This window comes from Benincasa hispida, chromosome 9, assembly GCF_027475165.1.
Source record: "Benincasa hispida cultivar pf3 chromosome 9, pf3_genome.v1.1, whole genome shotgun sequence".
NCBI classification, from domain to species: domain Eukaryota; kingdom Viridiplantae; phylum Streptophyta; class Magnoliopsida; order Cucurbitales; family Cucurbitaceae; genus Benincasa; species Benincasa hispida.
Window position 1 is genome coordinate 12,364,425 of NC_143486.1, and position 72,089 is coordinate 12,436,513.

Sequence of the window (72,089 nt, forward strand, 5' to 3'; positions counted from 1 at the left end):
AGAGTGGTCTCCAAGAAATTTGAGGAGGAAAATAGTAGAGAATTCTATAGAGAATTTAAAAAAGGGTGGAGGCTAGGTTTTGAGTAATAATAAAATCCTTGCCCAAAATGGGCTATAAGGACATATTTATATGGAGAAGGGTTAACCCATTCTCCAAAAATTTTCCTTATACCCTTAGTGCTGAAGAAAATTAGACATGAGGATTTTCATGAGCAACGAAAGGATTGTTCCAAATTTCATTCGTATATGAACAACAACAATTACAGTCAGAAACGGAAACATACAGGCTATGCATAAAATGAAATTACAGCAGGCTTTACAATACGATCAAGGGAAAGAATTAACATACCTTTGAAGACTCATATTCAACACCCTTGATCACGAACGCTCGAACAGACTCCAAGACTGCAACACACGAACGTTCGAACTCAATGATCTCCAAGTTCACGAACAATCGACAACCACCACACGAACACCCTAAACTCAATGAACGAACTCCAAATAACCTCGACTATGTTGAGTTGAGTACGACACCACCACAATGGCTGACTTGGTTAGAGGAAGAGACCTAAGGAACAATCGTGTAAACAATTGAGCAAGTGGGAGATGGCAAGGTCTATCGTATAGACGATGCCCAATTGTTTAACAAAAGCTATGAAATCGTTTAGCAAAAGCTCCTCGATCGTTTAACTGATTGTTCAGCTGAGTGACTATCGTATAGAAACACTCCACGATCGTTAATCTCTCTTCAATTGTCGTTTAGCAAATCTAATTTACTTGACAGCCACTGTGAGTAATTTTCGAGAATGGAAATCTCAATACAATAACTATTAAATTTAGAAAAACATTTTTCCTTTTATCTCATGGTAACATGACACCACCAATAACCTCCCACTTAATTGGTTATTAGAGAAAAAGAGATAATTATCCATGTTAGGTTTTATGTCCTAAAACTCGTGGTATGTAAACAATGGAATTTATTCTGAAAAATCAATAAAGGTGTTATTGAATAAATCTATTGCTTGAATAGAAATCCAATAAACTTAAAAGTCCCTTAACTATAGGATGAGTACTTGAACTTTATGTGGAGACATAAAGATGGATCAGGTTCAAGTAAATAGTCAAAATGATCTATAGTATATGGATAAGATTGGGTACCTTATTCTAGTAACACTATTAGATGCGGCCTGCTTTGTAGTTGTTACAAGGAGTTGTAAAGTGCTACAAATGAAGTGATCCTAATTCGTTCATGTTGGACATGAGGAGTGGGGGTGTCCTTGTGGAAAAGAGTTTGGATAAGATCCGACCAAGAAATGAGTCACTCTTACTTTATAACGTTGTTTACTATTTAAGACTGATTATTTCAAAGCGATGACCTAGGTAACTTGACCTTAATCCTGATCTAACTATGAACTTCTATTTATCTGGGATTGCCCTTAGATTTGCATAGGTGAGGGTTGGCTCAACAATGCCGACTCAATATGACTTTCATTTTAGGGGTAAGACTAGATAGATAGCGTGGGACATAAGGTGCAAGAGAGAATTCATTCTTACCCGCTTTAGCGATAGTAGAGAGGTTGTTCCCTAAAGTACTGATTCTGGGGCTTGAACAAGGGATCCCGCCCTCTCATTTGGTATGAGAGGGACTCGGTCTTGTGATTGGATCACAAAGAAAAAAATGGTTCATTAGGGAATCAATGGGGACTTAAGGAACAAGAGATAATTTTGGGAGTAAAACAGAGATTTGACCCAGCCGTTATTACGAACAACCTGTGAAGGGTTAACTTAATAATCATGATTATATCGAGTGGACATAATATATCTACAGTGAGAGGAGCTCAACTATGGGCTTTAGTGGAGTGACCCATTAGTTAACGAATGAGGGTTAGATCGGTCTAATGAGTTTAGCCGATTAATCTCAGATCGTTGGAGCCCATGATCTGTAGGTCCACGAGGTCCACCTACTAGCTCAAAAATGGATTAGTTCTAGAGTAGCGTGATAAGTTAATTTGAAACGTTCAAGTTAGAATCAAACAGAATTGGAGAAAATATATTTAAATATATGAAGATGAATTTGTGTAAAAATTAATTTAATATTGGATATTAAATTAACCAATATTAAATTAACTAGAATTATTTAAATTGTTTAAATAATTATTTATTAATTTTATTAGAAAATTAATTTATGAAATTAATTTGTAAAATTATAAATTTTGATTTTAGAAATAAAAAATGATTTTAAAATCAAAATAGATTTTGGAATTGAAAAATTACACAAAATTGAAAAATGGGTTTTTCATATTCATCTTCAACTAGCTTACAAGGAACCCACCTCTTCCTTTAGTTTACTCCAAGCATGAGTTGCATCCCATGCAGCACATCTCTTTGCATGATATTCTGCAATATATTAAAGAGATTGGAGTGAAGAAAAGGGTGATGAACCGATTGAATTTTTGCTGAAAAATTTGGATGAAGAAGGTGTTCTTCAATGGGTTGGTTCAGTGAGCTTCCTCCATATTCCCTTTGATTCCAGCTTATTTTGAGTCCCACAACTCAATCTAGAGCACCAGAAGATAGTAGTGAATTTTTTGTGGTGGTCTACACAAGGATTTGGAGGATTTTGTAGCTGGAAAATGGAGATTTCAATGGCTCGACCAAGGTATGTTCATGAAACCCATTAATTCTTTTTTAGCATGTTTCTTTTATGCCAAAATTAATCAATTAGAATGATTATGGATCCTGTTCCCTTCCGCTGTGTGATGGTGTCAATCCAACAATCCAATAATTAATATTATTATAAATATATATGATAGCCAACTTACCATACTATATTTACCAACTTACCATACTATATTTATAACCTATAGTTTTAATATTTCATCTCATGAAACATATAAACCATAGCTATTTTTTTATTCCATGGTACTTAATGTAAATCTAATTTACATTAATTCTCCACTAGATGTATCTCATACATCACACCGATCATATCATATATAATCGAATTACCTCTTGTCAATTTGAACATTTCAAATCAACACCAAGAACTGATTCTCAACTTGAATCCATTGAGCTACCAAGGGAACCTTATAGACCTGTATCTTGAAGCTCCAACGGTACATGAATAACTGACTAAACTCTTTAGTCACAGGATCCACCATCCGTTAACTGCCAAGTACTCCACTAAAGACTGACAGTTGAACTCTTCTTACTACAGATATATTAATGTGAACATCTTAACCAATCAACAGTGCGATAACCCTTCACAGATTACTCGTAAGTACAACTGGGCCAGTAACCGTTATGCCCCTATAGTTACATCTAACTTCTTAAGTACCACTGATCACTCTAATGAACATAAAGCATAGTTCTACTATGACTGAGTCCTCTCTTCCAAAGAGAAGTTGTGGCCAATATGTTCAAGCTTCGGAATCAGCCCTTAAGGGAGCAATCTATCTACTTACCTCTAGTTCGAGAAAGGAGTGAATTCCATCTTGTGTAACTGATTCCCAACTCTCAAATCAGACAAGTCTCCAAAAAGGTAGGCATGTTAAGTTGGCAATCTGGCCACTCTCACTCATATTAATCAAAGAACCACCCTCAAAGGCAGGAGTTCCCAAAACACTCAGGATTGAGGTCATGTCACCTATGGTCATTTAGGTGAGATGTAAGTCTCCAATATCAACGACATTATATATAGAGACGAATCATCTCGTAGTCCGGTCTTATACAAACTCTTTGTATAGGACACCTCTACTCGCATGTCTCCACATGAATGGTTAGGATCTACTATCTGTAGTAGTTCACAACACTTGCAAACCTTTACAAAACGGGTCGTATCTATAGTGTCACCAGGATCAGGTATCCCACCTTAATCCTTATACTACGGACCTATTTAGGTTATCACTTAAGGCATTATCCACTTGTATATCTCATATACATGCTTAAGTTTACATACGATAACCATGAAGCTTTGTTTATTGGATATGAGTAAATGCCAGATAAAATAACTCTTATTTTATTCATAACAATGTGTATATATTACAAATTACGAGACTGCGGGAGAATTAGGACACCAATCCCAACAAGTGCTAATTAATTAAATAACCCTTATTTAGTTAATTAGCACATTAATTAAATAATCATATATTTGATCCTATTTAATATATATTAATTAATTATCATGAATATCATATATTTATGCTAACCTCCAATCTCCATTATTTCTTAATCAATTACTTAACCATTAATTAATTAAATAACTATATTAAATCATATTTAATATGGAGTTAGTTAACATATAAATATCACATATTTATATGTATACATCTCTCTTACATAATTGGTTATAGGTCATATCTATAATTAACCATTATATATTAATCTCATTAATATAAAATTCTCTCATTTGATTTGAACAATTCAAATCATTCCTCATTACTATCCTTTAGTGAGCTAGCAAGGAGACCTTATGGACCTATAGATTAAAAGCTCCAATGATGTGAGATTAATTTATTAAACTTCTTTAATCAAATTAATCAATATTTATTAACTACCGATCACTCTACTAAAGACCGATAGCTGCTGATGCATGGACACAAACGTATGTATCGAAGTATAATTCCCAAAATAAGGTATCGTCCTTAGGGACCGGCATGAGCAATTTTTTTTCTAAGCTTAGCTATCACAGTTTTTCATCAATTTTCTACAGGCAACCAAAAGATGACTTTTATCAATGATGACAAGGAACAAAAATTCAATCACATACAAATATAATTTAGAGTGAAACTAATCCAGGGTGTTGTTTCAATTAGGAAGTACACTGAGTTATGACAATTGCTTGAATCGATAGACTAAGGCTAAAAGTTCTAAAATCAGAAAATCCTCTCTCGAGCTCAAACCATCCTAATAACTAACCATCGACCCGAATCTATCGCTTGATTAGTTACAGCATTAAGACCCTTCAATCGCACCCTTTTTATTCTAAATTCATTCTCATGCAATTTCGAATAACAATCTAAATTATTGTTATTCAATTAATGGCCAATTAATCAAAAGCATTAAGTACAAACAATTTAGAAATATATGCAAAATCAAATACTCAAAGTAACATCCATAAAATCCACAAACACCCTAGAAATAGAGTTTAGCCACGCATTCTGGATTGGTCTTCAACAAAACGCATGTTCCTGATCAATTCTTTCCGTCACAATCAGCCCAGAATCGCTCTGATTTACCTCTCTATGGACTTGAATTTAGGTAAAATCTATCAAAGTCGGCTCTCTTTTTTCTCCTTCTTTCGACCTGGCGGCGCAATGCTGTTATTTATAATATGCTCGCAATGTTGCAACGTTGCTAACTAGCATTGCAACACCGGTGTCATGCCAGCCGCGCGCAGAATTCATAGCGTTGCAACATTACCCTGTTTCCAATTGGTCTCTAGTCTACAACGTCAGGAAGCAGCATTACTTGTCCAACGATGGCTCCCCTGAATTGTCTTCCAAAATTAGTCTCATTTCTTGCCCCTTGATCCTTGGTTTCTTTCTAATTCCATAGCCGACTCGTAATTGCTCAAATTGGGAGTTTTGCCTCAGTTTTTTTTTTTTTTTTTTTTATCATTTTCGCACAAATTTCTCCTGATGCTTAGTTTCCTGAAATTACCCAATAAATCACATCAAACTAAACAAAACTAGCAATGAAGGCTCTATATTTGAAGGTAATAAAAGCACTTTTTAGATGCTTTTCAGCTGCACTCTTCGCACTGTAGATATATTTTTGTATCCATGGATATAATCAATCAACAGAGCTATAACCCTTCACAAATGCTCATAACTACAGCTGAGTTAAAATACCGTTTTACCCTTTACATCTAACTTCTTAAGTACCATTGATTCCTTTAATGAACAAACAGTTTATTGTTCAACTATCAACTAACACCTCTCGAGCCATTGAGAGGTTGAAGCCTCATTGTTCAAGACCCAGAACCAGCTATTAAAAGAGCAATTTATCTACTTTCCCAAGCAATAGAAATGAGTGGATTCCATCTTGTGTAGTTGTGTTCCTAGCTCCCTAATCAGACAAATCCCTAAAATGGTAGACTTATTGAGTCGGCTATCATGGCCACTCTCACCCATACAGATCAAAGGACTACCGTCATAAACAGGAGTTCACAACTCACTCAGGATTAAGGTCAAGTCTCCTATGGTCATCCTAATGAAATATTAGTTTCTTCAAGTAAAGGTTTTATAAAGATAAACTAATTATTTCGTGGTTCGGTCTATGAATAAACTCCTTTATACATGAGACCCCCACTCACATGTCTTTACATGAACAATATGGTTCATATTGTTTTTAACACTTACATCTCATGTAACAATTACAAAAGTGGGTCATATTGGCAATTATCAAGATAAGGTACCAAACCTTCATCCATTTACTGCAGATCTTTTAGATTATTACTTCAACATGAACTCTTGTATGTCAACCATATACTGTTTAAGTGACATTATATAGAATTCGATCTTAGTTTATTGGATTGAATTAATGTCGTCTAAATGTCAAAGAAAATATCTCTGATTTTATTAGATAAATAATTTGTGTTAAAAAAATACAAACCACGAGATACACTAGATTTCGGACATCAATTCTAACAATTAGATCTAGCTAAGCATGTCTAATTAGCATGTTAGCATGAGTAGAAATAATATGTCGTGTTATATCTGACAAAGTTTATGCATGATTTATATAAATGGTCATGTTTGGCCTTTAATTTCCATTAAGTACTATTATTACTTTTAAATTAAGTTTGGCCCTATAATATTATTTTTACTATCACCTAACTTGCTTGTAGTATGAATATATGTAAATTCTATCATTTATGTGGAAACTTGTAGGATTGATGGTAGTTTTAGATATTACCTAGCTATAAAATGTGTAATATATAATAAAAAAAAATTCAAGATCTCGGTGGTTATATAAGTGAGGATAATTATCTCCATTGGTATGAAGTCTTTTGGGGTGGAACCAAAAGTAAAGTCATCAGGTATGACCAAAGTAGAGAAATATCATACCACTATAGAGTCATGCTCCTAGTTTAGATATGTTGGTATAATTCTCGGGTGTCGAAAAAAGATGTAGTGCAGCTTTAAAGTAGTCATAGTATGATTTATATTTGAACTTTATCAGATAAGCAGTGTGCTCTAGTGAAGAGCAGTTAACCTAGATAAGAGTTAGACAGATGAATGGCTATTTGAAGGAAGGTTCGGTAGTCCTTTGTTCGAGGCTATGAAGCACAGATACTTCATGTGAGGCAAAGAATCAGTATCAGACATGTATCGGATACCGATACTTCCAGATACTTTCCAGATACGTATCTGACACGCGATTTGACGTATCTATTTCTATGCATACTTTTTGTTTTTTTTAAGAAAAAAGACAAGTAACTCATCTAATCTTTCCCAATCTAAAATTAGGCAACCTATTTAGAAAGTTCACTACTCGAGTCTGAAACTAAAAGAAAAATAAATAAATAACGGACCAAACCCTAGGCTAGAATCATATTCTCCATCTTCACATTTGAATCCCCACAAAGTCCACCAAAATATAAACTATTTGAATATCTTCAACAATAAGTTCTTCGTTTATCTTCATACTTCTCTCTCTAATATTCTTCTTCTTTCTTTTTTGCAATATGAGTCACTTTTCTGTTGCATTTTATTAACTATTGTACTTCAACATCTTAGATGTTGTTTTTTTTTTTTGTATTGTATTTCAGTGTTTGTATTCTATTTTGTTTTATTGTTATTAACTTGTATGCTAAATTTATCTATATCCTAGGTTTTTTTAAAGAAAAAAATGTATCTTCAACGTATCAGTATCCTTGTTTTTTAGAAATATATATATTAAAAATATATATAAAAAAATGACGCATCCTTAAACGTATCTGTATCTTAATTTTTTAGAAATTGGCAAATCGCCGTATCCGATCGTATCCGTATCGTATAGCCGTATCTGTGTCTGTGTTTCATAGGTTCGAGGGGAGGAATGTTAGGCATGCGACCAAAGTCTCACATTGGTTAGACAACGAGAGGATAATGGATACACAGGTGTACATATATATAATTTCAATTGATTGAAAGTATAAAGTCTTTATTTTATCAAGCATATCTAGGATCTTGAAAAGAGAAAATGAAAACTTCATGGATTTAGTATAATTTCTTAAAGGAAATAAACCATTTAAGTTTAAATGAATCTTCAGATATTTTTATGCATATTCTCATATGAGTAAAATATTTGAAATAGCTACTACAAAGCCTTGTTAGAATTTGTATAATACATCACATTCATATAAAGAAGTCCTTTACTCGAGTTGTTTGAGTTGATTATGTGAATATTTATTAATATCCTTTGATACATGTGTTTATGAAAAGCATCTAAAAAGTGCTTTTATTACCTTTAAATTTAGAACTACTATTGCTAGTTTTGTTTAGTTTGATGTGGTTTATTGAGTAATTTCAAGAAATTAAGCATCGGGAGAAATTTGTGCGAAAATGATAAAAAAAAAAATACCCGAGGTAAAACTCTCAACTTGAGCAATTACGGGCTAGCTATGGAATTAGGAAGAAACCAAGGATCGAAAGGAGGCAATTTTGGAAGACAATTCAGGGGAGCCAGCATTGGACGAGCATTGCAACGTTGCTCCCTGACGCTGCAGACCAAAAAGTAATTGGAAATGGGCAACGTTGCAATGCTACGAACTCTACGTGCAGTTGGCATAACGCCAACATTGCAACGTTGCGAGGGCATTATAAGTTCTCTGTTGCACAGCTAGGTCAAAGAGAAAGAAATTTTAGAGAGTTTCATAAAAAAAGATTCAAGCCCGTACAAAGGTAAATCAGAGTGATTCTGGGCTGATTGTGACGGGAAAAATTGATTAAGAACGTGCGTTTTGTTGAAGACCAATCTGGAATTCATGGCGGGAGTCAAGGAGATCATGATTCGGATTTGATCTTATTGAAGAGAGATCATTTTTCTACATTTATATTATTGTTTTGCCATGATGATTGATTATTTGTTGGTTATTGTTGTTAGAATCAACATGGCTAAACTCTATTTCTAGGGTGTTTGTGGATTCTAAGGATGTTACTTTGAGTATTTGAATTTACAATTGATTGATTTTGCATAGATTTCTAAATTGTTTGTGTTTAATGCTTTTGATTAACTAGCCATTAATTGAATGAACATAAGTTAATTAGATGTCTCTAGAGAGAATTTAATTCGCTGGACCCAATTATTTAGATTGTTATTCGAAATTGCATGAAAATGAATTTAGAAAAATAACGTAACACCCCAAATTTTGTTTTTACTATTTATGTAATTCAGTAATTTTTATTAATGGAGGACATTTTTGAAATTTTTGGACATTTTAGTGTAATTGCTTGAATATAAATCATTTAAGTGGAAATTAATATTGAAAATTAATTTCGGAGTTTAGTGTTGGAAATTAAGGGCAAGAATTGTTGAGCTGTCGAATGTCGCTCAACCTTTTCCCTTGTTCAACATCACGTCATCCAAGTGCCGAGTGGATCGTCCGCCCTTGCGAAATCCGACCGCCGATTGGGACTTCCGTTCGTGCTCCGCGACGCCGCTCGTCGACCGACCACCTAAGCCGCTGCCCAGATCTGCTCCCGCCAACTGAAGTCATGCCGTCGACGCCCAGACGCCCAGTTCCATCGCCGTCAGTTTCTTCACCGCGTCCCTCGAGCGCTCACGCTCGACGGTTGTTCGATACCTTCACCGGTCAAATCAATGCCGCAGGTAAGTCCGTCGAGTTGCCTTCAATCAGTTCCACCACCAAGTCCATTAACGTCAGTCGTCGTTATTCATCTTAGACTCGCCAGATCTGACATCCAATCATCATTTCTGCTTGGTTTCGCCAGTCGCCGCCGTCGAGAACTCCACGACTGGTGGGGATCTAGTGGGTAAAGAGATTCATAAATTTTTTTTGGTTTTCTTTGGTTAATTTTGGTTACCCACTTGATTTTGGTTTGGATTTTTAATTTATCCATTATGGTTGAATGCTAGATTTGAAGGTTTGAAGGTTTTGAGATCTGTCCAGCGAGTCGAAGGTTGTTTTGGTGTGTCATAAGTCATTTTTTCCGACAGACTTGAAGTTGTTTCGAAGGATTTTAGTGAGTACGAAGATTTTGAAACCCTTTTTTGGTTGACTGTTATTGCTAGAAATTGGTTATGTGAGCTTTAATCTTGACTTATGCATAGGTTGGAGTCCATTGGTAAAGTAATAAAGCGGATTTGGATTTTAGCCAAATTTTTGGGTAAGTCGTGTTGGTAAGTTTCGAATGATTGGTCTGTTGGATTTGGGCTTAAAAGTTAAAAGTGATTTTTGATTTGTGTTCTATGATCTAATTTAAGGTTGTGGGAAGCTAGACAGGAGTTTGTTTGCTTGGACTAATTTTAGGTTTAATTTAAGGTAAGTAATCTTACTACTGGAACTGCCCACAGGTCAGGCACTAGATATATGCTAGCATGATAGATGAATATTATGGTAGAACGATAGCATGATAGACGGATAGTATAGTATGACCGATATATGTTCTTGTATGAGAATCTGAAAGATTTATTTGTGCACGTAGATACTTGCATGCTAGTATGAGATGATACTTGATTCACTGAGGTTGTATTTGATATGAGGATATTGAAGCATATATGCATGTTGTAGAGTCATGATGCTGAGGTGTATATGTATGTTATAGAACCATGTTGTGATACTTGTGATGTTGAAACCGTGATAGTGTCTTTACTGATTAGTTAGATGCCCACTAGATATTGTGTTTCCTTTGGGATTCACCAGATATTGTGTTTCCTTCAAGATTCACTAGAGATTGTGCTTTCTTTGAGATTCACCAGTGATTGTGTTTCCTTCGGGATTCACCAGGGATTCTGTTTCCTCTGGGATTCACTAGTAGTTGTGTTTCCTTCTGGATTCACCAGGGGTTGTGTTTCCTTTGGAATTCACCAGGAGGGGTTGTGTTTCCTTCAGGATTCACCAGGAGGGGTTGTGCTTCTTTCGGGATTCACTAGGGCTTGTGTTTCCTTCGGGATTCACCAGGGGTTGTGTTTCCTTTAGGATTCACTAGAGGTTATGTTTCCTTCGAGATTCACCAGAGGTTGTGGGTCTTAGGGGACTTACTAGAGGTTGTGGGCATACTTAACTACAGTAGAATAGAAATCAGTTTTTCATGTATGTATGTGTCCCATGAGGACTAGAGTAGTTTATATGTTCCACTAGAGGTAGGCATCTAGAGGACATAGATGCCTAGCCTGACCCTAGTAGTAAGGTTACGTACTGAGTATTTTATACTCATCATTTCTCATGTTGTTGTTTCAGGTAAAGGTAGAGATACACCGGTGATTGACAAGCGGAATTCGTGATCGAGCCACTGAGACCAGTTTTATGCTTCCGCTCATGAGATTTAGATTTCTTTTCATGTTTTTTTAAAACTTTCAGTTGTAATGTTTGAAACTTACTATTAAGAATTGTTTTCAGACTTATTTATTATCATTTATGATTTATGGGTACCCTATTGTTTGTTTTTAATATTTGAATTTAATGAAGGACTTTTGAACTTACCTTATTTATTTAGCATTTAATTCACCATAAAAGAGTGTCGTTTTAAGTTCCATGCATGCATGTATTTAGTAATAACTTAACTTGAGTCCTAGGGGGTCGGGTCGTTACAATTGGTATCAGAGCCCATGTTTTTGGTTCTGTAGACTAACTTACTACGTAAGTCTAGGTAGTCCCTGTGGCCCAATAACGGATTCCTCGTCATTGCCAGGTATGTCCCACTAATGAAAGATTTCAGTGCATATATGAGATCAGTGATGTAATGTTTTAGTAGCATGATTTCTGAGAAAGACCCGGAGGTAGAGAGCTAATTTATGAGTTCATCACAGGACATAGCACCTAAACCTAGAGCAAGAAAGACTGTTAGAGGAGGGGTGCAGGATAAAGGAGCTGAGAATAGCCAGACGGTCTCGACAACTTAAAATCCACCTATGGAAAACCCAAGTCGAAGAGAAATCAATGGAAGCCAAAATTAGTGAAGCCGTTGCATCCTCCCTAATGGAAACCTGCAGGAGCTGATCCGTAACATGATGGTAGGACAGACTGCCCAGAACCAGGCTTAGAAGGAACCGGTGCCATCTAAGCAGTTACAGCATACCCGATTGCAGAATAGAGACATGTAGGGCCTGTCTCTTAAGGCTAAGCATCTGAGGGATTTCAAGAAGTTTAACCCTCGCTCCATTGATGAGTTTTTGGGGGACCCCACTAAAGCAGAGACGTGGTTGTCATCTATTTAGACAATTTTTTGTTTTATGAGGTGCCCGGAAGGGCACGAGCTCCAATGTGTAGTTTTCATGTTGACTGGCAACGCAGAAATCTAGTGGCATTCAACAGAGAAAATGATACTGGTGGGGAACTTGCAACTTGGGAGCAGTTCAAGGAGCGTTTTTATGAGAAGTATTTTTCGGCCAACACCCGGAATTCTTGAACTTGAGCAAAGAGTTATGTCGATGGAGAAGTATGAGCAGGAATTTAATAAGCTGTCCCACTTTGCTCCTGAACTAGTAGCCACCGAGGCAGCGAGGACAGAGAGATTCATCCAGGGTCTGAAGAGCGGATTGCGAGGTATGGTACATGCCTTAGACCTCAAGACGTATGCTACGGTACTGCGAGCCGCCGTGAGGATTGATGCTGACTTCTAAGCTGGAGAAAAGTACAGAAGGTCACTCGAGGTTGGGACCTTTGCAGGTCAGAAAAGGAAGGTTGAGCCTAGAGCTCTTGAGCATCAGTAGAGGAACCAGAACACAGTGAATGCTCCACGTCAGTGGGGACAGTAGGGCTCCCAAGTTGTGACTATGAAGGAGGATAGGCCGATCTGTACTACTTATGGTAGGCGACATTGGGGACGTTGCCTAGCCGACTCTGGGGTCTGTTTTCGATGTGGCCAGAAGGGGCATATGTCAGAGAAATGCCCAAGGAGGAACGCGCCTGAACTCAGGGGCCAGGTGATAACGAGCAGTATGCATGTTATTACAACACAAAGATATAAACAATGTAGGATTGAAATGGTAAAAATATGTACAAATGTGTCCAAAAGCATTAAGTTGAGAACATTGCGATCGCTTGCGCTAATTGCGTTAAAGCAGCTAATTTCCATATTTTTTGTAGGAAAATGCGTTGGCGCAAGGCAGAATTGCAATCTAAGGAATTCAGCGTCCGAGCGCATTAGAAGATTGCGACCGCAAAGCTATGCGATCATATGCGTTCGCAAAGATCTGCTCAAGAAGGTGGACGTAAAGAGACGGTGCATCAAGGTGAAAGCTTAATAAATCACGATGGGACAGAAAGTTGATGACGGTCGAATCCGAATTTAGTTGAAAAGCTGTTAACGACACACTGTAGCAAGTACACTCAACTTTTCAATGACAATTAATCGGCGCATCAGACAAAGATTTAATGACATCTCATCAGTGCAATCATTTGAGAGAAAAGCTCTTCACCTTGATCTCTATAAATACCAAAGGCCACCATCGATAAAGGAGCTCAGCCATATAGAGAGTTCGCCATACAGAAGATAGTTAGCCATTGTTCATAGTTTTCTTACACTTAAAAGGCAGAGGTGAGTGAAGAATTGAGGACGTCAAGAGATCACTCCTGGGAAGCTCGGAAGACTGCTGGGAGGCACTGCAAATGGAGAGAGGACCGACTCTTGCAGAAGCAAGAACATTCTTTTGGGCAGAGTAGAGAAAAACACAATGTAAAAGCCTTAGGAAGCAAGACATTGCTACCAGGCTCACTATCCTTACTTTCCATTGTCATTTTGTATTCTTATTCTAATTATAAAATAGAATTTGCATCTCTACATCTGTTCACTCTCTTTACATTACGCATGAGTAACTAAACTTCTGAATGGGTTGAGAAGCACTTAGCTAACATGACTTGAGATCTTCATTTTATGCAATCATCTTGCATTATGCATCATTCGTCCTTTAGAGATGCTCGGGAAGGTGGTCTAAGGATAGAATCTAGGCTTGGGAAAGTTAGATTAGACTTTAGGCTCGGGAGAGTTAGATTAGAACCGCATAAGCAAGAGATAGAAACTTAGGAATAAGTTTTGTTTGCTATTAATGCATCGCATGCACCCTAGAGATAGGATATGATAGTATGCGGTCACCTTATGTATGTATGTGTAGCATGGAAGATGATTTGCTGTTTTGTGTGTGTAGCATGATCGCATAGCTTGAACGCAAGCTTAGGAAGTGTTAGCTAAATCCCTTCTCAACCCGTTCCCCGCATACTCATTGTTACTTTCGCTGTTATCAACTCTTTCCTCAATTCCGCCACATAGGGTTTATATTTTAAACGAACATACCAACCAACTTATTATTTTGATTGTTACCGCAAAGGAATCTAAATTTACTGTCGCCTACTGTCTCCATAGTCCCTGTGTTCGACCCTGGGCTTACCAGGCAACCTAGCAGGATTTATACTTGCATGTACAACGCATACACCACCATCGTAATATACACCATTATTTCATCATATTCACAATGCATCACCAGCCCGTAAGCTCGTTTCTGGGAGGCTCGAGTCATCATCAGCAGCAGAATAGGGTGTTTTCTACCACCCGGCGTGAGGCCGAGAAGTCAGGCATAGTGGTGACAGGTACGCTTCCCATTTTGGGGCACCATGCTTTAGTTTTGTTTGACTCTGACTCTTCGCACTCGTTTATATCTTCTGTATTTGTAAGGCATGCCATGTTAGAGTCAGAACCTTTGCTCTTTGCACTGTCTATTTCCACTCTATCAGGAGAGACCATGTTAGCTACAAAAAGGATAAAAGCATGTTAGGTAAAGATAGCAAATCATGCATTAAATGTGACCTTGATAATTTTAGATATGCGTGATTTTGATGTGATTAGACATAGATTGATTAGCTGCTAATCATGCCAGCATAGATTGCTCCCGTAAGGAGGTCATCTTTAACCCCCCTACAAGAGTCGATTTTAAGTTTAAAGGGGCTGGGTCCGTGGTCCTACCCAAAGTGATTTCTGCATTAAAGGCCAATAGATTGTTTGACCAAGGAGCCTGGGGCTTTATGGTCAGTGTGGTTGACACTAGAGAGGCTAAAGTCACCTTGACTTCAGAGTCGGTAGTGAGAGATTTTCCAGACATTTTTCCAGAGTATCTTCTCAGACTGTTTTCGCAACGGGAGATAGATTTTGCTATTGAGTTGGAGCCAGCCACAACCTCTATTTCGAAGGCTCCATACAAGATGGCACCAGTAGAGTTGAGGGAATTGAAGGTCCAATTACAGGAGTTGTTGGACAAGGGTTTCATAAGCCCTAAGATGGCACCCATTTTGTTTGTGAAAAAGAAGGATGGATCGTTACGTCTGTGCATTCATTACTGAGAGCTTAACAAGGTGACCGTCAAGAACAAGTATCCCCTCCCCATGATTGATGACTTGTTCGACCAGTTGTAGGGAGCTACGGTGTTCTAAAAAATTGATCTCCGGTCAGGATACCATCAGCTGAGAATAAAGGATAGTGACATACACAAGACAACTTTTCGTTCGAGGTATGGGCATTATGAGTTCATAGTGATGTCGTTCGATCTAACGAATGCCCTAGCATTGTTCATGGATCGGATGAAAAGGGTGTTCAAGGAATTCCTCGACACCTTTGTGATTGTTTTTATTGATGACATCTTGATTTATTCCAAGACAGAGCCCGAACATGAGAAGCATTTGCGGAAAGTTTTGGAGACATTGAAGGCCAATAAGTTATATGCTATGTTTTCTAAATGTGAGCTTTGGTTGAGGCAGGTGTCCTTTCTAGGACATGTAGTATCGAAGAAAGGTGTCTCTGTGGATCCTGTAAAGATCGAGGCAATTACGAGTTGGGCTTGTCCAACCACAGTCAGTGAGGGGCGCAGTTTCCTGGGATTAACAGGTTACTATAGACGATTTGTAAAGGACTTCTCTCGCATAGCCACCCCATTGACTCAGTTGACCCAGAAGGGAGCCCCTTTCGTTTAGAATGAGGCTTGTGAGAATAGTTTCCAAAATCTCAAGCAGAGGTTGGTTTCAGCCCAGTTCTTATAGTACCAGATGGATCAGGTAGTTTTTTCGTTTACAGTGACGCGTCCAAGAAGGGGTTGGGATGTGTACTGATTCAATAGGGCAGAGTAGTTGCTTACGCTTCACGTCAGTTAAAGAAGCATGAACAAAATTATCCCACACGCGACTTGGAATTAGCAGTAGTGGTTTTCACTCTCAAGATCTTGAGGCACTACTTATATGGAGAGAAGATACAGATCTTCACCGACCATAAGAGTTTAAAGTACTTTTTCACTCAAAAGGAGTTGAACATGAGGCAAAGAAGGTGGTTAGAGCTGGTAAAGGATTATGACTGCGAAATTTTGTACCACCCAGGAAAGGAAAATGTAGTGGCAGATGCCCTAAGCAGAAAGGTGGCTCATTCAACAGCCCTCATTACTAGACAGACTCATTTGTGCAAGGAGCTAGAGTGGGCAGAAATTGCAGTGGGAGTGGGAAAGGTCACGACACAGTTAGTGCAGTTGTCAGTGCGACCGAGTCTAAGGCATAGAATTATTGATGCACAACATTGTGACCCTTATCTGGAGGAGAGAGTTCGTAGGGTGGAGTCAGGTCAGGATGGCGAATTCTCTATATCAACGAAAGGTGGTCTCCTATATCAGGGACGTTTGTGCGTGCCAGCAGATAATGATATGAAGAATGAGTTATTGTCAGAGGCTCACAGTTCCTTATTTTCAATTCATCTCGACAGCACCAAGATGTACCAGGACTTGAAATGTTATTACTGGTGGAATGATATGAAAAGAGAGATTGCAGAGTTCGTCAGCAAGTGCTTGGTGTGCCAGCAGGTGAAAGCCCCAAGGCGGAAGTCAGCAAGCTTGTTATAGCCATTGAGGCTGTCATAATGGAAATGGGAGCATATGTCTATGGACTTGATCGTGGGGTTGCCACGGACAGTCAAAGGTTTCACTGTAATTTGGGTTGTGGTAGACAGACTTACAAAATTAGCATATTTCATACTTGGAAAGTCCACCTTTTTAGTAAATAAGTGGGCATAGATATACATGAAGAAGGTGGTGAGATTGCACAGAGTGCTTGTATCCATTGTGTCAAACAGAGACCCTCGTTTCACGTCCAACTTCTGGAAAAGTCTTCAGGCAGTTTTAGGACCCGGTTGGATTTCAGTACAACTTTTCACCCATAGACTGATGGGCAGACAGAGCGATTGAATCAGATATTGGAAGACATGTTGCATGCCTGTGCCATAGAGTTGTGAGGAAGCTGGGATGCTCACTTGCATTTAATGGAGTTTGCTTATAATAATAGCTACCAGTCCACTATTGGGATGTCACCATTTAAGGCCCTGTATGGAAAGAGTTGCAGGTCTCCTGTGTGTTGGGATGAGATAAAAGAGAGGAAATTATTAGGACCTGAATTAGTGCAGACCACAAATGAGGCAATATAGAAGATTAGGGCTCGTATGCGAATAACTCAGAGCAGATAGAAGAGTTATGCCGATGTAAGATGTAAGGACCTAGAATTTGAGACTGGTGTTAAAAGTGTTCTTAGAAGTGGCACCTATGAAAGGTATTTTGAGGTTTGGCAGGAAAGGGAAGTTGAGTCTGAGATCTTCTCCCACCAACTGAAGCCGTCCTGTCGACGCCCAGCTACCCAGTTCCATCGCCGGCAGTTTTTTCGCCGCGTCCTTTCAGCGCTCGCGCCCGACGCCTTCTTCACCGGTCAAATCAACATCGTAGGTAAGTCCATCGAACTGCCTTCAGTCAGTTCCACCACCAAATTCGTTCACATCAGTCGTCACTATTTGGACTTACTGTTTTGCATTGCCCCCAGTACTGTCTTCAATTCATAATGTCTTCCATGTTTCGATGTTGAGAAAGTATGTAACAGATCCGTTCCATGTAGTTGACTTTGAGCCCTTGCAGTTGAATGACAACTTGAGCTACGAGGAGAAACCTGTAGAGATTCTCGCCAGAGAGGTAAAGACATTGCGCCGCAGGGAGATTGCATTTGTGAAAGTCCTGTGGCAGAAACACCAGTTCAAGGAGGCTACCTGAGAGCAAGAGGATGAGATGAAGGCCCACTATCTGGAGCTTTTTCAGGAATGAACTTTCGAGGACGAAAGTTCTTTAAGGAGGGAAGAATGTAACACCCCGAATTTTATTTTTTATTATTAATGCAATTCAATAATTTTTATTAATTGATGACATTTTTGGAATTTTTGGACATTTTAGTTTAATTGCTGGAATGTAAATATTTAAGTGGAGATTAATGTTGGAAATTAATTCCGAAGTTTAGTGATGGAAATCAAGGGCAAGAATTGTTGTTTTAAAAATGGAAAGGAAGAGAATGGGAAAAAAAGGAAAAATAATAATAATAATAATAATATTAATAAAAGGGAATAGGAAGCAAATAAAATAAAATAAATATATTTTATTTATTTCCTTTTCCTTTTTCTGTCCTCTTTCTTTTTCTTCTTTTTCTTTCCCTTTCTCTTCTTCTTCCTTACACCACCGAGACGTCCCTCAGCTATAGCTTCACTGCTCGCCGTTCGTCGTCGTTGGAATCGGCTTCAGTTGAGCTGTCGAGCAGCGCCCAGCCTTTTCCCCCATTCGACGTCATGTCATCCAACCGCCGAGTGGATCGTCTGCCCTTGCGAGATCTAGCCACCAACTGGGACGTCCGTTCGTGCTCTGCAGTGCAGCTGGTCGGCTGACCCTCGAAGACGCTGCCCAGATCTTCTCCCGCCAACTGAAGCCGTCCTGTCGACGCCCAGCTACCCAGTTCCATCGCCGGCAGTTTCTTCGCCGCATCCCTTCAGCGCTCGCGCCTGACGCCTTCTTCACCGGTCAAATCAGCATCGCAGGTAAGTCCATCAAGCTGCCTTCAGTCAGTTCCACCACCAAATTCGTTCACGTCAGTCGTCATTATTCGTATCAGACCCGTCAGATCTGACATCTAGCCATCATTTCTGCTTAGTTTCGCCCGTCGCCGCCGTCGAACACTCCACGACCGGTGGGGAATCTAGTGGGTAAAAAGATTCATGAATTTTTTTTGGTTTTCTTTGGTTAATTTTGGTTACCTACTTGATTTTGGTTTGGATTTTTAATTTACCCATTATGGTGGATGCTAGATTTGGAGGTTTGAAAGTTTTAAGATACTGTCCAGCGGGTCGAAGGTTGTTTTGGTGTGTCATAAGTCATTTTTTTCGACAAACTCGAAGTTGTTTTGAAGGATTTTAGTGAGTACAAAGGTTTTGAAACCCTTTTTTGGTTGACTGTTATTGCTATAAATTGATTATGTGAGCTTTAATTATGACTTATGCATAGGTTGGAGTCCATTGATGAAGTAATAAAGTGGATTTGGATTTTAGCCAAATTTTTGGGTAAGTCGTGTTGGTAAGTTTCGAATGATTTGTCTGTTGGATTTGGGCTTAAAAGTTAAAAGTGATTTTTGATTTGTGTTCTATGACCTAATTTAAGGTTGTGGGAAGCTAGACAGGAGTTTGTTCGCTTGGACTAGTTTTGCACTTAATTTGATATAAGTAATCTTACTATTGGAACTGCCCACAGGCCAGGCACTAGATATATGCTAGTATGATAGATGAATATTATGGCAGAACGATAGCATGATAGACGGATAGTATAGTATGACCGATATATGTTCTTGTATGAGAATCTGAAAGATTTATTTGTGCATGTAAATACTTGAATGCTAGTATGAGATAATAATTGATTCACTGAGGTTGTATTTGATATGAGGATATTGAGGCATACATGCATGTTGTATAGCCATGATGTTGAGGTGTATATGTATGTTATAGGACCATGTTGTGATACTTGTGATGTTGAGACTGTGATAGTGTCTTTACTGATTAGTTAGATGCCCACTAGATATTGTGTTTCCTTCGGGATTCACCAGGGATTGTGTTTCCTTCGGGATTCACCAGGGGTTGTGTTTCCTTGGAGATTCACCAGGGGTTGTGCTTCCTTCGGGATTCACCAGAGGTTGTGTTTCCTTCAAGATTCACCAGAGGTTGTGGGTTCTACGAGACTTACTAAAGGTAATGGGTATACTTAACTACAGTAGGATAGAAATCAGTTTTTCATGTATGTATGTGTCCCATGAGGACTAGAGCAGTTTATATGTTCCACCAGAGATAGACATCTAAAGGACATAGATACCTAGCCTGACCCCAGTAGTGGGGTTACTTACTGAGTATTTTATACTCATCTTTTCTCATGTTGTTGTTTCAGGTAAAGGTAGAGATGCACCGACGATTGACAAGCGGAATTCGTGATTGAGCCACTAGGACCAGTTTTATGCTTCCGCTCATGAGATTTAGATTTCTTTTCATGTTTTTTTAAAACTTTCGGTTTTGATGTTTGAAACTTACTATTAAGAATTCTTTTCAGACTTATTTATTATCAATTATGATTTATGGGTACCATATTGTTTTTTTTTTAATATTTGAATTTAATGAAGGACTTTTGAACTTAACTTATTTATTTAGCATTTATTTCACCATAAAAGGGTGTTGTTTTAAGTTCCATGGAATCATTTATTTAGTAATGGCCTAACTTGAGTCCTAGGGGGTCGGGTCATTACAAATAAGGGGTGGGATTGAAGGGTCTTAATGTTGTAACTAATCAAGCGATAGAAGAGATTCGAGTCGATGGTTGGTTATTAGGATGGTTTAAGCTCGAAAGAGGATTTATTGATTTTAGAACTTCTAGCCTCAGTCTATCGATTCAATCAATTGCATGTCATAACTCATTGTACTTCCTAATTGAAACAACACCCTGGATTAGTTTCACTCTGAATTATATTTGTGTGTGATTGAATTTTTGTTGTAATCATTGATAAAAATCATCTTCTGGTTGCCTGGATAAAATTGACAAAGAACTGTGATAGCTAAGCTTAGAAAAAAAAAATTGCTCACGCCAATCCCTAAGGATAATATCCTATTTTGGGATTTATTACTTCGATACGTATGTTTGCGTCCACACATCAAGTTTTTGGCACCATTGTCGAGGACTAACAAGAAAACTTTTTTTTTTCCAAGCTTAATATTACTAAGGACTGAGTTGATCTTAACTTGGGCGTTATTATTATTATTATTATTTGTTTTTTGTAGTTGTTGTAGAATCTTATGTATGCAAAGAAGTCAACATGCTGAACTTGTTCCTTGTGATCCAGAACTTGAACGGATTTTGAGAAGAGTAAGAAGGAACATAAGAGTTGAGTTTGATGCCATGGGAGACTAAGGGGTAGCTATTAGAAATATCAGAGATTATTTCCAACCGGTTGTCCTTACAACTCAGGCGGGCATTGTTGAGGCCCCAATTAATACCAATAATTTTGAGCTGGTTTAATTCAGATGGCATGGGACCTCGCATTCAGAGGAACTCCACACGAAGATCCGCATAAGCACATCCGCTCTTTCCTGGAAATTAGCGAAACGATAAAAATAAACGGAGTCTCTTCTGATGCTATTCGATTGAGATTGTTTCCTTTTTCTATATGGGACAAGTCAAAAGATTGGCTGGAGTTACTTACTACGAGAAACATAACCACATGGGATGAGTTGGCCCAAGCCTTTATGAATAAATTCTTCCCTCCTGCGAAAACGAGTAAACTGAGAACAGAAATTGGCATATTTAGACAGAGAGAGAACAAACAGTTATTCGAGGCATGAGAGCACTATAAGGAGTTCCTGCGGAAGTGCCCCAGCGTAGATATCCTGGCTGGTTACAAATCCAGTTGTTCTACAATGAGTTAACCAATACAATGAAATCCATCTTGGATTCTACTGCAGGTGGCTCAATTTTTGCAAAAGCTGCTGATGCTACTAAGGAATTATTAGAGGACATGGCTGCCACGAGCTATAATTGGCCCTCAGAATGATCTTCATCTAGAGTTGTTGGGATTTATGAACTTGAAGAGGTAAATGCTTTAAAGGCGCAGATGGCTACTTTGACTAATGCCATTAATCTCTTGTCCACGGGTACTCAACCATCGATTGCATTGATGGTGGCTTGTAATGCACCTACATCATGGGAAGTACCGAACCCTAAGCAAGAAAATTGTGTGCACCAAGCGAACCCATTTCAAGAAGCCCACCAAAATTCTTATCAGATGAACCAACCCACTCATTATACCTAGGTTTGCGCAATCATGAGAATTTTTCATATGGTAACAATAAAAGTGTTTTGCAGGAACCTCAATTTTTTTTTTAAAAGAAACCATCTGTGGAGGCTTTGCTTAGGGATTTCATAAAAGGATCAAGGAGCAGAACCAATTTCTTCGAGAGCACAGTAACAAGTCATGGGAAAGCTATCCAAATCCTTGAGGTTCAGGTTAGCCAGATCGCTGCTACATTGAATACTATGAACAAAGGAGCTTTTCCTAGCTGTACGAAGAGAAACCTAAGGGAAGTGTGCAAAGAAATAACCTTGAGAAGTGGGAGAAATATTGTGCATCCTATGACAGACCAGATAGAGAAACAAGTGGTATTGAGTCCTACAGCTGGTAATGTGAATCAAAGGAAAAAGGGAGATGTTCCTGTATCATCCAAATCAGGGAGTAGTTTTGAACCTTCACCTGCTGTGTTGAATAAAATCTCCTATCCCTAGCGCTTTCAGAAGAAGAAATTGAATGATCAATTTGTTAAATTTTTAGATATTTTTAAGAAGCTTGACATAAATATTCCTTTTGCAGATGCTCTGGAACAAATGCCAAATTATGTGAAGTTCATGAAGGAAATGTTGTCTTCAAAGAAGAAGTTTGAAAAGTATGAGACACTTAGCTTAAATGAGGAGTGCAGTGCTATATTGCAGAAGAAGCTACCGCAAAAATTGAAGGATCCTGGGAGTTTTACGATCCCCTGCAATATAGGGAATCTGACGGTAAACAAAGCTTAATGTGATTTAGGAGCCTCAATTAATCTGATGTCTTTATCTTTGTACAGAAAACTGGACATAGGAGAGGTATAGCCGATGACGTTATCATTGCAGTTAACAGATCGTTCCCTCGCTCATCCTCGTGATGTAGTAGAGGATGTTCTAGTTAAAGTTGGTGATTTCATCTTCCTAGCAGATTTTGTGGTCCTGGATATGGAAGAAGACTCTGAAATTTCCATCATCCTTGGAAGGTCATTCCTAGCCACAGGCAGAGCATTGATTGATGTATATGCGGGCGAGCTTACACTTTGGGTGAATGATGAGAAGATGAAGTTCAACATTTTTCATTCTTCTAAGCCCGAGGAGCTTGTAAGTTCGTGCCAAGAGATCAATGAAGTTGTTTGTGAAAATTCTAGACAGTCCCTTTGTAAAGGAAAGGGCAAGGAAAAAGTAAGTAGTCTTGAACAATCTTCTAAGGAAGGTAAGGTAAATTTTCTAGATTATATTCGAAAGGGAGATATAGAACTCATGGACAAAGGGAAAGAGGATTATGCATTTTATGGTGATTGTTGTTCGACTAATCTTCTGTGTGAATGCCAGTGTGGAAGAAAATTATTCATCTCAGGTGCTTTAGTGCATGGAGTGATGAAGCCACCTTGAAAATTTGGTTGAATTGGAGACCTAGTCTAGCTAAGGACGTTAAACTAAATGCTTTTTGGGAGGCAACCCATGTATTCCGTTTTTTTTTTTTTTATATTTTTTTTCAATTGTTATTTGATTGATTTTTTAGGATAGAGAGCTACCTCATGATTTCTTTTTTCTTTTGATCCCCAGGTTGGAGATGTTGCTCAAGTATTTTCAAGCACTAGATCGCCATCCAAATTCGTGGATCCCCGCTCATACCCAGGCTTGTATCACTCATCTATTGTGTGATTGTTTTATATGTTATGCATTGGGGACAATGCATCTTTTTAAGTTTGGGGTGGGGGGCGTACTTTGTGCATGATGTTTTTTAGTTGATTGATATATGCATGTTATTGTTGATTTTCAAGAAAAAATTGAAATTTTTTGAAATTTTGGTTAGGAAGAATGCTGAGACTGATTGATTTGTTTTCTTTGGTTATTTTCTCTTATAATGATGGTTGATGAGTCACTCATGACGTATGACATGCTTTGAAGTAGAAATTAGATAGCATAGTCCTGTCTTAAGTGTTCTTTGTTCTAAATCCCTCTTTGCATCCTGTTATCTTGAGCACAAACCACTTTAATTTAGAACCTCTAACTAAACAAAGCATAAATTTAAGTCAAGTTGGTTGTTACCTCGAAAGGCCCCACTAGTTAGAGAGTGGCTTGCATGATGGTTTATAATGTTAGACTAAGAGGAAAGAAAAGAATATTAGTATTGCCTTTGAGAAAAAAAAATAGAGTGTGCACTCATGCGTTTGAAAGAAATATTTTCTTTTATTATTTTAAACTTGTAATGTGTATGCATGGATGAGGAAAAAAGAGTTTCCTTTGTTGTGATCAGTCAGGACACCTGAGAATTGATCAGGTATGGATCCCTATAGTGGATGTGTGAAAGTTAGTGCCCCTAGGTAAAATGATGCAAGTTTATGGCCCTTTTATTATTGAAAATAAAAAAATAAAATAAAATAAAAAAGAAATAAGACATCCAGGTGGACATATTACTTCCTTTGTGGTGATGCTTGATGAATGATGCTTCAATTAGATTAAGGGGAAAACTGATGAAGCTTAAATAAATCTTAAGTCAGTTGTTGAGTTTTGAATTAAAGGAGGAGTCACACACACAAGGGATAAAAAGTTTTGGCTTTAGAAACTCTCAATGTTTAGGATGTGTATGAATTTTTCTATGGAAGAGTATTGTATATGTTGAAATGCTGATGAAACCGGAATAAAAGAATGCATGCTTAGAATCTTTTCATTTTAGTATTCATTATTTCTCCTACTTTGTGTTTCTTTCTTTTCTTTGCTCGAGACTAGCAAAGTTCTATTACCTTCAAATTTAGAACGACTATTTCTAGTTTTGTTTAGTTTGATGTGGTTTATTGAGTAATTTCAGAAAACTAAGCATTAGAAGCAATTTATGCGAAAATGATAAAAAAAAAAAAAAAAAAAAAAAAAACCGAGGCAAAACTCCCAATTTGAGCAATTACGAGTTGGTTGTGGAATTAGGAAGAAACCAAGGATCAAGGAACAAAAAATGAGGCAATTTTTTAAGATAATTCGGGGGAGCCAGCGTTGCAACGCTGCAAACCCAAGAGTAATTGGAAACAGAGCAGCGTTGCAACATTACGAACTCTACGCGCGGCTGGCATGACGCTAGCGTTGTAACGCTGCGAGGGCATTATAAATTTTTTTGTTGCGCCACCAGGTCAAAGAGAAAGAAATTTTAGAGAGTTTTACACAAAAAAATTCAAGTCCATACAGAGGTAAATCAGAGTGATTCTGAGCTGATTGTGACAGGAAGAATTGATCGAGAACGTGCATTTTGTTGAAGACCAATTCGAAATTCGTGGCGAGAGTCAAGAAGATCGTGATTGGGATTCAATCCTATTGAAGGGAGATCGTTTTTCTACATTTATATTATTATTTTCTCATGATGGTTGATTATTTGTTGATTATTGTTGTTAGAGTCATGTGTGGCTAAACTCTGTTTCTAGGGTGTTTGTGGATTTTAGGGATGTTACTTTGAGTATTTGAATTTACAATTGATTGATTTTGTATAGATTTCTAAATTGATTATGCCTAATGCTTTTTGCTTAACTGGCCATTAATTGAATGAACTTAAGTTAATTAGATGTCTCGAGAGAGAATTTAATTCCTTGGACCCAATTATTTAGATTTTTATTTGAAATTGTATGAGAATGAATTTAGAATAATAAGGGGTGCGATTGAAGGGTCTTAATGTTGTAACTAATCAAGCGATAGAAGAGATCCAAGTCGATGGTTAATTATTATGATGGTTTGAGCTCAAGAGAGGATTTCCTGATTTTAGAACTTCTAACCTCAGTCTATCGATTCAATCAATTGCATGTCATAACTCATTGTACTTCCTAATTGAAACAACACACTGGATTAGTTTCACTCTTAATTATGTTTTTGTGTGATTGAATTTTTGTTCCTTGTAATCATCGATAAAAATCATCTTTTGGTTGACTGGACAAAATTGATGAAGAATTTTGATAGCTAAGCTTAGAAAAAAAAAATTGCTCATGCCAGTCCCTGCGGACGATACCCTATTTTGAGATTTATTACTCCGATGTATATGCTTGTGTCCACGCATTAGTTTACTCAAATTTATTTGAGTTGATTGTGTGATTATCTATTTGTATATTAATGATATATTGATCTTTGATACAAACATAGATGTAAGTAATGATACTAAGTTATTTATGTCCTCACAATTTGAAATGAAAGATTTATGTGAGGCTAATGTGATGCTTAGTGTTACTGAAAATTCTTTATGTCAATCACACATTGAAAACTGTTAAAGAGATTTTATAGTTTGATGACGCTCCTATAAAAACACCTTATGATACTTGTTTGAGTCTTAATAAAAATAAGGAAGATAGAGTTTGATATGTAAAGATTATAGAAAGTGTTATGTTTTTTATGAACTATACTAGACCTATTATTACATATATTGTGAGAATATTGAGTAGATATATACATAATTCTGATAAAGATCATTTAATTTCTCTTCGTCATTTGTTAAGGTATCTTAATGGTACAGTAGATTACTGTTTGTATTTTAATATGTTTTTGCCATATTAGAAAGGTAGTGTATGCAAGCTGGGTAACTTAGAATGACGAAGTAAGCTTTACTAGTAGATATGTGTTCTTATTGGGTAAAAGAGCTACTGCATGGAAGTGTGAATTTATTTCTCTAGAATTAGCAAGACATCAATATGAGTGGTTTAGAAGCCTATTGGGAGATGTATCATTGTAGGGGGCAATAGTATGAGTCGCTTAAAAGCCTACTCGGAGATGTACCACTATGAGGGGCATCAGTACCAGTCACTTTGCACTGTGATTGATAGACGACCATAGGAATTGCCAAGAATAGTGTGTATAATGGCAAAAAACCTTAGACATGGAATTGTGAAGCAATTGTTGAAAGAAGAAATTATCTTCTTGAAGTTTGTGATATCTAAGAGGAACTCACCAGATCCTCTTGCCGAAGGCCTAACAAGGAGAGTAATTCTAGAATTTTCAACAAATATGAGACTCAAACCCTTATAGTGGTCTATAGACCTTTATCTGGGTGGTTTATTACAATAGACTTGATGGTTCATAGCCCTTCATTTAGGTGGTCCTAGTACGAACTTGATGGACAGAACTAAAACATTTAAAAATTCCAAAGCCCTTCCTTTGGGTGGTCCTGGTATAGACTAGATGGATAATTATAAAATCTTCATAGCTCAGTTTTTAAGTGGTTTTTCTTTGACAGACTTGATGAAGTTGGTCTTGGTATGGTCTAGATGTGAAGTCTTTGTAGCTCAGTTTTTTAGTAGTCTATTGCGATAGACTTGATGAAGCAATGAACGTGATTGTGAAGGTGTGATCGTCTTCTATGAAAAAGTGTAAGGGTTTTTTTTTTAGCTTTCACGTTGACCCGAGGTTCTAAGCGCATGGCTTTAAATAGCATGCTTTTATTGCGGAATCAATGGAAACTTAAGGAATAAAACGTGTTAGTTATTGAAAGTTCAAGAGGTAACTCACCATTTCTAACAAAGTTGTTGCCCCATTTCACTATGCATCAATTCAAATCGTCAAGACATTGATGTTTAAGTTTGATCTCCTAACTTTGCTTAAAAAACAGATTTTATAAATTTTTTTGTTTGCTATACTAGTCATTCATGGGGGATTATTGGGAATGACTAACATTGCAAAAGAAAAGACATGAATTAATTGATGGTGATTAATTCCAATAATTAATTTCAATTAATTCTAAAGTCGTCTTTAAAATTAACTTCAAAACGGTATTTTGTTTTTGGAAATTGATCTTACCTTTCCCAACTCTTAGTTTTGAAAAGAAGGGGATAGATAAATTTTTGGCTTTCCTATTCATAGGTTTTTCCTCTAGATCGACTGTTTTTTAAGCATAATTTTCATTGATTTTAATCCATTTTCCAATAAGTGCACGCATGAAATTAGAAGTTTCGTTAACTAGTTAGATTTAGTGTTCTAAATCTCATGGATCTTGTAGTTTGTAATTTGTAGATACAAATTTTTTATTTAATAAAATAAGAAGTATTTTATTTGACATTTAGATAGCATTAACTAATCCAATAAACTAAGATCCAAGGTTTTTTAATTTAACTTAAACAATATGTGGTAGACATACAAGTGGATCATGTTCAAGTAATAACCTAAAAGGTCGGCAGTATATGCTTAAGGTTGGGTGCCTTATCTTGGTGACACTGTGGATACGACCTACTTTGTAATTGTTACATGAATTGTAAGTGTCACAGACGATATGATCCATGTTATTCGTGTGGAGACATATGAGTAGGGGTATCTTGTATAAAGAGTTTATACAAGACTAGACAACGAAATGATTCGTTTCTCAGTATAACACCGTTGTTTATAGAAACTAATTTTTCACTAGGATGACTATAGGTGATTTGACCTTAATTTTGAATGAGTTGTGAACTTCTGTCTATGAGGGCAATCCTTTGATCTGTATGGTGAGAGTGACCTACTTCACTGACTCAATATGCCTACCATTTTAGAGATTTGTTCGAGTAGGGAGCTAGGAACACAGCTACACAAGATGGAAATCCCTCATTTCGGTAGACAGGAAAAGTAGATAAATTGCTCCCTTAATAGCTGATTGCAGGTCTTGAACAATGAGACTTCACCCTCTCATTGGTCTGAGAGGGGTTAGCTTATAGTTGGACTATAAACTGTTTGTTCATTAGAGAAATCAATGGCATTTAATGAGTTAGATGTAACTATAGGAGTAGCTGTAGTTACGAACAATTTATGAAGGGTCAACTTACTGTTGATTGGTTATATTCAATAGATACAAAAATATATCTATAGTGTAAAGAGTGCTATTATTGATCTTTAGTGGAGTGACAAGTAGTTAATGAATTTTGATTAATCCAATTAAAGAGTTTAGTTGATTAATCTCGTATCATTTGAGCTTCTAATCTGTAGGTCCATAAGGTCTCATTGTTAGCTCACTAAGGATAAAAATAAGAAATAATTGTTTTTGTAAAAATTTGACTTGTTCAAATTATTTATGGGAATTTAAGTAATTAATTATATTAATAAGTTTAATATAATGTATAATGTATATTGATGTATTACAGAAATATAGTTAATTATAAATATGATTTATAATTAAACTATATAATATGTGAGAGAAAAATATTTGAATGAGATTCAAATATTATTTATATAAATAAGATTTGTATAAAACTATAGGTTAAAATTTAATATGAATATGATTCATATTAAAACTATAGGTTATAAGAGAGAGTTATATGGTTTGTTATTTAATAAATATATAACATACATGTTATATTATTTTAATAATATAAATGATAACTCCCCACTTCAGGGGACTTATGATGGCAGATCGTGAAAGGGAGTTACCGTAACTCCCTCTCCCTCCCTTTTCTCTTATCTGTGATTTTTTGGAAAATCACAGATAACTCTTTGCAAGAAAACTCATAAATCTCTCACTCTCTTAACATCCCTGGAAAAATTCCCTCTGGCAAAAACGTTTGGAGCCCACACATCCAAATTTCTTGTTCCCTTAAAAAAGGTTACTGTTTGATGGTGTCTTTCTTGGAGGAATAGTTCCAGTGGTTCTATAGAAAGTTTGCTCGTGATCCTGAAGGAAAATTTCGTGAAGAATTCTTAGAAAAGCTGTTGTTAATTGAGTGGGGAGCTGGGACCGACCGATAGGGAGAGGGGCGAAGCAGCTCGACCAATAGGGAGAGGGGGACCACCCCTAAGGTGTGTAAACAGAGGACCGCACAACGGCCATCTTGCGCTCATGAAAATGCAACATCGATTTCGAGAATCAAGTATCCACGAAACGGGCTTTCTTAGTGGACGTAAATAGAGGACCACACAATGGCAATCTTGCACTCATAGGAAAATGCCGATTCCGAGAATCGAGTATTACATATTCCGAGAGGATGTAAATGCGTTTTAAGCCTCTTTTTTGGCCTTTGCTTTTGTTTCACTTTGAAAAAGTATCTTTATGCTCTAATATGAAAGTAGCCCGGTGGAACACAAACAAAAACTCTGGAAAGGATGCCGAACAGGGCGAGGGACCGTTCGCTTTCTTAGTAGCAAAACTGCTTCTCTTTGCCCCTTACGATGAAGCGAATCGATTGTAATTGGTCTGACCGCTCAAGGCTTATCTCTGCTAAGAAAGAAGGTTCTTCCACGTACTGAAACAGTTGAAGCATTGAAATGCAGTCATGTGTCAACGCCTTTCTCCATTAAAGAAGATCGAAGTCGTGAATTGTCAAGATTCTTGGCAAAACCTTTGTCAAAGGTGAGCTTGCTCTTCTCTAATTTTTCTGTAGAAAGCATGCTTAGGCTTCTTGTATGTTTATCCTGTTATTTAAAGCATGTTTGCATTCTTCTTAATTTCTTCACTATACATAAATTGAATTCAAATTGTGTGGTGTTCACACGATTCTACGAGGAATTCGATTCCTTCATAACCTTGGGGAGCAACCGGCAAAGCGATTAGCACTGTGATCACACCGCAATTGCTTGGGATATCGTAGCCATTCTTCTGTGGGATATGTGGAACTGCAGGAATTTTATCATGTCTAGTAGCCAGTCTCTGGTTAGAAGCGCGTTGCTGGATAGGATCTCTTTGTACGTGGAGGAGTTTGTTAGGATCAACGGGGTTGGGTTTTCCCCGAACAGGAGGGAAATTCCGGTGATTCAAGATCTTTGAACACCGCCTGATGATGGGCTTTAGAAGTTTAACTCAGACACTTCGTGGTGTGATCGTGAGGATGTTGGTGGGATTAGTTGGGTGGTTCGTGACTCCCTTTGAATCTCTCATTCTTGCTGACTGTGATAGGGTGCGGTTTAAATGGCCCATTAAAATCCTCGAAGCCCTTGTTGTGGTTAAAGGTTTGAACATCTTCATTGATAGTTTTGCTCATGGATCCTCTCCCCCGATCACAGTTGAGTCTGATTTTGTTGATCTTATTAATGCCATGTTTAGATCATAAGAATCAAAACTTATCTAAATTTTCAGGTTTTGTTAAGGACATCGAGGCCTTTGCTTCATCTGCCCATGTGCTATCTTTTGTGTGGTTTTCTCTTTCTGCGAATAGAGTGGCCCATTGTTTTGCTTGAGCTGTTTGTTGGATGTTGATTGGAGGGAGAGGTGTTTTTGTTGGGTTTTATACCCTAAAACTCATAAATAATAAATTTTATTAATTGACCGTCATCAATAAAGTGTTATAGATGTTAAATCAATAAATGTTATTGTTTGTATTGTTGTCTATTTTGTCTTAATAACCCTAAATCCAATAAGCTAACATCCAAGGCTTTCTTATGAGTCTTGAACTGTATGTGGAGACATACAGAGATCACTGTTCAAGATACAACCTAAAGGGTCTATAGTATAGGGATAAGGCTAGGTACCTTATCCTGGTAACACAATGGATACGACCCACTTTGTATTTGATACAAACATAATGATCTAACACATTCGTGTAGGTGACATGCGAGTGGGAGTATCTTATGTAATGAATTTGCATAAGATTGGACCGCAAAATAGTAACCACTAGATGTAACATCATTGACTAGTTAGGTTTCTATTTCAATAGAATAACCTAGGTGACTTCGTCTTAATCCTGAGTATATTATGAACTTTCTGTTCACGAGGGATTTTCCTTTGGTTTATATGGGTGAAGATGGCCAATTCGCCGACCTTATATGCCTACCATTTTGGGGATAAGATCGAGCCAGAAGTTGGGAACATAACCATAAAGATAGAATTCACTCATTCCTTCCTTGAGGGTAAGCAAATGAGTGTTCCTTAAGTGGTGTCTCTGGGACTTGAACAAAGGGTCTTACCCTCTCATTGGCCCGAGAGAGGTTTTTATTTATTGGTTGGACAATAAAAGGTTATTCATTAGATGAGCACTAGTACTTAGGGATTTAGAGGTAACCTAAAGATAAAACAGTAATCTAACCCAGTTGGAGTTACAAACACTCGTGAAGGACTAACTTGCTGGTTTTGATCATATCCATAGACATGGAAATATATATGTAGTGAAAAGAGTGCAGTTTTGGGTCTTTAGTGAAGTGTACCCACTGTTATCGAATATTGATTAATTTGGTTAATGAGTTTAGCCCATTAATCTCATATCGTTGGAGCTTCTGATCTACAGGTCCATTAGGTCCCCTCGTTAGCTCACTAGAGGATACTTAAGAGGGATAATTTGAATTGTTCAAATTAATTTGAGGAAACTATATATTAATGTGATTAATATATAAGTTATTATGGATATAATCTATAATCAAATTGAAAAGTGATATTTGAATAAGATTCAAATTAATTAATTCAAGTGAATTAGATTCACAAATAATTAATTAATCGAGAGGTTTTTCATATATACATGGAATGTATATGAAAATTAAATGTATACAATAAGTTGGGTTTAATGTACAAGTAGTTATTTAATTATTGTACATATTAAAATTAAACAAGTGTTATTTAATTGTGCAAATTAAATAAGTATTATTTAATTGTGCAAATTAAATAAGTTTTATTTAATTGGGTCAATTAATTGAATAAGTGTTGTTTAATTAAATTGGCTAATTAATTAAATAAAGGTTATTTAATTAATTATAGAAAAGGAAAATATATCGAGAAAGATGCTTAGCCTTTTTCTATATAAAAACCTCCCCATCGCCCTTTGGGAATGCACAACATTGAATACACAATTTTCATTCAAAGAAACTATACACAACTCTTTAGTGTTATTGTGTAGAATTTTCTCTAAGCCATAAATCCTTTCTACTCTCCAAAACTTTATTCTCATGTCCCTATCCCAATAGTTGGATACCACCTATCCCTTTATTGGAATTCTAGAGAATAACGAGGTAACTCTCATGGTAGTGTTTGAGATCGCTCAAGGAGTTATTTGTGATCAAGACCGTTTCGAGATTGTTTGTTGGAACCTTAGAGAGGATTGTTCGTGGCACTTGGGGAATCTACAAAAGTAAGCATCGTTCTAACCCTTTTCCAATAGAATGCTAATTTATGTATTTATCTATTCCGTCTAGTAGAACGATTTTGCAAAAACTGATTCGTGGGATGCAAGGCGGACTCACACGAGAGAACGTTTCCGTTGCGTGATCTGACCCCTTCAGTTTTTTCCCTATTTCTTCTTCTGGCTCTAACAAGGTGGGTGGGTTTCTCTTGTTATCTCGGATTTGTTTCCCTCTACCCTTATTGGTGAGGTTTGTGACTCTATTTAATTCTTGAATCTCTACTACAAAATTGGGCTTTAATGTCAGTTTAAAATTGACATTATAGTGAAAGAGTAAATTAACATGCAACGGAGAAAATCAAAACCAATAAGCACTCTAATTATACCTAATTTGAGTTTAAAACATGCTTCAAAGTAACTATTACAGAAGAGGGTTTACTGAACACAATACCTTTGATGAAACCTCTTCAAAAACAGCCGAGCTCCATGTAAAGATGCTTCAATCTACAAGTAGACCACCACAAAGATCTTCTCTACTATTCTCTTGCAAGGATTGTGTGGTGGAAACACTAAATTGAGCTAGGTTTGATGAAGACTGAAGAGGGTTTCAAATTCTGCAAAATTCTTGTAAAAATTCTGAATGTTTGGCTAATCATTCAGCCCAACACTCTAATTTATAAAACTTTCATCATGCAATCTCAAAGCTTGTATGAAGGCCAACTTTTTCTTCATGGATTGAGTGGAATTGGATGAATAAGGTGCTTACACCATAGTGGAGATTTCCAACTTTTGGAAATTTCCATTTTGTTGGTTTTTCAAAATTTTGTTTTCAAAAATGATTTCTAATAACAATTTACAAATAAACTAATTTATTTGTTTATTAGTTTTATAAAAATTAATTCAAATTAATTTTAAAAAAACTAATTAATTAAACCTTTTAATTAATTTTGTTAATTTAATATCTAATATTAAATTAATAAAATATAATTTCACTACAATGAATTTAATTTCATATAATTAATAATTTAAATATTAATTGATTCTTCAATTTTGTTTAATTTTGATAAAACTAAACATTTTAATTGTATCGAATACAATTAATAGAAACCCTAATTGAATCTAAACATTTCAAATTCTAAACCCTAATTTCAAATCTCATCAAGATTACTCAATTTACTAATCCAAATTATGAGTTAGTAGAGAGACCTTATGGACCTACAGATCATGAGCTTTAACTATTTGTAATTAATTGGTTAAACTCTTTAAACCGAATTAATCAATATTCGTTAACTACCAAGACATTCCACTATAACTCGATAGTTACACTCTCCTCACTGTAGATATATTTCTGTCCATTTTAACCATAATCGGTATCACAGGTCGTTCCTATTTATAGCTGGGTCAAAGATTAACGTTTTACCCCTGTAAATACATATCGCTCTTTAAGCTCTCACTGATCCTCCATTGAACAATTGATTTATAGTCCAACTCATAAATCATAACCCTTTATTTCATGAGAGGGCGGGCCCCCTTGTTCAAGACAAGGCATCAGCGCTTAAGAGAACAACCTATCTGCTAACCCTAAATCGGGTAGGAGCGAATTCCATATTGCAAACCTATGTCCGATATATCCGGTCTTATCCCCAAAATATGAGGCTTATTGAGCAGTTTTGTTGGACTACTCTCACCTATGCAGATCAAAGGATAATCTTGAATAAACAGGAGTTCATAGTTAGCTCAGGATTAAGATCGAGTTACCCTAGGTCATTGAGTTTGAGATAGTCAGTTTTAACAATAAACGATTATTATAAAGAAAAGTGACTATTTCGAGTCTGGTCTTATGCAAACTCATTGCACAGGATGCCCCCACTCACATATTTTCACACGAATGATTTTTCGATCACATCATTTGTATCAGTATACAAAATGGGTCGCATCCAATAGTGTCACCAGGATGAGGTATCACCCAATCTCATCCATATACTTATAGACCATTTTGGCTATATACTAAAACTTGATCCTCTTTTATGTCGCCACAAAAAGTTAAAGTATTCATATTATAACCATGGATTTGTTTCTTGGATTTTCATAAAAGAAAGCAATATCAATAATAATTGAATAAAATACTATGCAATATCAATAATAATTGAATAAAATACTCAATGACATTTTTATTGATAAATAGAATATGTTAACAACATTTACGAACTACGAGTTTAGGACATTCCCAACGTATAGGGGTACAATGTCAGTTGAAAACCGACATTGAAGATCATGTTATAAAAAGTCTTCAAAATCGGTTGGCTTCAATGTCGATTTTAAACCAACATTATAGATGATCAAGATTTCAGTGTCAGTTATCTTCAATGTCATTTTTAACTGACATTGAATACTATCTTCAATGTCGGTTTTCAACCGACATTCATCTACTTTTTATTAGTAATTGTCCGATATTAAATGTTTGTCATTGTTTTGTTATTGAAATATATATATATATATATAATCTTAATTGTTTTTACATATTAAGATCTCAACAAACAAAATTTTAACAACCTTGCTCATAAGGTACGAATAATAGTTAGCGCTCAAAGAGAATAATAAAATTTATACTTGCACACCAGTGGTTCTAACAAACTTGAATTTATAATATTCCAAATAAGCTAAAAAAATGGGGAAAATGGCTAACAATCTCTTCAATCAAGTTAACACTCATTCCACTAAAAATTCATTGAATTGCTTGTAAGACGATACTTTTCAGGTAAGGTCTGAGCTACTGCTTTTTCGCCATAGCTACCAACTCCATTCCCAAGTTATTGTAACTACTAATTAGGTAATTCTAACTAATTATAAATGATTTTCCCCTTTCTTGTTACTTATTTTGTAGCGAGATTCGCTACATTGAAGACAAATTTCTGCTTTCTCATTTTCTTTCCAAATAGCAAATAATCATTCTTACAAGCATGTATGCATGTATAACCTAAACCCAAGTCACACAATGTCTTTTTTGCTTCAAAATGAGATTTTGGCATTTGCTTCTTGGAGCAATTCTAATAACATATCAAATGACTTATTGCTCCAATGATTAAGTACTTTGATATGCATTAATTTCACCAGAAAAAGTAAAATAGAAATCTTACTACATCTAAGGTATAATTCTTCATTAATGTCATCACACATTGATTGAAACTTATTACTTCTATTTCCCATATTCTCCCTTGTTTCAAATTCAATGGAGTTTTCATCATCATGATGTGCAGTTTTAATATTTCCCCCTTGTCAAATCACTCAACAGTTCGAGCATTTCACTTGCATTATCTAAATTTTGATGAAATGTCTCTACATGTTCATTATGTTTTTTTATCTATTCTAATAGGTTTCAAAAAGGACAAATCTGGGTTTTCCACATGGTATATTCACCTATTGTAGGCGATAGCCCTTCCATGTGAGTATAAATCACATTCTACATCCCCAAGCCGTTTCATTATGACATTTTGACACTTTTTACACACCGTGTAAACCCTCTATTATCAACATGCTTCTTTGCCAAACTAATAAATGATCTTATTCCATCGGTATATTCTTTGCATAGCCTTTCGTAGTTTTATCCAACGATTATCCATAATTTATCCAATGAAAAATACATCATATATATGGAAACTTATCATGAACTTGTTTTAATTAAACAAAAATAGGTTGTATATATATATATATATATATATATTTCAACATTCCATAATAACAAGAATAATCAAATGCTTCCAACACAATGGAAAGATCTACAAACTTTTAATTTAGGAGCTTAACGAATAATCAAATGCTTCCAATTCCACAATCACATAATGACTTTCAACCCAAAGAAATATAAACACAATTGTAGATAACCGGCCAAAATATCAATAACTTCCAACTCACAATCAAACAATGACTTCTAAAATACAGTTTGAACACACAAAGTATCAACCAAAACTCACTTCAAATACATATAATTTAACTAATAACCGTTCTCCAAATTATATTTTAAATACATAATAAACTCAAATATCTTATGAACAAGCATCAAATGATATATAAAAACTTTTCATAAACTTATTTAAAGTAAACAAAAATGTGTATAACTTTCAATGTTTCATCATAATAAGAATAATCAATTACTTTCAACATAATGAAAGGAACTAAAAGCTTTTAAGGGGCTTAATTAAGGACAAAATCAAGCTTACAATGGAGTCACATAAATCAAGTAAACAAAACAACTGTATGTTACTTGTCAAAATGTCAATGACTTCCAACTCACACAATAAATTCATCAATCCACAATCATAAAATGACTTGCAGTCCACACTTTGAACACACAAAATATCCTCCAAAACTCACTTCAAACACATACAAACTACACAACCATTCTCCAAATTACATTCAAGGAGCTTAACCAAGAATAAAATCAAGCTTACAATGGAGTACATAAAAGGACATAATTAAGCTTACAATGGAGTCACAACCATTCTTCAAACACATAAAAACTTTCAATCATTCTCCAAATTACAATTTAAATACAAAATAAACTCAAGTATCATATGAGAAAACAACAAATTGATAAATGTAAATACCAATTAACGGTGATGGATTCTACTACGAATTTGATGGTATCAAGTACAAATCTGGCGGCGACAATGTCAAAGGCAAATTTAAATACAAAATAAACTCGTAGCTGCGACTTCTGGTAGCCTATGAAGACCTGCGAGAGTAAGGCTGAGAAACACGACAAATGAGGATGTAGAAACAGAATAGAGAGAGATAAGGAAGAAAACCCACATGTGACAGTGATGTGCGATGAACGGAAGGTTACTGGAGACGTGTTGACGGTGATGGTGGTGAACGGAAGAGAGAGAAAGAAGAAACAAACCCTGACGGACGGCAGTGAAGTTTTGGGATGGAAGAAGAAGAAAACCAAACCCTGAAGAATGATGTGGCAAACGAAGAAGAAAAGGGAATTGGGGAAAAGATTTATGATTTGCGACTACGGCCCGAATCATCGCATCATGCAACTAAATGTGGTTTCATCGCATACCTTATAGTGCCATAATGTCCCACCAATTAATTGGGCTTGCGAAAAAGGCAGAAAGATTCGCAATTTGAGACTAATTGAGGTTTAGTCACAATTTGGACCAGCAACTTTTCTCACGTCTCATTGCATAGTGCGACGTAAATGGCAATAGTCGCACCTTATTATGCGACTGCTACAAACGAACAGGATTTATAGCCGCAAGTTTGCGACTTTTTATGTATTCTGCAACCTTTGCGATGAAAAATACATTTCATCCCTAGAGATGCGACGATGTATTTTTAGTCGCTAGCTTTTCGTTGCTAAATGACAGATTTCTTGTAGTGAGTCATTAGATTAAATATGTTTGATTTTATGAACTTAGAGATGTTAAATAGATGGACAACCAAATCGAAAAGAACAAATGTAAAAATTGAAAAAAGGAAGAACTAAACCTACGTTTGACTTCAATATTTCACAAAAATCGCAAAATATGTATGTATAATTTAGTTACCATGATATTCAATTGATAAAGATCAACATCTTAAGCAAGCAAACTAAGATGGCTGAGTAATGCTAAAGAGCACCCAAGTTTGTTGAAGTCATAATGAATTAACCAATCTTATCTAACACACCCATATCTCACCCCAAAAATAAACAATCAAATTTTTTGTCATCATAAAAGCACAAAAAATTGAATCTCACTTACAAATAAAGAAACATACACAGTATATGTCCAAGAAAAAATAGAAATACATATAGAGTTCATCAAGATTCTTAAAAGAAATTTGTGAAAAACAATATTCAAAATCTTTAAAAGTAATTAACTAAATGGATTTTAAGGAATTGAAGTCTCAAAAGAATATAGATTCTTCAGTTGCAACTACCTACCAGAACTATACTAGGATGGTCCTTCTCCATTTCACACATAGTTTTGATTATTATTTCTTTTCTAAAACCAATTAATTTCAATTTTAAATTTCAAAAACTTTCCAAACATAAACCAATTCACAATGTCTAATTCCACAAACACAATTCTCATCAGCTCACTACTACTTGCATTGGATACCACCAAGCAAAGGATTATTCAAAACTAATGCCAGAGCATGAAAAACATAGCGATAGAACTTGAAACTGAGACTGAATTACAAGGTAAGCACCGATCTTTTTAGACGATGGGTGGTTTGGTTTACTATCAGCAGCAAGCTAATGGCGATAAATTGGTACCTATGAAGCTGAAATTATTAGTACAGACGTGTAGTTTTTCATTTAACTTCAAGTTTCAAACTAAAATCATGTATAAAAGCTTAAAAACATAGTTACGAAAGCACCAAAGAGATCTTGGTTTATACAACGGCTGTATTACGGATTTAACACAAAAACAGAGAATTGTACTGTTCTCTCCTGCCTAAAATTTTCACAACTTCCCGATGGAATCTTCAGTATCGGATCAGTGAATGAAATTTTCCAGTGACTTTTGAACTAATTTCAAATGAATTGAACTAAACTAACTACCTCTGATCTATCTAATGTCTTTGAATAGAGGGAAATCTCGAGCTAGGGATTCTAATCAGCAGAAATCGCAAAGAAAAATAAAGAAGAGAAAAAAAAAAAAGTAGATGCAGCAGCTCGCATTCATCCTTAGTTCATAAAAACAAAGAGATGGATACCTTATATTCAATCAACTCACGTCGATTGAGGAATGCGCTTCAGAAGAACACGAAAGATGTCAACGATTAAGTGGCTTCCATAGACGAAAGCGTTATGAAGACTGTGATTGATCGGAATGAGAAGGGAGAGGAGAACATCGTCGTTGTCGGTTGCTAGTCTACTGGCCGGATGAAGAAGGCTAGAGGGGCTGGTTGCTGTCGTGAAAGAGAGAGGGAAAGAGACGGAGAGGAGAGGGAGATCTAATCAAATGTGGAGGCTAGGGTCTTCTAAAAAATTCGAATCTTTTAATGTCGATTTCAAACCAACATTATAGGTCGGCTTACAATGTCAGTTTAAAACCGACCTTAAAGATCCGCTTTCTTTTAAGAAACTGATATTGTAAATCTGTTTTTAGTTTTTCCAACCGACATCAAAGTCCAAATTTCTTGTAATAAATGAATTGTCTTTTCTTAAAAAAAAAATTACTAAATGGGCATTTATATTTTATTATTATTATTATTCAAATCGATAGCCTTCAATTTATGGTAAAGATATAAACATGAGAATAATTATCAAAAACAAAATTCATATCGTCTGTCAAATTCTTAATGGTTGAATTCAATAAATTTGAAAACATAAAAATAAATTCATATGAGCAATCAAACAAACTCGACATTTTATATCAATAACATACCAATACTGATCATGTTAAACCAAGAACATCAATTTATATATGTGATGGATATAATAAAACCATGAATATGCTCAAATTGTCTGCCTTTCTACACATGATATGAATCCAACCAAAACAAAAGCAATAGAGCTCCAACAGCCAAAGTCTCCAATGGCAGCCATTTCTTTCCTATGTTGTAAGCTCCACCCTTGTCTGGCCCAATTCTACTTCCCCCTCCAACTGCAATTTTGATGAAGAAAAAGAAAACCCATTATTGACCATATATATATATACATATATATATATATATATATATATATATATATATATAATAAATAAGTTGATAGGCACATTAATTACCTGTTGAGTTAATGGTAGGAGAAGGGCTTATGGGAGCAGGTGCTACAGCAGAGGAGGAGCTATTTCCCTTGCCCAGTTGATAGAAAACTTGAGCCTCAGCTGAATTGGGTGGCAAGTTTAAAAGAGCTGCATCAACCCCATTAAATAAATAAATCAAACAAATCCCATATTAGAATATATTTTTTAAATTGATTAAATATATCAGAGTTAAAAAAGCACTTTTTGGTTTCTTTGGTTTCTTCAACTCTTATAGATAAGCTGATTTAATTTTTTAAATTTGATTTGTAATTCGTATCAATTTAGTTTCTACTCTTTTCATATTTTTCAATTATATTTTTCTATGAGTAACGGTTAAACTCAGGATTTTGAAATATAAATTTATCCTTAGTCAAATTTATCATCAACCAACATCTCAAGCTAATCTAATTCTTCCTCTAAGTAAGAAAGGGAATCATTTAGAAATTTGGTAGAAATTTCAACCTTTCATCTAGTTGATGAGGAAATGTTTGGTTCAAAGAGTAAGAGGTTGAACTCTAATGTTAATTCTCAACTTCTTGTTTGGCTAAAGAAATTTATGGGTCCCATAACTAAAACATCAATTTCATGACAAAAAATATTTTGATGTTGTCTAGGTTGCATTTATCTTTGTTCACGGCAAGTAGTTGTCCAATAAAAAAAATTGTCTCATGATAACTTCTTGAAAAAAAATGATATTTTTTTTTCTTTGGACGTAAAGGAAATGAAAGCATGAGATTAGATGCAGCTAATCATTGCTCTTTCACAACATATTAATCATGATTAAACTTCACTTGTTGTCTCAAACGCTCCATAAAAAATGTCAATACATAAAAAACTAAATCTAAACATTATAAACGATAGGGACTAAATTAGAAAAATATATATATACGTTAAGGACTAAAACATACATCTAAAAAAAAATCAAATGAAGTGATTTTGATTGGTTGAATTTACCTGGACAATTAGAGACATTGGCAGTGGCATGACAAATATCAGGGAGGCCCAAGGCCAGTGTGACATTTATCTGAAGCCCCAAGTCAGGGTCATTTCGGTCTTTAATTATAACGCATAAGCACTTCTTGTTGTTCTTAAGCACTTCCTTCAGTCCACTGCAACAGTCAGGCGTCGGAGCCTTTGCACCACCGCTCACGTACGGCAGACACGTGGCCATCCCAGCCAATTGCTGTGTGCATTCCTCCTTGTCTTTCTCATCATCTCCACCTACAAAGCTCACCGTCGGTGACGTTAGCAGCAGCGTTAACAACAGCCATTTCCAAGTAAAATGAAAGCCCTCCATCACTAATTGGTGAATAAGTTGGAGAAGGCCGAGATGAAGAGAGAGTTTATGGGCTTCCACTTCCTTTTATGTGTGGAATTATTGGTAGAAGGAATTCTTTTTCTTTTTCTTAAATTTGAATTTAAATTATTATTTCTAAAACTTATCAACAAAAATATAATATTTTTACCCACTATCGAGATAAATCGTGTTAGAACAATGTCTCTTTTCGTATATTTCTACCATAAAAATGCTTTAGTGCCACACATCTATCTGCAATCCATTCAAGTATCTGTTGAAAAATTCACATCGAAAAAATTAACCCGGGTTTGGTAACTATTTTGTTTTTTAAAATTAAATCTATATCTCTCTAAATTTTTCTATTATTATCTACTTTTTACTAATAATTTAAAAAATCAAGCTAAATTTTAAGAACTAAACAAAAGTAATTTTCAAAATTTTGTTTTTTGGAATTTAGAATTTGGCTAAAAATTCAAAAGTTGCGAATCATTAGAAAAATATTTTGATGAAATAGGCTTACTAAAAACCAAATAGTTACCAAACATGACCTAAGAAATCTAACACTCTTATAAGATAGATGGGCTACTCCTCTCATTGTCAATTGGTTTTGAGATAAAACCTCATACTATGAAATATGGTATCAAAGCAGATTGGTTCAGAAGGTCTATATTCAAAATCCTGCAATGTTATTTCCTCCCCATTTAATGTTGATTTTCAATTGTTGGGCATTCTTCCTATTTCAAGCGAAATGAGGGGGGTGTTAATAATATATAATTAAATTTATCTTTATCTACTGGCTTAAACTTTTGAGTCAATTGATAGATTTAAGAGTATTCGATCTTGACAAATTTTTCTTTTTTTTAATATTTTTTTCTCTTTTATCCACTATTCAACTAAAATCCATATGATTGCTTTTTGTTCGATTGAAAAGTGTAATTCATCTTAGCTTATATAATTGTAAATATTATCTACTTCTAATTGATGTAAAACTATATTCGCATCTCCAACAATATCATTTTGCCTTTAAGAGATCATAGTTTTATCTACCAAATTTCTAATTTTTTTCATTAGAAACAAACTTTACATTGACTATATTAAAATTAGTCTGAAATCAACATCATTTTGAGATTCTTTTTTCCACAAAAAGTAACCTTATATTTGAAAAAATAAATAAATCCTATGGTGGTGGTTGCACTAAGAAGTTATCATTGCATTGGTAAGTTTTTTTGTGCTTTCATACCACTCCACTAACATGAACACTTCCAAGACTCATTTTCATTGTTGTTTTCCTTTTGATTCTAGAGAGATCTTTGGATATCTTAACTCAACTACTTTATTTGGCAAATTTTGGAGACATCTATGCATATATTTACATGTTATTGTATATCATATAGATTATATCATAATTTCCCTAATAGATATTATTAAAATACTTTTTCCTTCATATTTTTCTTAACTAAAAGAATCTATTTTTATTATTATTATTAAATTTCTATATTATGATTTTATCATAGATCTTACCATCGTGAATTTAAGTTTAAAGCTTTAAATCACATGTATCAAGCTTTTTATCAAGTTTGAAAATCAATAAATTCCTTTGCAAAAAAAAAAAAAAAAATCAATAAATTAAAAATCTTATTTCGTCAATTTCATTAGTTCCGTTTCACATCCATTTCATTTTTTGTTTTTATTTTTTAAAAATTAAATCTATAGACGCTATTTTTACCTCTAAATTTCTATTTTTGTTATCTATTTTTCACCAATAGTTCCACCTCCAAATTTCTTCTTTTGTTATCTACTCTTCATCAATAATTTAAAAAATTAAGTCAATTTTTTAAAAGTAAAAAAATTAGGCATCGTTTGTTAACCATTTAGGCCTCGTTTGGTAACCATTTTGTTTTTTTTAAATTAAGCCAATAGACACTATTTCCACCTCTAAATTTCTTTTTTTGTTATCTACTTTTCATCCATTGTTTAAAAAATTAAGCTAAATTTTGAGAACTAAAAAAAGTAACTTTCAAAAAGTTGTTTTTGTTTTTAAAACTTAGCGAATTCAACTATTGTAATTAAGAAAGATGCAAATCATTGTAAGAAATGTGTATGAAATAGGCTTAATTTTCAAAAACAAAAACAAAAAACAAATAGTTACTAAACGAAGCCTTAGTTTTTTGTTTTTTATTTTTGAAAATTAGGCCTAGACTACTTCCGCTCCTAAATTTCTTCATTTGTTGTCTATTTTTTTACCAATGGTTTGAAAAACCAAGGCAAATTTTGAAAAAAAAAAAAATAGCTTTTAAAATTTTATTTTTGTTTTTGGAATTTGACTAATAATTCAACTATTGTAATTAAGAAAAATGCAAAAATGTGGAGAAAATAAGTTTAATTTTTAAAAACTAAAAATAAAATGGTTACCAAATGGGGTCTTAGCTTTTAAAAATTTATTTTTGTTTTTGGAATTTGACTAATAATTTGACCATTGTGCTTAAGAAAGAGGTAGATCATTATAAAAAAATTGGAGAAAATAGGTTTAATGTTTAAAAATAAAAAATAAAAAATAAAATAATTACCAAATAGGATCTAATTTTTCTTTTTAATATACATAATATTCTACCTATTGATATGAAAATTTGAACTTTTTAATCTATAAACAGATATACTAATACCTAAAATTAGTTGAGTTATGTGTTCTAGTTAAAAGCTAAATGTTACTCATTTATTGTATTTGTATAAGTTATATATATTAAAAGTAAAGATAAATTTAAAAATAGATATGACATCATAATTATGTGAATAACGGGATTCAAAACTTTAATTTGCATGAAAAATTATAAATGTCTTCAACATAACTCAACTGTCAAGATTTTATATTTTATGATTTTTTTTAATCTTTGAAATAACACTTAAAAAAAAATATTATTATTGGGTGTTTTATGACTTTTCACTGCAGTAAAAAAACATACAATAATTTTTTACATCGATAAACCGTCACCGTTAAATTTTCCATGATAATTTATCATTGTTAATATGTGGTTCAAGAATTTAATTTTTTAGTCAAGATATTAGATATTAATTAAATAGCCATCAACAAATATCTATATTGACATTATGTCGTGGTCACAAAAATATTAATAATGTCACGATTTTAATTATTAAAAAAAAAAAAACCTTAATCATTATACCTTTTATATGTCATTTATATTCCTTGGACAATTATATCTTATATTCTCGACCAAAGTTCAAACAGTAACATTGATTTATTGTCGTAGTAGTTTGGTCAATTACAATATTACATTGTCAAATAAATACATCTCATATCAATTTTGTTAAATATTAAAAAAAAGGCTTACAACAATAGAAAATTATTTGTTTAATACTTGTGATTACACATATATTCTAATAATAAATTACTCCAATTTTAAAAAATTAAAATTGGGTTAAAAATCACTTTTAGTACTTAAATTTTCATAAAAGTAACAATTTAATCTCTGAACTTTAGTTTGTAACAATTTAGTTATTGTACTTTCAATTTCGTAACAATTTAATCTTTAAACTTTAATATATAATAATTTAATTCTTATACTTTCAAATTGTAACAATTTAATCCTCATCGTAAAAATTTGTGTGAAAATTTTAATAAGTTTTTCTACATAAATAAACCAATAAACCAATTAGATATTCAATATTAAATACAAAGTCTACATCATAAAATAAGAAAAATTGACATCAAATTTTGATTATATTTTTTACATTAGAGACTAAATTGTTACAAATTTGAAATTATGAGAACTAAATTATTACATATTGAAGATTAAGGACTAAATTGTTATAAAACTGAAAATACAAAAACTAAAATGTTACAAACTAAAATTCAATAACTAAGTTATTACTTTCGGTAAAAGTTCAGAGACTAAGGGGTCATTTGTTTCGCAGGTATCCTAGATTATGGAGTGAACATCTAGATTACCGTGTTTGTTTTGCGATATTGTGAAATGTCTCAACATCTGAAGATTTCTAGGATGTCCGAACAAAGGGTATCTGGAGAGTCTTAGATATCCTCCTGAAACATAGATTTTCTAGATTCTTGAGTTGAGGACATCTTCATTTTACTTTTTTGTCCTTCTTTTTATTTTATTTTATTTTAAATATATATTAATCTTCATTTACATTATATAATTAAAACAAATACTGTCAATCATGTATATCATATATTTTTAATTATATCATAGTTATTATTTATTAGCAATATATTCAAATTTAAGTTTAAATTAATATTTATTTTATAAAAAATCTTAAATTATAATATATTATTTTGTTGAGAAAAGTAATATATAAAAAAAATATAAATTGTATTAATTTTAAAAGAAGTTTAAATTGATAAAAAAAATATGTTATATATGTTCAAATTATATAAAAAAATTAATTATAAAGTAATAAATAGTCGTAACAGCATTCTTAATTTAAGACAGTCCGAGTAGAAATCCTACGAAACAGACACAGTTATCAAAATATTCCTAGATACCTGTAAAAGTATTCCTATAAAACAAATATGATAATCTAAAAATGTAGATATATATAATTCCTAATATATACAATTCTAAATATCTAAGATTTCGATTATCTACCTTCTAAAAAAATAATCGACCCCTTAAAAATGTTTTTAAACAAGTCAGTTGGAATCGAAACTGACGTCAAAATATTAAAACTCTATTTACCTTACATTTATAGGTGAAAAAAGTTGGTATAATATTTATATTTGTTATAAATAATACAGATTCTCACTTTTTTTTATTTTGAACATCAAATATGGTTTTTAGTAGAAATGAGTGTCATTCGAAAAAAGGAAAAGAAAAAAGTGGCGGAATTATTATTATCTAATAAGAAAATGCCTTTTTCTTTTCAATGGACACGTGTCATAAAGGGAGGAACGGAAGGATAGTGGTGGGAATCTTTCACCAAACCCACTAGAGCATTTACAAACAAATGGCTTTGCCGCGACGAAAGGCTCTCCTTGCCCTTTTTTTTCATGAAATTCCAATTTTCAGACGCTGTCTGTAACGTAATAGTGACATATGAAACTTTTTTTTCATTAATTGGATGGTTTAATTTTATTTTTAAGATTTGTTTAATTTTAATACTTTTAATAAATTTCAAATATAACATCTTCAAGTTGAATTTTATCCAAGTTAATTAATTGAATAATAATAATTTTCACATAAGAAATATTGCATTTTTTCCCCCAAAACTATAGTGAAAAAGTTAATCAATACTGATCTTTTTAATAGAAAAATCGACAATAAATTAGCATTATGAGATAGGAGATATGAGCAGCAAATTTTAAGTACGACAATAGTATACAAAATTTGAAATATCGATGTTGACAAAAATGTTGATATATAAATTCTATAGAAATAGCATGGAAAATATAGATTAAATATTGATTCAAGGGCTATTTTTTAAATTTGTTAAAAACAAAAAATTCAAAAATATATCTAAATTAATATGTAAACATTTTGCACGTTTTTAAATATATCTAAAATATTATATTCATGTTATGCTACACTTTTGCTATTTCTTAATATTTCATGAATTTTCTTCAATATAACGGATATATCGATTCATCTTTCATGTTGATGTTAAATCCACTGGCATGTAAAAATGTTGATACAAATATCGACATATTCATGAAAATTTAATACTATATGTGTTGATGGAAAAATTCGGCCAAGTGAACTCACTTGACTTTCACGTGTCGTTAACGGTAAATTTATAATTTGAAGAAGAGGTTACATGCAAAACAATAAAAAATAAAATAAAATAAAAATAACACACCAGTGTGGTGCTTGCCACAGACACTCTGATCTTAAGTCAGTATTTAACAAAAGAGGTAGAGTAAGTTAGAGATGGAGGAGATTAACTTACCTTTTAGATGAAAATGACTCCTCTTCATCTTATTGTGAGTCCTCAGGCTCGTCTGTGCCATATACTGAGGAACCTTTTATGCTTGTAGGGGATTCGCCTTACTGTGAGTCCTCAGGCTCATATGTGCCATATACTGAGGAACCTTTTATGCTTGTGGGGGATTCGTGATCCTTTGTGACTCAAGTCAACTTGAGATTTTACGATATGATATGACATTCCTCCCATGGTTCATTTGAGGGTTCCTCATCCAGACAAAACCATAAACAACCTTCTTGAGGGGGAGGTAGTCCTTTATCCCGCCATGTTTCGCTTTGGGGTCCGCCTTTCTTTACCTCTATTTCTTCAGAGCTCTTTAGCTTTAAAACTTGCTCCTGGCCAAATTTTGCCAAATGGATGGAGCCATCTCATAAGCACTTACTCTCTTTGGCAAGTCTATAGTGATGGGTAGCCCTTGTCTATCCCTACTTTCTAGTTATTGTATCAAATTAGTCATAGCACAAATTTTGGAGATTATTTTTATTATATTATGGCTCGTAAGAAAGCTTTGGTGGGTAGTGTTTCTTCAGTGAAAAATTGGAAGGAACGTTAGTTTTTTGCTAGCGGTGATTGGTTATCTTCTGATGAAGCGAGTATGTGTTATGCGGTTCCGACGAGGTTTAAGGAATATGATAAGGACCTTTCTCTTTTTCTCTTATTTGAAACCACCTTGTTTTTCTCTCCTCTTACCCTTTCTCTTTACTATTTTTCAGTGCCCCAGGAGTTCACTATTGCAAGGAATTTTGCTAAGGCTATTCAAAACTTGGATAAGGATACGAAGTACGGTTCCAACTTTATCACCCCAAAAAACTTAGTCCTTATCGGTCTTGCCAACCCGGAGTCCCCTAGAGGTTAGCCTTTTGCTTGTTAATTTCAAAGAGAAGGAATTGTCACATTGTTCTTCAAGTTAGCTTCGGGTCGCCTTCAGCCACCAAGGCACACCTATACTGTCATCCCTTATTTTCTCACTCTGTTACTTTTCTTATCTTGCAAAGATGAGTTCCCACAAGGCTTCCTTCTTTGAAAGCGTGAGTAGAGGGAGAAAGAAAAGTAAAGATAGAGCTCTCTTCTCATACACGACCCAATGACGATACCTAGGATCTTACATGAGATGAAGTTATAATGAACTGCCCTCTTCTTAGCTTCCATCCTTCCTCTAAAGGCTTACGTTGATCCTCTCTCTTCAGGGTACTGGTGGAGGTTCTAGTTCTTCTACCTGTAGCTTCCAACTGTGGCAAGGCATTGATCATCAAATCAGAACTAGTGAGGATGGCGCCACCAATCTTTATGCACTTTCTTCGGCTCTCTATAATCTCCAATGTTGGGTTTTATGCCCTAAAACTCGTAGATAGTAAGTGTTATTAATTGACCTTCAACAATAAAGAGTTATAAATGTTAATTCAATAAATCTTATCGTTTGTGTCATATGTCTATTTTGTCTTAATAACCCTAAATCCAATAAAATAACATCCAAGGATGTCTTATAAGCCTTGAACTATATGTGGAGACATATAGGGATCAATATTCAAGATGTAGCCTGAAGGGTTTATAGTATATGGATAAGGTTGGGTACCTTATCCTTGTAACACTATGGATACGACCCACTTTGTATTTGATACAAACACAATGATCTAATGCGTTCGTGTAGTTGACATGCAAATGGAGATATCATATGCAATGAGTTTGCATAAGACTAGACCGCGAAATAGTAACCACTAGATGTAACACCGTTAACTAGTTAGGTTTCTATTTCAATAGGATGACCTAGGCAACTTACTCTTAATCCTGAGTATATTATGAACTCTAGTTCAAGAGGGATTGTCCTTTGATTTGTATAAGTAAGGGTGGCCAATTCACCAACCCAATATGCCAACCATTTTGGGGACAAGACCGAGTGAGGAGCTGAGAACATAATAATACAAAATGGAATTCACTCTTTCCAATCTTATGGTTAAGTAGATGAGTGTTCCCTTAAGTGATGTCTCCGAGACTTGAACAAATGGTCTCACCCTTGAAGGAACTCTAAATATAGAGGATCTTTGAGCGGAAGTGGATCATCCCAAACTTCATTGTGAAAGAACTCAAACATTTACAATCATACAAAACAAATTATGCATTAAACATAAATTATAGCATGCCTTTTGAATTAAATACAAAGGATCAAGAAAACAATACCTTTGAAGAACTTTTCTTCAAGTGTTTCCCTCGATCAAACTCAAACGCAGTGAACAACTCGAACTCGAACTCCCTTGAACACCAACAACGAGTATCAACTCGATCCTTGAACAAATCCGGACATTACCACAAGATTGCCTTGGTATTCTCGGTGTAAGAATCCAGGAGTTGTGGGCTCTAGTTGATTTTGATTTGAGGGAAAGATTGGAGTGAAGGAGGAAATGATCGAGGAATGGACAGAAGTATCGTGTAGAAGATGGAAGCCTATTGCATAAACTTGATACTCGGTCGTTTAGAAAAAGAGTACTATCGTATAGTAAACTCGATCCTTATCGTTTAGTCACTCGATAGTAAATCTAATCAGTCGTGTTGTTGTAGAATGATTAGAAAAACCATTTTTCTTCTTTATCCCACTTAGCCATAAAACCGTATAACCACCCACTAAGGTCGGTTATTGAGAAAAAGAAATATCAATTATCATATAATTAATAAATTATAAATAAATACAATAACTAGCTTATCATATTATATTTATAACCTATAGTTTTAATATTGCATCATATGCAACATATAAACCATAGTTCTTTTTCTATTTTATGACATTTAATATAAATCATATTTATATTAATTCCTCTAATCAAATAATAATGTATCAAATACATTATGTTAATTATATCATATATAATTGAATTAATTTAATCATATCATATATAATCAAATTCCCTCTTGTTAATTTGATCATTTCAACTTGAATCCATTGAGCTACCAAGGGGACCTTATGGACCTGTAGCTTGAAGCTCCAACGGTACATGAATAACTAACTAAACTTTTTAATCACGATATCTACCATCTGTTAACAGTCAGGCACTCCATTAAAGACTGGCAGCTGCACTCTTCGCACTACAGATATATTTCTGTGTCCATTGGATACAATCAATCAACAGAACGATGACCCTTCACAAATCGCTCGTAAGTACAGCTGGGCCAAATTACCATTTTGCCCCTGTAGTTACATCTAATTCTTTAAGTATCACTAATTCCTCCAATGAACAATAGATCATAGTCCTACTATGACTAAACCCCTCTCGGGCCAAGAGAGAGTGTGGAGCCACATTGTTAAGCCCTGGAATCAGCCTTTAAGGGAGAAATTTATCTACTTACCACTACTTCGGGAAAGAGTGAATTATATCTTGTGTAGCTGAGTTCCCAGCTCCCTAATCAAACAAATCTCCAAAATGGTAGGCTTTTCGAGTCGGCGATTTGGCCACTCTCACCCATGCAAATCAAAAGACCACCCTCATAGACAGGAGTTCATAACTCACTCAGGATTAAGGTCGTGTTACCTATGGTCATCCTAGTGAAATGAAAGTCTCAATTATGAACGGCGTTATATAACGAGACTAAACATTTCGTGATTCGGTCTTATACAAACTCCTTTGTATAAAATGTCCCCACTCACATGTTTAATACACGAATGATCAGGATCAGATCATTTGCAGCACTTTACAACATTATTAATATCTACAAAGCAGGCCACATTCATAGTGTCACCAAGACAAGGTATCCCTCCTTATCCATATACTACAGACCATTTAGGTTATCACTTAAAATACGATCCATTTGTATGTCTCCACATACATGTTTAAGTTTACAACGATAACCATGGATCTTAGTTTATTGGCTTGTGGTTATTGCAGCTAAAATATCTCATATTTCATAGACTGAAGTGAATAAAATATCATATATTATAAATCATAAAATATTTATTCATACAAGTGTTTAAAAACTAGTGGGGGTGTACAAGATAATCATATTACAAGTGGGGGTGTACAAGATAATCATATTACAAGTACACAAAACAATAAACTAGGGCACAAACGCCCAATACAAGATCTCCCACTTTCCCTAATCTAGCCGTGGTCTGTCCCATAGACCCATAGTCCGTAGGTGACACTCAAACACTATAGTCGTGAAGGCCTTCGTAAACAGATCAACAACGTTGTACTCCGAAGCTATCTTCGTGACAATCACGTCCTCTCGATGCACAATCTTTCGGATGAGATGGTATTTTCGCTCTATGTGCTTAACGTGCTTATGACTTCGAGGCTCATGGGAATTTGCCACAGCACCACTATTATCACAAATATATAGAGAAATAAATATTGCACTCATACAAAAAAAAAATGTCTAAACATGTCTGGAACAACTTCCAGTTCAGTCAGGAACTTTTGAGTCAAACGGTCTTCTTAGCAACTTCACAAGCGGCTACATACTCTACCTCTATAGTGGAGTTCGCGATGCACCCCTGTTTGGTGCTTCGCCATACTATAGTCCCTCCGTTAAGAGTGTACACTGATCCTGAAGTGAATTTCCTAGAATCCTTATCAGTTTGAAAATCAGAGTCTGTGTATCCTATAAAGATCAAATCCTTAAAACCATACACAAGTATGCAGGCCCTCATTCTCCGAAGAAACTTGAGGATGTTCTTGACGACTATCTAGTGACCCTGTCTTGGATTAGACTGTATCTACTGACTATTCTCCACAGTATAGCAGATGTCAGGTCTAGTACATAACATTGCGTACATCAAACTGCCTACGGCAGATGCATAGGGGACCCATCTCATTTTCTCAACCTCTTGAGGTGTCATTGGACATTGTTCCTTAGACAATGGAACTCCGTGCCGAAAAGGCAATAGGCCCTCTTGGAGTTTTGCATCAAGTACTTGATTAACATCTTGTCAATGTACGATGCCTAAGACAGTGCTAGCATTTTGTTCTTTCGATCCCAAAAAATTTAAATCCCAAGGACAAACTAAGCCTCTCCCAAATCTTTCATTTGGAATTGGGTTGCTAGCCAGTTCTTAACTGAAGTCAGTAAGCATATATCATTCCCAATGAGTAGGATATCGTCTATATACAACACTAGGAAAACTACTGTAGATTGAAGCGTTATTTTATGAGTTGACATTATGGAAGGGAATGTGGTAATGGAAATGCATTGAGCAATAAGTTTTCTCAGCGGAATCCAAGTATAAATCCCACTGAGTTTCTTGGTAAGTCCAGAGTCGAACTCAAGGACTAGGGAAAACAGTATGCGGTGATAATTTTCAAGAAGACTTACGGTAACCAATAAATCAACTAGTTGTTTTGAGTTGTTGTTTGTGGTATAAGAAGTATGCGGCGGATTTGAGAAAAGATCGATTATGAGATAGATACACTGAGAATGTAGAGAAACGGGTTGAGAACGTCTTTAGCTAACGTTTCCCGGGAATGCGTCAAACTATGCGATCATGCTACACTCATGCGACAGCAAATCATTTTCCAATGCAAATGCCATGCTCCTAGTTCTAGGACGCATGTGATGAATGCGATAATGTCCATAGAGCTTATTCCTAAGTCTCTACTTTTTGCCTATGCGATGATGCAAGATGCACACAACAACAAGGTGACCACACACAATCATAACTTGTCTCTAGGATGCATGCAATGCGTTAATAGCAAACCGTGCTTATTCCTAAGCTGTTATCTCTTGATTATGCGTTCTAGTCTAACTCTCCCGAGCCTAGATTCTAACTTGATTTTTCCAAGCCTAGATTCTATCCTTAGACTACCCTCCCGAGTATCCCTAATGGACGAATGATGCATATATAATACAAGATAATCGCATAGAGTGAAGATCCTCAGTTATGCTAGCTAAGTGCTTCTCAACCCATTCGGCAAATTTAGCTACTCATGTGTAATAAACAGAGAGTGAACAGATATAAAAAAGTAAATTCCATTTCTATAGATAAGTTTAAGTGCAAGATGACAATGGAAGATAAGGCTAGAGAGCCTGGTAGCAATCCCTTGCTTCCTAAGGCTTTTACACTGTCAACTTTATTCTGTTCAAAAGATATTCCCGCTTTCGAAGAAGTTGGCCCTCTCTCTGATCTCGACGCTTCCGACACTCTTCCAAGTTCACCGGAACGATCTCTCGACACAATCTCGCTTCTCTTGCTTCTGCCTTAAATAAAAGAAAATCTAAGAACAAGTTTATTCTAAGGAAAAATTCTCTAACTATTCGAACTCCATTATTGAAGGTTGCCCTCGGTATTTATAGAGCTTCGGGGTGAAAGGCGTCTTTTTTCTTATTATTGCACTGATGGGATGGCATTAATTCTCTGTCTGATACGCCGAATATTTGTCACCGAAAAGTTGAGTGTACTTGCTACAATAGTTCGTTAGTAGCTTGTCAACTTAATTCGGACTCGACCGCCATCAGCTTACTGTCCCATCGTGATTTATTATGCTTTTCACCCAGATACGCCCACCAAGTTGTAACGGCTCTATATGGTAATCCTTCTTGAGCAGATGTTTGTGAGCACAAATCACCACAAAGCGCGGTAACGCTGCGCTCGACCGTTGCTTTCGCGCCAACGCATATTCTACATAAAAATACAAAAGTTAACTGTTTTTATGCGATGAACGCATGCGACCGCAATGTTACAAACTTAATGCTTTTTGGACGCAATCTTATATATTTTATCAATGCAAACCTGCATTGTTTAATAACTTAGTACTATAATAACGTGCATTTCTGCCCATTATCATAGATCCATTTACAACCTATAGGTTAACCTCATCAGGTTAATCTATGAGATCCCAAACTGAGTTGAAGTACAAAGACTCCATCTCGAGATCCATGGCTTTTATCCATTCATCTCTGTCAACATCTTCCATTGCCTTCTTAGCCAGGATTCCAGTTAAACTCATATAGTGAATAGGTGGGTTTGCAACCCTCCCACTACGTCGAGGTTCCCTCAACACTTGAGGTGGATTTGACTTACTAGATGAACCCACATCAACAACTCTTGTTGAGATAGCAGGATCTTCAACAACTCTTGTTGAAGATCTAGTAGTTTCTTTGGAAAGCTCATTCAACACAATTTTGCTTCTAGGACTGTGCTCCCTTATATGATTCTCATCAAGAGAAATAGCGTTTGTCCATACAAATACTTTGTTTTCCTTAGATCATAAAAATAACCCCTTTGTGTCCCTTTGGGGTAGCTTACAAATAGGCACAGCCTCGAACATGGTTCCAGTTTTTTAAGATTAGCCTCAAGCACATGTGTTGGGCAACCCTAGATGCGAAAATGACGTAAACTAGCTTTACGACCATTCCACAACTCCAAAGGTGTTCTGGCAACACTCTTGGAAGGAACGCAATTCAAGATGTAAGTTGCAGCCTCTACTGCAAAAACCCTAAAACAAGTCCGGTAAGGAAGCGTAACTCATCATCGACCGAACCATGTCCAACAGGGTTTGATTTCTCCTCTCTGATACATCATTCTGCTGAGGTGTAACAGGTGCTGAAAGTTGGAAATCTATTCCATGTTCTATCATATAGTTCTGGAACTTAGAATCCAAAAACTCTCCACCTTGATCAAATCAAAGCGTTTTAACCATTTTACTTAATGCGTTTTCAAGTTCAGCCTTGAACTTTTTGAAATTTTCAAAAGATTCAGACTTATGTTGCATTAAATAAGTATACCCATACCTTGAATAATCATTAATAAAAGTGATGAAATACTCATAGCCTCCCCTGGCTCGCACATTCATCAGACCACAAAGGTCTGAATGCACTAATTCTAGAGGCTCTTTGGCCCTATAACCTTTTCCAGTAAAAGGTCTTTTAGTCATTTTGCCTTCAAGGCATGACTCGCACATGAGTAAAGAATTTTCTTCTAACTCGTTTAGAAGTCCATTCTTCACCAACCTTTCAATCCTATTGAGATTAATATGCCCCAAACGAAAGTGCCAAAGTTGGGCATTTTCTTTAGAAGAAACTTTAAGTCGTTTGTTTTGAGTTACGATAGTTTTAAACATCTCTATGTCATGGGGGGAATTTTTCGCTAATGGCCTTAGCATATATAAATTGTTTTCCAATTGAGCCGAACATATATCAACACCACTTTCCATAATAAACACTTTATTAACAGAAAAAATCAGTGTGTAATTACATTTAAGCAACGAATTTACAGAAATTAAGTTCCTCTTTAACTTAGGAACTACATATACATCACTAAACCTATTCTATAAAGTCAACCAGAGACCTGCCACTGCCACAGCTAAGATGACATGCCCGGTTCCAAGTCGTATCGTCATCTCACCAGCACTAAGCTGTCGTCAAGAACTAATTCCCTGAAATGAAGAACAAACATGGTTAGTGGCCCTATAGTCAATAATCCAAGCAGAATCATCATTCTCCACTAAACAAGTTTCCAAAATCAGTAAATCGTATTTACCTTATTTGGCATTCTTCTTCTCAGCCAAATAACGTGGGCAGTTCCTCTTCCAGTGCCCATTCTCATTGTAATGGAAACATTTTCCCTTATCAACCTGCACTGATTGCCTACCCCGTAGAGCGACAGATTGTGGGTTAGCAGGCGCCTTCCCCTTACGACCCTTCTTCTTCTTCCACTTGTTGGTACCGAAAGAAAAAGGTAGATACTTAGTTCTTGAGGTCAAACCTTTATGGAACTTTCTGGATGATGAAGCAACATTTGCTTCACCTTCTTCTCCTTGCTTTTCAGCAAAGATTGGAAAGTCTGCAACTCATTCAATAGAGTTGTAAGGTTGTAATCAACCCTATTCAAAACAGCGTTGCTTACAAAGTGAAGGAAACTTTCTGGTAATGACTCCAGAATTATGGTAATCTGGCTGGCCTCATCGATGCTCGACCCGTTCATCTCCGCCACGTTGAAGTGGACCATCATGTTCATAACATGTTCACGAACAGATGTTCCCTCCTTCATTTTGGAGTTAAAGATGAACTTAAGAGCGTCGTGTCTGAGTTACGCAGACGGTTGTCTGAACATTCCCCTCAGGGACTCCATGATCTCGCGTGCAGTGATCATGGGCTCATGCTTCTTGGCCAAAACGTCATTAAGGCTAGCCAAGATGTACGCTCAGGCCTTTTCGTTCGCTCGTGTCTAGCGCTCGTACGCCTTTTAAATATTTCGAGCGGCTTTGGGAGGTGGAATAGAAAAACAATCCTCCATAAGAACGAACCTTAAATCATCGATGATAAGTATCGTGTTTATGGTATTCTTCCAACTAGCATAGTTCTCGCCAGTCAGTTTATCAGCGATTAATAATGCAAGAGTAGCGGTAGCCATTTTAAAAGTTGCTGAAAATAAGAACAAACTTAATGAGTCTACTTGCATTACAATTTTTAACTCCAATTAAGTTTTAGCAAAATAGTTCTATTGTACCCTAAGTGACATCTATTTTGCAATGATGCTCCAGCAAGGCAGGACAAAAGTCACCGTAGGGTGATCAAATGCCCCTTCACTGGAATGAGACAATCTCAACCATTAGACAGAAACAACTCCTTGTAAATGAATCTAACAGTTGCCATTGTTTGGTCCAAAATTTGTTAACATCCTTAACAATTTCGTGTAAATGTAACCCCTCATTTTAGGTCCTAGAGTCCCGCTTTCTAATGCGCCCACCGTAGGAAAAAAGTAGATTAGGATAAGAGACTAAAGTAGCCCTATCCATTTCTAGAGATCAGATAAAGAATTGTGCAAATACAGTCATCCTTTATGAGGACACTCCCAGGGTGCCTCGAGGCGATGCACGAAAACGTTATCCAACTTATGAGAGAGACCAAGGGATATGTTGTCACATATCCCACTCCCATTTACTATGAACATTTTCTCCATTCACCTTTGTATTTATCTACCCAAATGTCATCCTTTAAGGGGACACTCGCAGGGTGCCTCGAGGCTGAGGATAGATCTCATGGTGTGAACTTTTTAGGGAAAAACGTGTAGAGGTAAAATGAAGTATCATATACCTCAATTAGTGATTATTTAATTTGCTAAAAAATAACACTTGCTTTTGATGATTAAACAAGTTTGATTCAAATCTTATTAAACACTTTAACGAACTTTCATCAAATTTGCATGCATGCAACAAATCTATCTAATTCACCTTTCTAGGTAGGTTCCCGGGTAAGGGTACAACATTTCCATTGACTTAAGTACCCAAGTCTAGCAAGAACCAACCTTAGCCAAAATGTCCCTTATAGATAGATTTGGTATATATATTTAATCTTTTATTAGTCAATTTACTCCTATTAAACCGAATTAAAAGATTAAACTTAGGTATCTAATCTCATTAGAACCGTGATCTTAAGTTTATCTCAATCAAAATTTAGAATTCTTTTAAAGCATGATTAAAGCCTAATGTTTGCATGCAACTCTTTCTTATTGATTTTAATTCTAATTTCATTAATTATAACTCTTATAAAGAATGAAACAATTAAAACCAACCACATTGCTAAGCTAGACATTCACAAGGCATTTATAACTTTTATAAATAAACCTAAGTGTCATGTTTCATGCAATGTTCATTCATTACTAATATATAAATTTTATATAACAAGTAATGAACTAAGCATACATGTTGCCATACATCCTTATATTATAACATTTATAATAAAGATGATACATGAATATGCTTTAATGCATGCATATATTATAGCTCTTATATTATATGATGCATGAGCATGCTTTAATGTAATTTAATGCAAACTACTATATTATAACACTTATTATATAAAGATGATGCATGAATAAATGCATAACCTATAGTGGGTTTTAAAACCATATGACATACATTATGGCATATAAAATAAACATACATCATATGTACATTCAATAAAAGTTGATGGATTAGGATAATTAGCCTCAAAACCGGAAAATAAAAGCCAACTATTACAAAAGAATCGAGTCAATTGGTTCAAATAGGTGAACTGGGTCTTGAACCGCCCGCTCGAAGCCTCGTCGCTTAATCGTGTAGCAACTCCTTCTGATCGTCGAGTAACATACATCGAATATAAACGATCATGTAGCGATGATCACATGGCTAAGGATTATGCGATGAGCATGAAAGTCCACACAATCGTGCAGCCAACGCTATACGATGAACATGATTGTCTACACGATCGAGTAGCAAGCGTTGAGTATCGTATACTAAGTGATCGTGTAGCTAGTGACTATGTGACGAGTATGATAGCCTACACAATTGTTTAATGCACGTGCCATGCGTCAAGTATCATATACTCTGCTATCATTACCTCGCGTGTTTACACGATCGAGTAGCCAATGCAATACGATTGAGTAAATTCTTTACTCAATCGCGTAGCATTAGCTATTGCGATAGTTTAGCAAATACTACACGATCCCATAGCCAAATCTAAACGATCGTCTAGCTTAAACCACACGATGCGACCCACAATTTGTCTTCTCCTTCGAAGCGAACAACAACTCATTGCGTCTAAAGCTTCATCACGAATGACTCACAAAACAACAACTTGAATACAGATTTGATTGCAAGTTAATAATGCCCAAAAACACAGGGGCCCTTACAAATTAACTTTTGTAATAGTAAAAAAAGCTTTAATCAAAGACAATTATCTCAAAATTATCCATCAACAACATCCACTAACACACTTAACACTTAAACGCATTGGAATACTTAAAACCCACTAAGACTGTAAATGAAATTCAATATAGCAATAGAATTTGGAAATTGGAACAACCTGGCTCTGATACCAATTAAATAAACTCTGAATATAGAAGACCTTTGAGTGGAAGTGGATTGTCCCAAACTCCATTGTAAAAGAACTCAAACATTTCCAATCATACTAAACAGATTATGCATTAAACATAAATTACAGCATGCCTTTTGAATTAAATACAAAGGATCAAGAAAACAACAGCTTTGAAGAACTTTTCTTCAAGTGTTTCCCTCGATCAAACTTAAACACAGCAAACAACTCGAACTCGAACTCCCTCGAACACCAGCAACGAGTATCAACTCGATCCTCAAATAGATCCGGACACTACTACAAGATTGCCTTGGTATTCTCGATGTGAGAATCCAAGAGTTGTGGGTTCTAGTTGATTTTAATTTGAGGGAAGGATTGGAGTGAAGGAGGAAACGATCGAGTAATGGACAAAAGTATCATGTAGAAGATGGAAGCTTATCGCATAGACTCGATACTCAGTCATTTAGAAAAAAAGAGTATTATCGTACAGTAAACTCGATCCTTATCGTTTAGTCACACGACAGTAAATCTGATCAGTCGTGATTTTGTAGAATGATTAGAAAAACCATTTTTCTTCTTTATCCCACTTAGCCATAAAACTGTATAACCACCTACTAAGGTCGGTTATTGAGAAAAATAAATATCAATTATCATATAATTAATGAATTATAAATATATACAATAACTAATTATCATATTATATTTATAACCTATAGTTTCAATATTGCATCATATGCAACATATAAACCATAGTTCTTTTTCTATTTCATGGAATTTAATATAAATCATATTTATATTAATTCCTCCAATCAAATAATAATGTATCAAATATATTATGTCAATCATATCATATATAATTGAATTAATTTAATCATATCATATATAATCAAATTCCCTCTTGTTAATTTGAACATTTCAAACTAACCCAAAAAATTATTCTCAACTTGAATCTATTGAGCTACCAAGGGGACCTTATGGACCTGTAGCTTGAAGCTCAACCGATACGTGAATAATTGACTAAACTCTTTAATCATGATAGCCACCATCTGTTAACTGTCGGGTACTCCACTAAAGACCGACAACTGCACTCTTTGCACTATAGATATATTTCTGTGTCCATTGGATATAACCAATCAACAGTACGATGACCCTTCACAAATCCCTCGTAAGTATAGTTGGGCTAAATTACTGTTTTGCCCATATAGTTACATCTAACTATGTAAATACCACTGATTCCTCTAATAAACAATCGATCATAGTTCTACTATGACTAAACCCCTCTCGGGCCAACAGATGGTGTGGCGCCACATTTTTCAAGCCCTGGAATCAACCCTTAAGGAAAAATTTATCTACTTACCCATGCTTTGGGGAAATAGTGAATTCCATCTTGTGTAGCTGAGTTCCCAACTCCCTAATCAGACAAATCCCCAAAATGGTAGGCTTGTCGAGTTAGCGATCTGGCCATTCTCACTCATGCAAATCAAAGGATCGCCCTCATAGGCAGGAGTTCATAACTTACTTAGGATTAAGGTCATGTTACCTATGGTCATCCTAGTGAAATGAAAGTCTCAATTATGAATGGTGTTATATAATGAGACTAAGCATTTTGTGGTCTGGTCTTATACAAATTCTGTTGTATAGAATGTCCTCGCTCGCATGTCTAATACACGAATGATCAGGATCAGATCATTTGTAGCACTTTATAACATTTATAACATCTACAAAGCAGACCACATTCGTAGTGTCACCAGGATAAGGTATCCCTCCTTATTCATATACTATAGACCATTTAGGTTATCACTTAAAACACAATCCACTTGTATGTCTCCACATACATTTTTAAGTTTACTATGATAACCATATATCTTAGTTTATTGGTTTGTGGTTATTGCTAAAATATCTCATATTTTATATATTGAAGTGAATAAAATATAATATATTATAAATCACAAAATTTTTGTTCATACAAGTTTTTACAAACTACAGGACCCTATTAGATTTAAGGCATCAACCCCAACAACCCTCTCATTGGCCCGAGAGGGGTTTATGTTTATTGGTTGGACAACAAATAGGTTGTTCATTAGAGGAGCACTGGTACTTAAGGATTCAGAAATAACCCAAACGCAAAACGGTAATTTGACCCAGTTGGAGTTATGAACACTCATGAAGGACTAACTTGTTGTTATTGGTCTATATCCGTGGACACAAAAATATATCTTTAGTGAAAAGAGTACAGTTGTGGGTCTTTAGTGGAGTATACTCACAGGTAACGAATATTGATTAACTTAGTTAATGAGTTTAGCCAATTAATTCCACATCGTTGGAGCTTCTAATCTACAGGTCCCCAAGTCCCCTTGTTAGCTCACTAGAAGATATTTAAGAGGGATGATTTTAATGGTTCAAATTAATTTGAGAAAACCATATATTAATATAATTAATATATAATTGATTATGGGTATGATCTATAATTCAAATTAAATTGAAAAGTAATATTTGAACAAAATTCAATTAATTAATTCAAGTGAATTAGATTCACAAAGAATTAATTAATTGAGAGGTATTGCACATATACATACGATGTTTATGATAATTATATACACATTAAATTAGATTTAGTAGTTATTTAATTAATGTGCAAATTAAATTAAATAGATATTATTTAATTATGTCAATTAATTAATTAAGTGTTATTTAATTAATTAATTGTGGAAAATGGAAATAGAAAAAGGGTTTTGATCCTTCTTTATATAAAGACCTCCTTATGGTTCCTTTGGGAGACATTGACCTTGAGACTGATAATACACAATATAGAAGTATTGTTGTACAAAATTTTTCCTAAGTCACAAAGAGAATCCTCTCTACTCTACAAAACCTTTTTCTCCTCTCACTCTCTCAATAGTTGGATACCACCTATCCCTCTATTGGAATCTTATAGAATAACGAGGTTACTTTCATGGCAGTGTTCGAGATTGTTCAAGAAATCGTTCATGATTGAGATCGTTGGAGGAGTCGCTCGTTGGAACTTAAAAGGATTGTTCTTGAAGCTTGGGAATCTACAAAGGTAAGAATGGTTCTAATATTTTTCCCTAAAGCATGCTATATTATATGTTTATATTCTGTTTAGTATACTGAATTTTGAGATCCAAGGGGTAAACAAACGCTTCCACTGCTGGATTAGATCCCTTCAATTGGTATTAGAGCCAATTTCTTGCATCCACATTCTTGTATTTTTCAAAACAAAATCAGTTTAGAGGTGAGTTTAATATTCTGCATTTGAAATGTTTGAATGTCAGTTTGCAAAATTGGATGTTTTCGATTTGGCACTAGATTAATTTTAGTTTGATTAAATTGTAAGGTCCCGTTGTAGTTTTTGGGAAATTTAATTCTTGCTTTGAGTCTATAAGTCTGTGTCGATCGAAAAAACAACAGTTGTTGAGGAGATCGGGAAGAAAAGAAGGTGTTCAGGCCAAGTTCGGAGTCAAAAATGACAGAACAAGACCATTCTGTCGCTCAGCGTCACGACGCTATTATCGCAGTGTTGCAACGTTGAAAGGCAGACACATCACAGAGCAATCGCAACGTTGCAACGCTGGCCTCAGTGTTGCGATGCTCCGAGGTTTGACGGAATGCAGACAGTGCGCGTGAGGACCTTCGGCTACAGCTGTTTTTTTACCTAATTCCTTTGTATTATTTAATTTATTATTAACTAATTAAATTGATATAATAGTTATATTAATTTAATTAAATAATTTTGCATTAGGGTGCCAAAATTTGTCTAGTTTTTGTTGTTTAAATTAATTTAATTATGCATTGGATGGATGTTTAAATTAATATTTGGATCCCTATTGCATATTGTATGTCATATAGATTCAAAATTACCCACTTTAGGATAAACATGTACATGCATCATAAATTAATATAAAGGGTTATATTTTATAGATGCATGATTAAATTAGCATGCTCATGCATCATGATATAAGGGTTATGTTAGTGATGTATGATTAACCTAAGCATATCCATGCATCATACTATATTTTAAAACTATTATAATAAATAGTGGAATGATGTATGTGAATGCTTGTTTTTCATGAATGATTTATATAAGTGTTAGATTAATCAAATGAAAATTGAATTTGCATTAAGCATGACATTACTTAGATAAATATAATTGTTAATATTTAATCGATGTCATTAGATGCAAATTTATAGGTTTTAATAAAACATTAAAATATAAGAGCTATAGTTTTAATGAAATAGATTAAAATCTATAATCAAGAGTTGTATACAAACATAGGTCCAAATTAATTTTAAATAGTTTAAAATTGATCAACCAAGACTTATGTTATTTCCAATAGGATTATGAATAGGTTAATCATTTTAATTTGTTTTAATAGGATTAAAATGAATTTAAGCAAAAAATTAAATTTATAAAATAATTGTCCATAAGGGACCTTTATCTAAGGAAAGTTTTGTCTAGGTGAGGGTATTTAAGCTGACTAAAACGAAACACCTCTACCTGAGAACCAACCTAGAAGGTGAATTAGGCAAATATTTTATAGGCATGCAATATATAATTGTTTTTATTAAAAGGGTTTAATAAATAAAATCAAGTATTGTTAAATTATTCAATATAAAAGTTATATTGAACAAATTCATTACCCGAGTTTTAATTGAGTATATAAAATCATAAAAATATTAGAATACTTTAGTGAGAGGATGTTGGTATATATGATATATCAAAATTCAGCTCTCACGTCCCTAAGAATTCACACCGTGAGATTCATGCTCGACTTCATGTCGCCCTAGGCGCAACCTCCCTTTGGAAAATGTTTGCATGGGTCAATAAGAAGGTGATGGGGAAAGTGTTCATAGTAAGTGGGGGAGGGACGTGTGTCAATGTATCCCACGGTCTCCTCCATTAGATTGCACCGTGAGATTCCTATGGTATTCTTGCATGTCGTCCTGGAGCGACCATCCCTTCAAAAAGCCTGATTATGAGGGTCGGAATAACGCAAACTCCCGCAGTGAATAGGGTTTTTTAGGTTAATCTTCAACATTTGTCTTTCTCTTCGGTAGCATGTTGAAGCATACCTCTAGAATCCGAAAATATGAGGGTCACACTTACGGAATGAATTAAGTTAGTTAATGAATCCTTGACCGAAACAACGGTAGTTAAAAACTATAGAAATAAGAGTTATTCTAGTGTTAGTGATTAGTTGAGATTGTCTTAATTCAATGGAGGAGTAGCTGATCATCCTTCGGTGGCGGTTACTCTAAACCTCTGAAGTATCATTGCAAAAACAAAAATCAATAGTTTAATTAGGTTTCTATGATTATATATGTTTATGTTAAATTGATTGGATTGTTAAGTAATGGGTTATGAAAATATAACTAATACGTCAATTGATTGTTATATGTTTCAGCATGTCTTTCACAATCATATCTTTGCTTAAAAAATGAGAAGTTAACCGATGAAAACTATGCGACGTGGAAATCTAACCTAAATACGATTCTAGTTGATGATCTACGGTTTGTCTTGACGGAGGAATGTCCTCTAGTCCCCACTCAAAATGCATCCCAAGCATTGAAGGATGCTTATGACTGTTGGACGAAGGCCAATGATAAGGCTCAAGTCTACAACTTGGCAAATCTGTCTGACATTCTTACTAACTTCCATACATTATCCCCGGTGATCGCCGCCGACCAACTCCGATACCACCTCCAGCAGCCGTCTCAGCCAACATTTGGCCACCAACTCTAGCGACCACCTCCAGTTACTCTATCGACAAATTTTTTTTTCTAAGTCATTCCTAACAGGCTCTTAGTTTAATTACAATAATATTTTTAAATACACTTTCTCTTTCTTCTACTTATTTTTTATATTGGAGTTATTTTTTAAATTATTAGTATAATTAGAGTATCTTTTTTTTATTTCTCTCTCTTCCTTTCTTTGTTTAAAATTTAATGTTTCATTCATTTTAGGAGATTTCATTCATTTTCTATTTTTCCTAGTTTTCGATCACCTATCTATTAAAATCTCAAGTATATGTCGAATATATTGGTAATATAGCGGAAAAATTAAATATACATCAAATATATTGTTCAATATATAAGATAATATATTATACAAATAGTAATATTCATGCATTTATCAAATATACATGGTTCATTTTTAGAAAATTCAAATATATATATACATATATCAAATATACCTCATTTTCTTCTTCAAAGCTTATCGCCAGTTTTTTATTTCATTTATAAAGGCAATAATTTTCGGATTTTTTGAGATATTTTCCTTACTTGTATAGGTTATGAAAAGAAAACGGTTTTGAAAATTCCATAACCACATAGAAACTTTCCTTACATGTTAAGACTAAAATACTAGTTTATTTCAATTTGAGGTTAGCATGTTATAATAATAATAATAAAAAAAAAAAAATCTCCAATTCAGCTAAAGTAACAAAGGACTATGAAGTTTTATCTCAAAACTTAGTAAAATCAAAATACCAAATTATTAAAACAATATAAATAAAATTATATTTTAGTCACATCTCTATTCCAATTTTTTTTTTTTTTTAAAAAAACAAATATTTTTCTAACTTTTTTAGTATATTTTAAACTTAACTATACTAAAAAAAAAATTAATATGACAAGTTTGAACTAATCTAAAATCTAACCATCGACTAAATACAAGAAAATATTTTATAAACTCAAGATTTATAAACTTGCACTCCATTCCCAAGCTTTCTAAGTCTGCACTCCAAACACGAGCTTCTTAAACCCAAACTTCCAAAACCTGCATTTTAAATACAGTTTTCTTAAACCCAGGTTAGCTAAACCTCTCAACTTAACCCACAGGCTTAAGATTCCAAATCGCATGTCAAATGCCCCAAAAGAGTTCTATAAATAGGACTCTTAAGAGCCTTCATAAAACACTCTACAAGAATAACCTCTATGATTATTCTAAATTTCTTCCTCTAGAAATTCTCCCAATTTTCTTAGAAAAGTTCAAAGAAAATTCTTTCACTCATTCCCTCTCTATTCTTTCAAGAAGTGGTTCTCACAAACCGGATCCTTGCCAAAGTCATAGGAAGAAAAATCTTATGGGATTAAAAGAATTTAAGAAGGAGACAACCAGTTTCAAGAGGAGTTTTTGTTGCAATTGTGGATCTATAAAGGTATGTCGCTTAATCTTTTTCTTAATTATTTATATTTTTAATTTGTTCAAAGAATCAAAGAACGCAATCACATGCTTCCGTCGGGATTCAATTCCTTTCAGACTCATCTTTGGCCACCAAGGCTAAGGAGGTCATAAATTTCTTCAATTCTAATTTGGTCCCATCCTCGGCCACCAAGGCCAAGGAGAGCACAAATTTCTTCAATTTCAATTTGACCTCATTCTCGATCACCAAGGTCAAGAAGGGCACAAATCTCTTCAATTCCAATTTGGCCTCTTCCTCAACCACCAAGGCCAAGGAGAGCACAATTTTTTCCAATTCCAATTTGGCCTTTTCCTCAGCCACCAAGGCCCAGGAGGGCACAAATTTCTACAATTCCAATTTGGCCTCTTCCTTAGCCACAAAGGTAAAAAAGGGCACAGATCTCTTCAATTCCAATTTAGCCCCATCCCCAGCAACCAAAGCCAAGGAGGGCATAAATTTCTTTAATTCTAATTTGGCTTCTTCCTCGGCCGCCAAGGCCAGGGAGGGCACAGATCTCTTAAATTCCAATTTAACTTCATCCTCGGTCACCAAGACCAAGGAAGGCATAAATTTCTTAAATTCCAATTTGGCCTCATCCTCAGCCAACAAGGCCTAGGAGGGAACAAATTTCTTTCTGTACCTTCAGAAGCCAGGCTTTCCATTGGTGAGCCTTAGATTCCTCCTTGGCCTCTACCCCATATATTGTTTCTTCGTTATTAGTTTTTCGAGTCAGTCCTCAGAGTTATTCAATTTTCTGTTCTACTATCCTTGATTCCACCTTGGCTCACCCTCAGTGTTGCCGCAGCTCAACCTTAACTTACCTTGGTTCGACCTTGGCTCTCTATTGATAAGGCCCAATTCTTTTCTAGAGTCATGATTTTCTCCTCTTCCTTTTCTTTCGGAGTCCAAGACCGAGACGAGTTCTGAATAAACTGATTATTGTCTGATGGACTTGTATCTTTTTCAAGGCTGTCTCTCTTTGTCAGAATTGCTACTTTTTTGTTGGCTCATTCTTCCCTGATTCACCGATGTATTATAAATTCTTTGCAGATTACACACGTGCCCCACAATCAGCACCAACTGTTGATGACAAAATCCAGCCAAGTGAGCTCATCTGACTTTCACGTGTCGTTACTGATAAATTTATAATTTAAAAAAGAGATTAGTCGCAAAACAACATAAAAGATAACATACTGATGTGGTACTTGCCATAGACACTCTAATACTTAAGCCAGTATTTAGCAAAAGAGGTAGAGCAAGCTAGAGATGGAGGTTAACTTAACTTCTATAAGGCTTCCATGCTCTATTTATATTTGACTTTAGGGGTCTTCCTTATCCCTTTTGAATTTGGAATCTATTTCCTTTTCCTATTTGGAAATCAGATGCTCGGGGTTAGATTAGGGCCACTAGGGATGTTCGTAAATAGAAGTCCAATCTGAGTCGATCACTCGCAAAGGATTTACTGGGCTTGGCCTAAGGCCTTGGGCTCGACCCCTGAGGTCGAAACGGGCTTGTTGGCCTACTGAGGCCCAATTGCCTTTTCTCTCTATTTGTGAGGAATTCTCCCGAGCTCACTTCCTACCACCTTTGGGTACATTTTATTTTGTGATTAGGTAACTCTTCTGGTTTTACTCTTAACTTCATCTTTTACTAGTTCATAATTACTCACAACACTATATACTGTAGTACATACTACTCAATTCAACATTTGATATGTCTAATGATACGTCATTTTATTTTACAAACTCTACATCATTCTTAAATTACTTCTTCATGTCAAATAACAGATTAAGTAGTCTTAAAAAAAATTTTATTCAAACATTTGAATTCATGATTGAAGATTGATGTTTTAACTAGTTCCGCTATATTTATATTAATCTCTACTATATTAAAATGGACTATGTAGGGAGAATCTTTACATGTCTCTTTTATCCTTGCATTTTTTTTTTAATAAATTTTCATATTGCCCTTTGTCAAGTGATTGTGACCTTTCGTGTATAGGTGTCCGTTTGAAAGACAATGGAGATGACTTTTCCAATTTTTAGTTTACAGAAAAAAATTATATATTTAAAAAATAAAATCTTAGGTCGAATAAGTGCAATTGATGTTGACGGGACACAACTCTTCGAGATAGGATGTAATAGATGTCAATTGGATGCATGTGTTTAGGGTGGAGGTGGTTACACACATCGTTTGGTTGCATTGATTCTTCCAATGTATATGTAAGATGCACGCATAAAAGAAAAACAAAATAAATACTTGTATTTACATTCTTAAAAAAAATCCTATAAGATTAAGTTTAGAGAAAATACAAAAAAAGGAAAAAGAGATTATTTAATTACTTGAAAGTAATACGGTGCAACAATACATCAGTTTGTGTGACTTCACAGTAGATATATAATAACATTAGAATAAAGCTTATTGCATTATATATATTAGAATATTATAATATTAACATATTAATTTAATAATTTAATTATTAGAACGAATTTTCTCTCTTTATACTAGATATAAGTTTTTTTTAAAGAAAAAATACGATAATATGAGAACATTAAAATAAAAATTGTTACATCATCTAACTTTTAAAAGTCGATGGTAATTAAATAAAATTTTATAATATTTATTTATTATATGCTAAAAAATATAATTTAAAAAAAATTTGAACTACAAGATCTTAACGTGTATTGCAGGTGTGTCTAGGGATAATTTTCATATTAATGTTGACAAATATTATCCGTGACATCCTCCTCTTTTGGGCCCAATTCACAATAAAACAAGGCCCATAGTGGCACTGTACAAAGCCCAAATCATAACAAAACCCCAAATGGAGCATAATTTATTTACTTTTGTATGAATAATTTGTCAATGTTTTTCGTATTAATAATATTATATCAAAAGCTACAGGTCGAGAAACAAAATATTGCCACAATTGTCCGTTGACTCTGAATGGAATGTGAAAATGAAAAATTATCGATCTATTCCTAAATATTGAGGTTGTATTAATTAAAATTCTAAATTTTATTTAAAAAAAAAAACTAATCTAATAAATATATCGATTTAAATCGTAAATTTTGCTAAGTATATCCGTTTATATCTTTTATTATATTTCATTTGGATAAATATCATATGAGACTTATAATTTTACTAATTAAACCCTTAATTTTTCATAAGTGAACCAACTTATACTTTTAATATTTGAAAATTTTCTATACAAGTGTAAGATAAGATTTGATGTAGGGACAATTTTCAAAGGCAATCTTACTAAAGAATGTTTAAGTTTATAAATAATATATATATACACACTAATTTTCATTTTTTATTAGTTTAGATTCTATTAAATTATCAATTAACGCAAAAGCAATGGAAATCAATATTAATTGAGGAGTAAATAATATTACGTTGATACCATAGTAAATCATTGATTGACCAAAAAATTTTAATTAATAAATGAAGGTAAGTTTAATTAGATCATCTAATAAAATCTTTTGCACCATCATTATCTGTTACCATTGTTTTAATTTGATGTATTCACTGTATGAGATTTTTAATATATCATTCTGTTTGTGATCTTTTATTATTAATGATGGGGTCTTTTAGTTTAGTTCTTTACAATACTTTGTCTTTCCTTCTTGTTGCAGAATTCTCATATGCTTATGCATTAAGGTTTTCATTTTTTTTTTTTTTTTTTTTAAATAATTGATAGAAGGGAAGCAACTTTATGAGTGAGTCATGCACACAACACAACACATGATTCCATTTGGGAAGCCATTGTTGTATTATTGTCATATGCAGAAGACTAGAAAAAGGACAAAAAAAGTGTGGAAATAAAGGTGAAATGTCTAATCAAAGAGAGAGAATGGAAAAGAAGAGAAGAGAATGGACAGGAAAGGAAAGGAAGAGAAGTAGTGTTTAATGCAATAGAGTGTGTCAAGTGAGGAAATGAGATGAGTTGAGTTTCAACTCATCGTTAGGATGGCCAACTTCATATGTCACCGATATTTTATACCATGTCTATCAACAGCGTATTTAGTCCTCATCACTACGAATGTCTCATTGTTCAACTCTGACGACTCCAATGATTATCTTTGATGGCCAATTCTGGCAACCACCACTGACAACCAACTCTGACAACTATTGCTTGCAACCAACTCTGACAACATCCAACTACCATTGTTGATTTTCGTCAGAGTTTATAGTTGGAAGTGGTTGTCGGAGCCTACAAAGGTAGTTGTTAGAGTTGGTTATTAGAGTTTATTGTCATATGTGGTTGTCGGAGCCCAAACTTGATTGTCAAAGTTGGTCACACGAAGGTGGTCATCGGAGTTGGGCCACCGAAATTTTCATTGGAGGTATGGTTGTTGGAGTCCGAAATTGGCGGCGTCGGAATTTTCATCGAAGGTGGTTGTCATAGCCTGGAGCTGGTTCTCAGATTGTGGCAGTGATAGTCACCAACAATGGGCGATGACAGTGGTAGATCCAAGATTTTATGTAAGGGGCACTGGTTCATATAAATATAATTTTAGATGTATCGATATAATATTCAAATCATATAATATCGCAAAAAATGAACATGACTAACTAACATACAGATAGTGACAAATCCAAAATTCCATGTTAGGAGGCACAACTTTATATAAGGTTAAAATTTTAGCCTATTAACGTCTCACTCTGTGTGATATATAGTTCTTAAACTTTAAAAAGTATATACTAGATCAATGATATCTCGATTGTGTGTCTAATATGTAGTACTAGATATTTTTTAAAAAAATTAATAATGTAATTATTGGTAACAAAATGGAAATTTTGAGGTTCAATTAGA

The 72,089-nt window shown here is 34.8% G+C and overlaps 2 protein-coding genes, 2 long non-coding RNA genes and 1 pseudogene across 5 annotated transcripts; 3 read left to right on the forward strand and 2 right to left on the reverse strand.

Annotated features, from left to right (window-relative positions):
* Positions 1 to 12,942: 12,942 nt before the first annotated feature.
* LOC120084541 (uncharacterized) lies at positions 12,943 to 17,034 on the forward strand. The gene is made up of 5 exons (XM_090316996.1): positions 12,943 to 13,092; positions 14,650 to 14,906; positions 15,040 to 15,479; positions 15,816 to 16,040; positions 16,523 to 17,034. The coding sequence occupies exons 1-5, from the start codon at positions 12,943 to 12,945 to the stop codon at positions 17,032 to 17,034; spliced, it is 1,584 nt and encodes a 527-aa protein (XP_090173122.1).
* Positions 17,035 to 18,610: 1,576 nt separating this feature from the next.
* LOC120087128 (uncharacterized) lies at positions 18,611 to 20,612 on the forward strand. 2 transcript variants are annotated; one of them, XR_016532312.1, is made up of 6 exons: positions 18,611 to 19,031; positions 19,145 to 19,196; positions 19,299 to 19,406; positions 19,495 to 19,550; positions 20,115 to 20,228; positions 20,422 to 20,612. It is a non-coding gene; the product is annotated as an uncharacterized LOC120087128 (long non-coding RNA). The 2 variants fall into 2 exon arrangements; XR_005484437.2 differs by lacking the exons at positions 18,611 to 19,031; positions 19,145 to 19,196; positions 19,299 to 19,406; positions 19,495 to 19,550 and having other exon boundaries at positions 20,052 to 20,228.
* A 1,809-nt stretch (positions 20,613 to 22,421) lies between these two features.
* LOC150033632 (uncharacterized) lies at positions 22,422 to 23,859 on the forward strand (annotated as a pseudogene).
* A 13,915-nt stretch (positions 23,860 to 37,774) lies between these two features.
* On the reverse strand, positions 37,775 to 40,252 carry LOC150033633 (uncharacterized). The gene is made up of 2 exons (XR_016531844.1): positions 38,112 to 40,252; positions 37,775 to 38,034 (listed from the first exon to the last, which is right to left on the reverse strand). It is a non-coding gene; the product is annotated as an uncharacterized LOC150033633 (long non-coding RNA).
* A 390-nt stretch (positions 40,253 to 40,642) lies between these two features.
* On the reverse strand, positions 40,643 to 42,425 carry LOC120086506 (Bifunctional inhibitor/lipid-transfer protein/seed storage 2S albumin superfamily protein). Its single transcript, XM_039043187.2, has 3 exons — positions 41,996 to 42,425; positions 41,024 to 41,149; positions 40,643 to 40,903 (listed from the first exon to the last, which is right to left on the reverse strand). Exons 1-3 carry the CDS (start codon positions 42,336 to 42,338, stop codon positions 40,773 to 40,775), a joined length of 600 nt encoding a protein of 199 aa, XP_038899115.1. The 5' UTR covers positions 42,339 to 42,425; the 3' UTR covers positions 40,643 to 40,772.
* Positions 42,426 to 72,089: the final 29,664 nt, after the last annotated feature.

Excerpts from the sequence above, each read along its gene's own strand:
- LOC120084541 (XM_090316996.1), top strand. The coding sequence starts at position 12,943 with ATGAAGGAGGATAGGCCGATCTGTACTACTTATGGTAGGCGACATTGG. Across the intron at positions 13,093-14,649 it reads CGCCTGAACTCAGGGGCCAG|CCCGTAAGCTCGTTTCTGGG; the intron begins GTGATAACGAGC and ends ATGCATCACCAG. Across the intron at positions 16,041-16,522 it reads CAGTTTCCTGGGATTAACAG|GAAAGGAAAATGTAGTGGCA; the intron begins GTTACTATAGAC and ends TGTACCACCCAG.
- LOC120086506 (XM_039043187.2), bottom strand. The coding sequence starts at position 42,338 with ATGGAGGGCTTTCATTTTACTTGGAAATGGCTGTTGTTAACGCTGCTG. Across the intron at positions 41,150-41,995 it reads CAATGTCTCTAATTGTCCAG|CTCTTTTAAACTTGCCACCC; the intron begins GTAAATTCAACC and ends GGGTTGATGCAG. Across the intron at positions 40,904-41,023 it reads TCCTACCATTAACTCAACAG|TTGGAGGGGGAAGTAGAATT; the intron begins GTAATTAATGTG and ends TCAAAATTGCAG.